The sequence below is a fragment of the Geotrypetes seraphini genome, chromosome 12, assembly GCF_902459505.1.
Source record: "Geotrypetes seraphini chromosome 12, aGeoSer1.1, whole genome shotgun sequence".
NCBI lineage: Eukaryota > Metazoa > Chordata > Amphibia > Gymnophiona > Dermophiidae > Geotrypetes > Geotrypetes seraphini.
The window spans coordinates 109,680,588-109,752,676 of NC_047095.1; the positions used below are offsets into that span (position 1 = coordinate 109,680,588).

The 72,089-nt window shown below is 41.1% G+C and overlaps 1 protein-coding gene across 1 annotated transcript; it reads left to right on the forward strand.

Moving 5' to 3' along the window:
- Nucleotides 1-4,747: 4,747 nt before the first annotated feature.
- On the forward strand, nucleotides 4,748-22,263 carry LOC117346287 (vomeronasal type-2 receptor 26-like). The gene is made up of 4 exons (XM_033915688.1): nucleotides 4,748-5,194; nucleotides 8,022-8,249; nucleotides 18,697-18,823; nucleotides 21,377-22,263. Exons 1-4 carry the CDS (start codon nucleotides 4,748-4,750, stop codon nucleotides 22,261-22,263), a joined length of 1,689 nt encoding a protein of 562 aa, XP_033771579.1.
- Nucleotides 22,264-72,089: the final 49,826 nt, after the last annotated feature.

Consider the following 72,089-nt stretch of genomic DNA (forward strand, 5'->3'; position numbering starts at 1 on the left):
CGAAAATCTGTCCTTCTTATTAGAGAATGACACGGGGAAAAAATCTGTCCCCGTCATTGCCCTGTCCACGGCCCACCTTCCCCTTCACTGCCCCATCACCACCATTCCCTTCACCGCCCTGTCACTGTCACCGCCATCCCCTTCATCGCCCCGTCACCGTCACTGCCATCCCATTCACTGCCCTGTCACCATTCCCGCAGCATCCATATAAACCTCAGTACTGCAATATTTAGCTTATTCTTTCCTTATAAATCAAAGTTCTGGCTGCTGAACTAGAGAAAGATGTTCAGCTGGCAGGGCTTTGTTTATAAATTTTTATCAACACAACTAATATACTACTTTATCCTAAAGCGAAAAAGAAAAAGAAAATAAATATAATTGTTTTTTCTACCTTTGTTGTCTGGTTTCTGCTTTCCTCATCTTCTAATTCAATTCCTTCCATCCACTGTGTGTCTTCTCTCTGCATCTTCCATTTGCTCTGTTACTGTGCCTCTCCCTTCATCCCCCCAATTGGTTTGGCACCCATCTTCTTCCCTCCGCTCCCCCATAGTCTGGCATCTGTCTTCTTCCTTCCAGCGTCTTCTCCTTACTCTGTCTTCCACATTTCCCTTCAGGGTCTGTTCCTCTCCACCCTCCTTCAATGTCTGTTCTATTCCTTTCCACCACCACCCTTCCCTCTCTCCTTCACCATCAGTTCCTTTCTACCACCCTTCAGCTCCTCTCGCGCGGCCTATCTATCTACCTCCCTCCCTCCCTCTTACTTTCGTGGCACGTTACAATGTAATTTGTGCAAGCCGCTGGAGCCTGCGAGCTCGGTCCCCAAACAATCTCGCTTCTGTGTTCCTATTTTCCCCATTTCTAATATCTCCCTTATGTATCTGGCATTGCTCCCCCTGTGTCTATATACCATCCCCATGGCATGTATGTCCCCTTTATGTCTCTGTCCCTATGCCCCCATGCACATAATTTCCCCTCTGTTTCTGTTACTTTCCTGTGTCCAGATTTCCCCTCTCTTCCTCTTCCTCACCAATGTGTCTCTTCTCTTCAACCCCATCTAGCTTATTTCCCTCTTTCTTCCCCCCCCCTGCTGCTTCCTGCATCTAGCTCACCTGCCTGCCCTCCCCTTTCTTTCCTGCTTTGGGTTTCTTTCTCTCCCTCTTCATCCCCTTGGCCAAGAATCTCTTTCCCTTTCACTCCCTCCTTCCTAGTGTGAGCTGGGAACACATGCAATCATGCTGTCCAGCAGCCCCCTCCCACCCGATTGCAGCATTCCGTCAGCTCCCTCCCTCCACCTCACCTTAGATGCAGAGTTTGCTGGTTTTCTTTTTGCCCAGCCGTACGCGTTCAAAAAGCCGCGCACGCGCGGCTGCTCAGTTGTTCAATCTTCTGCTCTGACGCAAACGGAAACAGGAAGTTGCAGCAGAGGAGAAGATTGAACAACTGGAGCAGCCACGCATGCGCAGCTTTTTGAAAGCGTGCGGCTGGGCGAAAAAGAAAGCAGGCAAACTCTGCATTTAAGGTGAGGTAGAGGGAGGGAGATGGCAAAACGCTGCGATCGGGTGGGTGGGAGCTGCTGGACCACTCGATCCTTGATTGCCTCCACGGAGCGGTGAATGGCCTTGTCCCTGTCCCCACAGTGACCACTATTTTTCTTTCCCCGTTTTGGCGGGTTACCCGCTGCTACTCGCAGCTAGCCACGGGTAACAACCACCGTGTCATTCTCTACTTCTTATCTCTCTAGACATGTCCGCTGCCTTCGACACTGTCGATCACCATCTTCTTATTGATCGTCTAAGGAACTGCGGTATCAGAGGTTCAGCCTTCTCATGGTTTATCTCCTATTTCAACGACCGTAACTTTAAAGTTCACTTGCAAGAGAAAACCTCATCGCCTATTGTTCAAACTTACAGCGTCCCTCGAGGCTCTATTCTTTCTCCTTTACTATTTAATATTTTCATTGCCCCTCTTCTCACCCTAGCTCAGTCCATTGGCTTTACTATTTTTGTATATGCAGACGACATTCAACATCTCCACCCTGTTAATTCTTCAAATATTAGCGAAATATAAGAAATTAATACCAAACTGGACAAAATCAGTGATTGGCTCCACATAAATAAACTTTCCCTTAACATCAATAAATCCTGTGGTATACTCTTCCCGATCAGAAACAATGAAATGATAAAAGGACAAATCTCTATTAAATCTTGCCCAGTAAAAATGGAATCAAAAATAAAACTGCTCAGAGTAACTATAGAAAAAGATTTAAACTTTGATGACCAGATAAGCTCCGTCATAAAAACCTGCTTCTACAAGCTTCAGCTTATCTGTTCCTTAACTTCAATTCTTGAAACTAATGCTATCACAACCCTCGTTCACTCATTGGTCATCTCTCATTTAGATTACTGTAATTCTCTATATAATGGAATTATCCAAAAAGAATTACGTCATTTGTAGCTCATCCAAAATACAACAATCAAACTTATTCACAAGGTAGGAAAATATGATCATGTTACTCCTTTTCTGAAAGAAGCCCATTGGCTACCATTACTCACTGTATCACTTATAAAACCTTAATGCTGGTCTTCAAAATCAAACTTTCGCATCTCCCATCTTTTCTTGATAAACTCATCATCCCTTTTTGTCCTTCCCGGACCCTTAGATCAGCTTATCAGAATTTATTGCCCATCCCTTCCATCAAAGAATTCTACTACACTAGAAAAACTAACTTTTCCATTGTCACTCCAACCTTATGGAATGCCATGCTACCTCAACTTCACTTTGAAAATTCTCTTGACAAATTCAAAATTAAACTGAAAACGTTCTTATTTCAAGACGCATACCACAGTATTTAAATATTTCCTCTTCAACAGCTAGCAAAAAAAAAAATAAAAAATTTAACACTAACCGCTTTTAAGAAGCGATACCCGCTCCTGATGTCATATCCTCCCCTCCTTGCTTTTTTCTTTTCCTTAATTTTGTTTTTAATAATGTAATTATCGATTCCCCCCTTCCCTTTTACCCTCAAGCTTATGTTCGTATTAGTAATTTATCTTCTTAATGTTCACTCTTTCCTCCACCAATAATAATTATTTTAACCTTTTATTTTTTTTAGTATTGTAAACTGGCTAGATGCACGTCGATGGTCGGTATATTAAAATTAATAAAACTTGAAACTTTATCTTCTTGCATGGTATCCTCCGGGTATACTGGTTCCCGAACCATCGACTCTCTTTCTTGGTCAAATGTCGGCTTTCCCCTTCTTCCTAGTTTAAAAACTACTCAACTTCTCTCTTGATGTTGCTTTCAAGTAGCCTTGTTCTGTCTCTGCTGAGGTGGAGTCCGTCCTTCCTGTATAGCTTGCTCTTCCCCCAGAACTAAATAGAGTTTGAGCCCACCGGGACAGATAGGGAAATATGATAAATTACCTGAATATAAAATCACGTGAGGATATAAGTGGTATATAAATAAATACAAACAAAAAGTTGACCCTTGACATTCCACAGACCCGGAAGTCTGACAAGAACAAGAACACTGTGGAGGAGATGATGTTCAAAATGCAGGCTTTATTAAAAGTACAGTCCAATAATTCACATGAAGAAATACCTAGGACCCAAAGCATTAGGGACTATGGACTCAACAGGGTCCATGTTTTGACAAAACTGTTTTCCTCAGGGGTTCTTGAAGGTCCTGATACAAAAACTCATGCATCAAAGACTAAAAACGATCCTTAGTAAACATCTGTGCAGTTGAGAATGGCTTTGAGGATTTCTCATGATCGTTTTTAGTCTTTGATCCATGAGTTTTCATATCAGGACCTTCAGGAACCCCTGAGGAAGACAGTTTTGTCGAAACACGGACCGTGTTGGGTCCATAGTCCCCAATGCTTTGGGTCCTAGGTATTTCTTCATGTGAATTATTGGACTGTAGTTTTAATAAAGCCTGCATCTTGAACATCATATCCTTCACAGTGGTTTTGTTCATATATAAATAAAATAATAATAATAATATATAAAACAACAACCCACTCTCAAAGTATGTGGTAATCTTGAGTTGCAAAAGCTGCAGGACAAAATAACAACAGAGGATTGTCCGGTCTTGTAAGGAATCAATAAATGTGAAACTTGAGAGGATGTAGGAAGGTCCCAAGGTGGGATTGTATTTCAGAATTTCATTGGTAGCAGCATCTGAGGTCACATGGGGAAGGGGAAATTTATTTTTAATATCTTTGCTCTCCATGAAATCTCAATAAAGCTCTTTTGCTACCATGTACCATTTGGCTTTAACATCTCATGCTTTTTTCTCTTTTTCTCTTTACAGTAGAATGATGCACTTAATATTTGATATGTGAAAGAAATGTGATCTTTTCCTAACTAAGGTGGTAATGAATTAAGTCTGTTATTTTCAGCAGATCAGTTACACCTCAGGAAATATGATCATGAGTGACAAAGTTCAATTTCCTTATTTCTACCGGACTGTCCCCAGTGAGCTGTACCTCTGTGCTGGGATAGTCAAATTATTGAAGCATTTTGGCTGGACCTGGGTCGGTATCATTGTATGCAATGATGAAAACAGTCTGAGGGCTGTGCAGATCCTGAGAAAAGGGATTGAGCAGAACGGCGGTTGTATTGAATTCATAGAAACCATCAAACATTTTGGTTCTTTAGGGCATCAAAATTTGTATAAAACCTATCATACTGTCCAAACATCTTCAACTAAAGTGATTATTTTGTATTGTAATAGAAGCTACATGGAGTTTATAAAACAAACAATCATTTGGGAAGTATCAGGAAAGGTTTGGATCATCACAGCTGAATCATTCTTTTTCATGCCTTTGTACCAAACTGATAGGAGAAATTACTTTGCTTTCACTGTGGCAAAAAAGAATATTCCAAGTTTTCACAAATTTGTCCGTGAGGTGAATCCTGTTGTGTTTCCAAATGATTCTTTCTTAGAGATGTGGTGGAAGGACCTGTGTAATGACCAGTGCCCCGAGAGCATTCAAAGAACCTGCAGTAATAATGAAACATCCTCTTACCTCATACACTGTGATGTCATAAACTCTGGGGACAGTTATAATGTATACAATGCTGTGTATGCCCTGGCACATGCACTGCACGACATGGTCACTTCTACATTAGATAACACCAAATGGGGTGGAGAAAGTGAGAGATTTATAGATTTTTTCCCATGGAAGGTAATATCCTATGTTAGAAGAATGTTATTTTCAGAAAGGAGTAATGGTATATTAGTGTGCACTGACATTAAAAGCAGATTAAACTCCAATAAAAAATGCCATATAAACAACAAATCTTTTATAATTTCTATATTTTAAGCCTTGTGTTCCAGTTTCCAGTTTGTTTGGTTTGCTTTACATCAAGAACCTCATTTATATTTTTTATTTATACTTTTATTGTTTTTACATATAACTTATTGGCAGTTTTTGAGATATTATTCATTATTTATGAGACATTTTTCAATATGGGAGCTTAGGGGTCCTTTTATAAAGACACGCTAAGCGTTTTAGCATGCGCTAGCCACGCGCTAAACGCTAACATCTCCTCCTTAACTGTTGACTCCTTTTCTCGACACATTCAGTCTTCTATTCCTCTACCACTGGTCCTTTTCCATAGAAGAGGTAGACTGAGCTGTGTCACTTATGGCATGTGACAAAACAACTTCAAATTTGACCACTATTAAGGCAGATTTTTCTGAATATGCTACTGTGTGATCTATCAGCCTTGGAACCTCCACTGAATACTGTGACATGACCCTTACCTCCCTTAAAATGTGGTAGGTGTGGTGGAAGAGAAGTTACAACTACAAGAAAAAGGCACTTGTGATCTAGCAAATGTCCTTATTCATGCTCCTAGTTTCCACCCCCTTTGACACCACCTCTTTGACTTCCTATCATTCCTAGCCATACCTATCATTCCCCCTCCATATCCTTGTTTACTTTCCAATCTCTTATCCTTGTTCTGACCTGCATAGACCTACTTATGAGCTCTAGAAGTCCTCAGTCCTTTCTCTCCCCCATCCCCAATACCCCAAATCCCTTTTCAAATCTAAATTACATTACATTAGTGACTTCTATTCCACTTATACCTTGCAGTTCTAGGCGGATTAAAGAAGAAGATAACTGGACATTTCCAGAAAAGGTTACAGGAAACGATGCTAATTACATGGTTGAGCGATTGCTTGGAAAATTACAGGATTGGGAACAATAAGGAAATGTTTTAGTGTTCCTTGATAAATTTTCTGAATAGCAGGGTTTAAATTTCCCTTCGGAATATTTTGTAGTCGGACGTAGTTGTCAGTATGTTTGAGAGATGGTGGTCTATTTTCATTGCTCGCGTTGCTAGCAGGCTGTCGTAAATGACAAGGCACTACCTGTTTGTGTTTCTGACCTTCCTGTGTGGCAAGATCAGTTCCTAGACTACTATTTCAGTATTTCTTCATTGCAAATCTTTCAATGACATCTTGCAAGATTCTGCCCCTGTCTCTCTTCTAATGTTTTTTTCCAGTCAATGTTGCAAGAATTCTAGCCTTAGGGCTAGATTCACTAACCTGCCCAATCGTGACCGATCTGTGTCCGATCCGGGCAGGTCCAATGGATTCTGCAACAACTAATATTCAAATGGGGGCGATCAGAGGAATGCCCCCATCTGCTGGCATGGATTGCTAGTGTGCAATCCCGACACATGCGCAGATCATCTGTAGATGGTCTGCACATGCATCTAAGACCCGTCAAAGCTGCAACTTTTTTTTTAAACTTTACTTTTTAGCCCACCGAGCCCAAGGTTTTAACCCATTTTAAATCCATAGGTTAAACTCACGGGCTCGCTGTGCGGGGAAGGGCAGGAGAGATTCGGGCAGTGATTCAGGGAAGAGCAGGATGGCAATCAGGTGAGATTTGGGGCAGCAGAGAGCAGGGCATGCAGAGAGCAGGGCAGAGAGCAGGGCTTCAACGGAGCTGGAGAGTCGGAAAGGACATTTGCGACTGGTCCCCAGCACTCACTTCTTGGGTTGATCGGCCAGCCCAGTTGGATCGGGAAATTTGTTTTGTGAATCGCGTCCCTGCATACTTTGCATGCTGTTCCTATTTGCATGCACGGATTAGATTCGGATTGGCAGAGAGATAAGTGAATCAGGCTGGAGTAAAATTGGGTCGCAAAGGGGTCGCAAACCGATTGGTATACAATTGGTTTGCTTAGTGAATCTAGCCCATTGATCCTCTTCTCTTATCATGTTGAACCGGCAAGAACTCCTTATCTTAGCAATTGTCATCATGCTGAGATCATGATGTGAAAGAGATCACCAGTCTTGGAGACAAACACAGTCTCTGGCTTGCTGAGTTGTAGACTGCCATGCTTTGTTCTTAAGCAAGCACCATTGCTCATATGTTCATTCTAGTCTACTTTGGCAGTTTGGTGGGTCTGTTATTGGGATCCTTGATGACTGATGAGTAATGATTTCATCATAGTGGGTGATATGGAATGGAGGTATACATTAACGGGTCCTTTTACTAAGGTGCGGTAGCCAATTTAGCACACGCTAAACGCTAACGCATCCATAGACTATAATGGGCGCATTGAAGTTAAGCACACGCTAATTCAATTAATTAATGAATGCTAAATCGCTTTGTAAAAGAGGGGGTAAGTTTATTGTTCCCCTTTAGTTTATAAAACATTGACCACCTAATTCAGTTCACAACTGCCCTTATTCAAGAATGCCTGAATTGGATTCCATAATTATTACTTTTTGATGCCTTCAGGACTTCAGTGCTGTTGAGCTGCTGGTATATATTCACCAATTTAACTGATGTTACCTGAAATGTTTCTTCATATATGGAAACAGAATTATTGGTTAGAAAGTCATTTTTACAAACTTCAACAATAAACTCCACTCTACTAATGCTGACTGAAAATGAAAGCATATCTGTAAAATCAAAGCAGATCATATGTGCTTGAAGATAGGTGTAACTCTGCAGTTAGCTTCACTAATAAAATTGTTTCTCCTATTAGCTTCATCATAACCTGAAGAACCTCCACTTTAAGAACGTTCTAGATGAGGAAATCTTTTGGGATGAGAATGGTGATCTTGCCATTGGATATAATATTGTGAACACAATCTACCTACCTGATGGTACAAGGAGGAATGAAATTGTTGGAAATTATAACCCTTATGCTCCACCAGGGAAAGAATTTATGATCTATGAGGAAATGATCATGTGGGAGAGCTCACTCACCGAGGTCAGATTTAAATGATATAAAACGAAGATGGAAAACCCTGAACCACGCACACGTTGAAAGAGATTCAGTAAATGACACTCAACATTAGACACCAGAAAGATCCAGCCTAAACCAGCATATTTGCACCCTTTATAGAATAATGCTTTGAGTAAATTCTCATGCCCAACTTTGGGTGTGAGGACTTCTGCCTGCCAAAACCTGTGGTAAATCCTTGCACCTAACTAATGGTACAAAAGTTTAAGTATTATATAAAGTAGTGCCTAAATTTTGGGAATTCCCTGATCCACTCATGCCCCTTCCATGGATTTATCTTCTTTTGAGTTTCAAGTTATAAAAGTTAAGGGCCCATTTTATAGAATAGGGCATAACCAAGCTATAACTCATAACTATTGCCAATTAAATGTTAATTGATTAGATTCCATGTGCATCCTTCAGATATCAAGATAAATTTCTGTTACATGATTACATAAATGGCCAAAATATATTCATTTGGCAAGGCAAGCAGTTTTAACCAAAAAATACCAAGTGTACATGAATGAAATTCTCATTGGGAATAGGTATTAGCTTAATGATGAAAGAAACAAGGTCCTTATATAGTAAGCAACCAAAGGTGAGGGCAAAATAAATTTTACTCCATTAAAATGTCATCATGTCATATCCATTATCAGTTTTGGAAGTAGAAAAGTAGGCTACAGTGACATCACCTAAAAGTCCTATTCTGATACCTCGGCAGTGTTGTTCAAAATACTTTGTCAAAGTATGAAGGTAAATCAAAAGTAAAGGTAAAACACATTTGATGGCTTTAATAGAAGTCACATTGAACGTATCACTTTCCACATAGTCCCCATGCAAGACAACACAATCCCTCTGGTCACCACTACCTGTCACTCACTCTCAGGCTACCTCTATAGGTTATCAGGCTGCTTCCTGTGGGGTCCTCTTACAGCTCCCAGTACTATTTACTGATCTCTCTGCCGGTTGCCACTGGCTCCTCCAGTCACCCCCCAGTCCCCTTCAGTCTTTGTGGGGCCACTGCTGGTCCCTTGTTCCCTAGCCTTTTGGGCATCCACCAGTCTTGGATGCTTTTCATTGGTCCCTACTCCAGTCATCAAGTCTGGGGTACACTGCTGGTCACCCCCAAACTCTACTGGTCCCTCCAGCTACTTCACTCCTCAGCTGATCACCATCAGGCTTCCTCACTGGTCAATTCCACCAGCCAGTCAGCCAGGACTTCACTGGTACACTGGTCATTCATCAGACTCTCTGGTCACTGGCCATTCTCTGAGGACTAGTCCCTCAGGCACTCTTTTGCTGAGAACTCTCCTAGTCTGTCAGATGCTCTCTCTCTCTCTGCTGGTCATCATGCTTGAGTGTCCTCCAATCACTCCAAGCTCTAACAGGTAGGTTAGTAGAGGGCAGGGTCTCTTTTTCTCTTTCTCTGCATTTCTGCTGTACCTTGCCCCCTCTCAGCACTTGTAAGCACTGGACATTTCCTCTACTGCACAGGATCTCCTGTCAGCACTGGTCAGTACTGGTATTGAGAGCTTCCTGGGAATTAGGTCAAAGCCAGCTTTCCTCCTCCCGAGGGTCACCCAGGCTCATGATGGAATTCTTGTTCTTCCCAGCTCACTGCTCTAGAACTGTCCTTTTCAGCACCTTACGTCACTCCAGGTAAATGGATAGCTACCAGCACCCATTACAAGATCTTATGCAAATGAGCTCCACACACCACTGTTCAGGCTCCCTCTGCTGGCTTGTGACAGGAACCTCATCCTGTCACACTCCAAAAGCTTTCTCTCAGTATTTGCCAGAAGTCCCTGGAGACACATCCTTGGTGCGAGAGGATATTGCCTCCCCTGGTGGACAGGACTTAGCTACAGGATTATTTCCTACTTCACCAGGGTGATGCTCTCCTACTAGGAGACCTCTTTCCTCCAAGGCAGCATAGAGGCTACCAGACTAAAGGTGAAACTTCTCTACAATATCACTATAGGTCTCTTCTATGTACTTCTCTGTCTCCCTCAGCTCCTCCAAGTCTGCTACTCTAACATGAAGAGAACATACTCATTCTCTGAGAGCTATGAGTTCTTTGCAGCAAGCATACACATATAACTTATCGCCAACTGGGAGAAAATCATACATGTGACACAGTGCAAAAGAGTGGATAGCACCACTCTTGTTGATGGATTACTGGCTCCATCTTACTATTGAACTGATTAATTAATCAAACCTTATTAAGATACTAGGAATATATTAGACTAGTATAAAGAGAGTTCATCGTGTGATGCATGGGGATGGGCCTAAGGCCCTGATTGGCTCAGGTGCCTTGGGCTCCTCCCTTGGGTGGGTCCTGAGGCACCTGAGCCAATGAGGGAGTAGCCTAAGGAAGTCCCTGATTGGCCATTGTTTTGCCAAAGTGAAAACAATAATTGTTTAATATAATACTTTTTGAGTAAAAAGTAAAAGTACTGCAACTACAATTAATGCATTTACTGTTAATATTTTTATCCATAACTTTATCGCTCTACCATCCATTTTACTTTAGTAAAAGTAAATTTTGTAAAGGACTTTCACTCATACAAGTGTGTTTGTGAATCATTATTAAACCAGCATGGTTAAAAGATGTTCAAGAACTGAATAGGCAGGAAGTGGATTGCTCAGTCTGAGTAAAACATTCCTTCAAATCAGGCCAGGCTGCAATGTTACCAATGTCTTTTGACTGGGTCTACAGATGTTGATTAAGGGAATTTCTGTCACCATCATCATCATCATCATTGTCATGATGATCTACCGTGTTTTCCCAAAAATTAGACACTGGCTTATAATAATTTTGGGCCCAAAAAAGGCATTAGGTCTTATTTTCAGGGTAGGTCTTATTTTTTTAATGTACAATGATCATTTCTCCCTTCCTTTCCTCCACCCCAATTTTTCCTATTTCCTTTCTCTCCCCACAAGTGCAGCATCTTTACTCCCCTTTTCTTTCTCTCTCCCTCACATCCACCTGTGCAGTAGAACCCTTGCAGCTTCTATCTCTCCCTCCAATCCCTTGTGCATCAGAACCCTTGAAGCTTCTATCCCTCCCTTCCTCCCATCCCCCATGCAGCATCTTTCTATCCCTTCCATCCCATCACTGCCTCAGGGCACCCCCCTCCCCTCATCCTCCTCATTGACCCTTTCATAAGAACATAAGAACATAAGCAGTGCCTCCGCCGGGTCAGACCATAGGTCCATCCTGCCCAGCAGTCCGCTCCCGCGGCGGCCCAAACAGGTCACGACCTGTCTGAATAACCAGAAGGGGCCCCCTTGCCACCTTGGTTTCCCATTGAAGTCCTATCTTCCCATCGAAGTCCTAACCCTCCGGTCTTGCACATTCACGACTTGGTTGGGTTTCCATACTTATTACCTGGTTAGCTTTCTATACTTGTATTACATCCCAGCACCTCTCTCAGTATCCCACGATCCCTTTATCCCTCAGGAATCCGTCCAATCCCTGTTTGAATCCCTGTACTGTACTCTGCCTGATCACTTCCTTCGGTAGCGCATTCCAAGTGTCCACGACCCTTTGGGTGAAAAAAAACTTCCTTGCATTTGTTTTGAACCTATCTCCCTTCAGTTTCTCCGAATGCCCCCTCGTACCTGTTGTCCCCTTCAGTCTGAAGAATCTGTCCCTATCCACCCTCTCTATGCCCCTCATGATCTTGAAGGTCTCTATCATATCTCCCCTGAGCCTCCTCTTTTCCAGAGAGAAGGGCCCCAGCCTATCCAACCTCTCGGCGTATGGGCAGTGTTCCAGCCCTTTTACCAGTTTCGTTGCTCTCCTTTGGACTCTCTCAAGTACCGCCATGTCCTTCTTGAGGTGTGGCGACCAATACTGAACGCAGTATTCCAGATGTGGACGCACCATCGCTCGATACAATGGCATGATGACTTCCCGCGTCCTGGTTGTTATGCCCCTCTTTATGATGCCCAGCATCCTGTTGGCTTTTTTCGAGGCTGCTGCGCACTGCGCAGATGGCTTCAGTGATGCATCCACCAGCACACCCAAGTCTCTCTCTAGACTGCTGTCTCCCAGCAATGCCCCCCCCCAATTTGTAGTTGAACAACGGGTTCTTTTTCCCTATATGCATGACCTTGCATTTTTCCACATTAAAGCGCATTTGCCATTTGTTTGCCCAGTCTTCCAGCTTGTCCAGGTCCCTTTGCAGGTCCTCACACTCCTCCCTGGATCTAACTCTGCCGCACAGTTTGGTATCGTCTGCAAATTTTATAACCTCGCACTTTGCCTCCTTTTCCAGGTCATTCATAAATATGTTGAAGAGTGACGGCCCCAGCACTGATCCCTGTGGCACACCGCTCGTGACTCCCCGCCAGTCAGAATATTGTCCCTTTACTCCGACCCTCTGCAGTCTACCCGACAACCAGTGCTTAATCCATCTGTGCACATCCCCTCCCACCCCGTGGTTCCACAGCTTCCTAAGCAGCCTTTCATGTGGCACCTTGTCGAAAGCCTTTTGAAAATCGAGGTAAATGATGTCTATGGGTTCCCCATTGTCCACCCGACTGCTTATTCCCTCAAAGAAGTACAAAAGGTTCGTTAAGCATGACCTTCCCTTACAGAATCCGTGCTGGCTTGTTCTCAGTAGGCCATTTCTCTCGATGTGCTCTCAAATACCATCCTTGATCATAGCTTCCACCATCTTCCCTATAATTGAAGTCAGGCTCACCGGCCTGTAGTTGCCGGGGTCACCCCTCGATCCCTTCTTGAAGATAGGTGTGACATTCGCCAGTTTCCAGTCCTCTGGTACCTCTCCAGTTTTCAAGGATAGGTTGCAAACATGCTGGATTGTGCCCGCTATTTCTTGTTTTAGTTCCTTCAGAACCCTTGGGTGGATCCCGTCTGGGCCCGGCGATTTGCCGCATTTTAACCTGTCTATCTGTTTGAGGACATCCTCCTTACTTACCTCTATGTGTTCCAATTTTTCAGCCTGTTCCCCACTTATGAGCTCCTCTGAATCCGGTATGTTAGATGTGTCTTCTCTCGTGAAAACCGACGAGAAGAACGTGTTCAACCTCTCAGCTACCTCTTTATCCTCCTTAATCACTCCCTTCTTATCCCCATCGTCCAACGGCCCCACCTCCTCTCTCGCTCCATCTCTCCCTCCCATCTGAACCCCGACCACGAGACCGAAATACCTGATAACAAATGGCAGCATCAGCAGCACAAGCTGCAGTGTGGCCTCCTTACGCCCGGGCTTTCCTCTGCTGCATTGCTGATGACATCATCAGTGAGGCGGCAGAGGAATACTGGGTGTGAGAAGGCCACGATGAAGCCTGTGCTGCTGACACTGCCGTTTGTTACCAGGTATTTCTGTCTCGCGTTCAGGGTTCAGATGGGAGGCAGAGATGGACGGGTCAGTGGGGGGTGGGAGAGTGCACAACGGGGGGGGGGCGGGGGGAAGTGCTGCTGCCAGCGACAAGATCTTATTTTTTGGGAAACACGGTACATTTGAAGCAGTGATGGGCTAATCCATCTCTTACATCTTCATCTTCATCATTGTACAATCCAATTTCAGAGAAGGGTTTCACATAGTTGCAATCATCTGACTGCAAAATCTGTTTGAATATCTTTGAGAACTGATATAAGAACACCAAGGGGTCCTTTTACATAGGTGCGTTAGCTATTTTAGTGCACGCTAAATCTACGCACATGCTAAATACTAACACGTCCATAGACTAATATGCACACGTTAGCATTCAGCATGCACGTAGATTTAGCGTATGCTAAAACGCTTAGTGCGCCTTTGTAAAAGGACTCCCTTTTGGGAACCCTTCAGTTTTAAGACCAGACAAGCTGACTTCTCTAAGTGGACAGTCACCCCAATGTAAAATTTTCCATTGGGTGACTAAATATCTGATCTTATAGAGACATACGTGTTACCTGCAGAGCAAACAAAAGAACTATAAGGCAGAGATGTCCACAGCCAAAGTCCAGATCAACTAAAACAGTCTTTATTGATGACAGCAAATCTAGGTGCCAAAGTAAAAAAAAACAACAAATCACTGAAGATACAAGTACACACTTTTGATCACTAGGGGGCTCATAATCGAAAGAGAAAAACATCCAAAAACCGGCATAAGTTGGCACTTGGACGAACATTTCTCAAAAACGTCCAAGTGCCGATAATAAAAACGGGTTTTGGATGTAATTCTAAATGACCTAGGCCTTCCTAGTGCCGCTGAATGACCAAAGCGTTTCGGGAGGTGTGTCGAGGGCGGGACGTGGGCCAGCTTAGACTTAGTTGTACAGCATGTATAACCGAAAGTTTTATAACAGCCTAGATGGACAAAAACCCACCTAAAGACACCAGAAAAGCACTGCAAACACATAAAACAGACCCCCACACATTACCCCAATGATCACCAACCCCCCCACACCCATAAAAATTTTAATCATAACTTTAAAATTCTGCCTAAAGACCATCACCTGGCATAGGAAAGCCTAGTCATGCTGCACAGAGGCATCTTAAACTGTCTTGGGTGTGGGTTAGGGACCCATGCCCATAAGCCCCTGTAATCACTGCATTGATATTGAAACATGTGCACTCCCCTATACACCCCCAAAACCCTTTTATACTGGCATATACGTGGCTCCTGCAGCCATAAGGGCTATTGGGGTGGTAGATAAGTGGATCTAGGGGATTTTGGAGGTGGTTTGAGGGCTCACCGTAACTTATAAGGGAGCTTTAGGAAGGAGAAGCCATGGCACCCTTTTTGTGAAGTTCACAGCAATACCCTGTAAGGTACCCCACTGTTTAGGTGGCATGTCTGGGTGTGCAGTCCATCACTTTGCAGACCCCTCCCACGTCCAACAGGGTTTGTTCTAGGCGTTTTGGACTTGGACGGAAAGTTGGACGAAAATGTGGTATAAAGATGGACGATTTAGTAGCTTGGACGATCAGATCGGCAGGACATATAATTAGATGATTTTCGAAACAAAAAAATTTGGACGTATCTTTCGAAAATGTGTCTTAAGCTCTTTTTAACTTTGGATGACTTGCGAGATGGATGTAAATGGACTTAGATGTCCCTTTCGATTATGCCCCTCCACCTGTTTATCTTTGTTCAACATTTTCAGCGTTTTCACCATTTGTTGATGTTTTATAATAAGACTGTTACAAAATAGACTCTTGACAAAGGCTATTTTATCTGAAACACTGCCAGTGTTGAGTCTACGTTTGCTGTCATCAATTGCTGTGGCAAATACATTTGCTGCTATCAATAAAGCCTATTTTGGTTGATCCATAGTCTGTTATTAAGACATGGGGGAAGGCTCTGCTTACCTTGGATCGGTAGCATGAAATGTTGCTACTCTTTGAGTTATGGCAATGTACTAGTGACCTGGATTAGCCACCATGAGAACGGGCTACTGTGCTTGATGGACCATTGGTCTGACTCAGTAAGGCTATTCTTATGTTCTTATGACTTTGGCTGTAGACATCTCTGCCTTATGACTCTTTTGTTTGCTCTGGTGTTTCCATTGTAAAGGTTCCCTTTTGGCTTTTTCTTCAGTGAAACCAAGAACTGCAACCAGTTCCAACTTTGTCTCCAAAGTAACCCAGCTTATCACTCTTCATCTGGAGACCAACAACCAGTTCAAACTATTAAGGGTGACCTGCACAGGAACATTGCTCAAGATATTCCCCAAACAACCTGAATGACTGATTTCAAGTCAAACTTATTTCATTTTATCTTTATTTCATATCAAAACGTAGCTCATATTCATCCCTATATTCTGCTGAGTAGCTTGTTAAGAATAAAACTTATTGTGTAAAACCTACTCAGGCTTAGGCAAAAAAGTAACACTCCAGGATTTTCTCAAGTTTATTAAAATTTGATATTCTACCTTATCAGTATTCAAAGCGATTCTCCAAAAATTATAACAATTACATGAAAGCATCAAATGGGGAAAAGAACACAACCAAGGACAAAAAACGTAAAATTGAGACATACAAAAAGGACCTTGACTAATTGGCAAAGGAGGAAGAGGGAAGGACTACAAAAAATGTAAAGGAAAGAACAAAAAAAGGAAAAAAAAATGGAAGGAAGGGAGGGAAGGGAAAACGCAGAGGTCAGCCAGAATGGCTGGACTAGTGTAGGCTTAAAACATCCTGAAAAGGACGATCATGCTTCAAAAGCGCCTTTAAAAAGAAATGTTTTTAAACTGGATTTGAAGTTATGTATGGATGTGATCTCTCTTATGCGGTTCGGAGACAAGTTCCAAAGTGAAGGGGCAGTGACAGAAAAAAATGTTGGTTCTCATGATATTGATGTGCCTTAGTGAAGGGATTGAGATTTTGATTAGAAGATCGAAGAGAACACTGAGAGGAATGAAGAATCAAAAGTCTGTTAATAAATTCAGGCTGGCCTGCTACTCTAGTTTTGAATATCAACAACATGATCTTGCAAATGATACGATGTTTAATAGGAAGCCAATCTGCTTTAAACAGAAGAGGCATGACGTGATCGAATTTCCTTGCATTGAAAATGATTTTTATAGCAGTATTTTGGACTCTTTGTAATTGCCTAATTTCTTTCTTGGTAATTCCTTTATATAGGGCATTACTATAGTTCAGACAAGAGATAACTAAAGAATGGATAAGGGTATTTAATGAAGAATTGTCAAGCAACTTGGCAAGAGAGCATATCATATGAAGACGGTAGAAACATTTCTGAACAACAGAGCTAATATGATCATGAAAAGATAAATTTCCCATCGAAAGTGACCCCAAGTAGCTTAATGGTCCGGACAGACTGAATTGGGATGGACTTAAATCCAATAGGCGAGGGTAAAGCTAAGCCGTCCCTAATAGGGAAAACTATAGATTTTATTTTGTTAATGTTCAGCGATAACATGTTGGAATAGAGTAATTCCAAAAGCAGTCCAATAGAATAGACAACTTAGAAAAATTGATGGTAGAAGTGAAGATTTCCACTAATTTACAAATGAAGGAAAAGTGTCTGTTTTTTAGGAAAATGGAAAATCTGGAGAATGCAAATAGAAATTTAAACCTTCGAATTTTAAACTTTCCTGTCTCCAAATTTCAAACACCAAGAGATTTATTTCATTCTTTCTTAAAATCAATATTGAAATTTACTGAAAATAATATGCCACCATTACAAAAGTTGTATTACTTGAATATTCCTAAAGAGGATAAAGACAAAAGAACAGCACCAGGAGATTTGGATCTCACTGGTATGTTGGAAACATCTGAACAAGAAGAAATATTATCTAGAGCTACCTTATTGGTAACCTTCATTTTTCTTCAGGATAAGGAGGGAATTCTTTGTCTATTCTACAGGACTGATAATGTGGAATTTCATGGATTCAAAATTTCAATGTTTCCTGATGTTTCAAAATGGATGCAAGCCAGACGGAAGAAATTCCTGTTTTTTTGTCAGTTAACTTTGAGTTTGGGAGCAACTTTTCAGTTACGTTTTCCTTGTAAATGCTGCATTACCTCTCAGGGTATTAGATATATATTTTATGAACCTGATCAGTTGAACTTTTTTCTTGAGGGTAAAGCAGCTGGAAGACCTTCAGAGGCTTCCATGGAGTCTCTCAACCAGGCAATTAGTTAAGAATCCAATTGTACTCGGTAATGTGATTTAATTTTGAATTATTCCTAAAAACCAACTTCCCTTGGAGGTGATGGATTCTCTCTCCCCCATATTGTGGACTTTGATTTGGTTATTAATGTGGAATTATTTCATAATTTGTTTTATTTGTTTCTTATTTCAATTGTTTATTTCTAGTTAAATTGTTGTTTAACAATGTAATAGTATAAATAAATAAAGGGAAAAAAACATGTTGGAATAGAGCCAATTACTTATTTTCTCTAATTTTTGATTGAAAATTGAAATGTCATCTGGTTTGTCAAGATTAATTGGGTGGGCGAAATGAATATCATCAGCATATGCAAAAACAGAAAAACCAATGGACTGCTCTAGGGTAATTAATGGGACCAGGAAAATGTTGAATAGAAGTGGGGAGAGTATTGAGCCTTGTGGAATGCCAAATTCATTTAGAAACATATCTGAGGAAGAGCCATTGAAAGAAACTGGATGAACGTTCTTTGAAATATGAGATGAACCAATCTAAAACTTGATCAGAAATGCCTATTTCTTGAAGATGCTGAATTAATAAACGATGGTCTACAGTATTGTGTCAAATGCTGATGATAAGTCCAAAGACATAAGCATGACTGATTTATGGTGGTCCAGATGGTAGATAATATTGGTAGTCAAGCCTATAAGTGAAAATTCTGTAGAGTGATGTTTACAGAAACCTGCTTGGTTTGGATGAAGAACATTAGTATTTTCCATGAAGTCAGAGATTTGGGTGAATACCACCTTCTCTGTAATTCAGATTTTATTTTTTAATCCTTAGAAACCTCCACAGTCCACATGTTGCCCGAGTTGCCTTACTGGGTTCAGAAAATTAGCCAGAGAAGGAAAGCCCATCTGCTGCTATGAATGCATCCCCTGTCCAGAGGGAGAGGTCTCCATCCACACTGGTGAGCAATTTTATGTTATAATGTGTCATGATCTTGGGCACTTTTTATTTACTATCAGGCTTATATTCAGTCATCATTGAAGATCCAACATAGACCAGTAAATAGATTTTCATTCCTGCCTGGTTTTAAGAAAGGTTTGGACAAATTCCTGGAGGAAAAGTCCATAGTCTGTTATTAAGACATGGGCCACCATGAGAATGGGCTACTCTTAATTTCTTAAAAATTTAACCAAAATTGAGAAGGTCCTGATCTGGACACCTCACTTGCAATCTCAGTGGTCTATGTAAAATGGGTTTTCAAATGCCCTAGTGGAATACCCTATGTCTATTCTACCACTTGCAAAACTAATCACACTGCTATTGTGTAAGATGTAAGAAATTTTTGTAAAACATACATACATAGTAAATGACTGCAGATAAAGACCTGAACAGTCTGCCAAATAATTAAATGCATTATAAATTTATGATTAAAATAAATTGCATATTTTTCTTTGATATTTCTGGACCATTGACTGTAGAAGTCCACCCAGTACTGTCTTTATGTTATTATTTAATTTTCTATACTGTTCTTCCAAGGGATCTCAGAATGGTTTACATGAATTTATTGAGGAACTCAAGCATTTTCCCTGTCTGTCCTTGTGGGCTCACAATCTATCTAATGTACCTTAGGCAATGGGGGATCAGGTGACACATCCAGTGTTACAATGAGCAGCATGGGTTTGAACCCACAACCTCAGGGTACAAAGGCTGTAGCTGCAACTACTTTGCCACAATCTCAAACATAGCATGGTAAACATTGTCTGACAAAATGGCAAAATATAGTTAACAAGGCATGGTAGAAACATAATATGACAAAATATGGTATGGTGAGACACCATGGTGAGCATAGTTTGGCAAAACAAAGTACAGTAAACACAGTATTACAAAGTATGGCTAATATAATATGATACAACTTGGAAAAAATGGTAGAACAAACTTGCATGATGAAAGGAAGCATGGAAGATCTAATGTAATCTAAACTGCCATTTGTGCGTCCAATCTTTCATGAGCTGGGTTGAGCCCATGTGCCTAAGGCCTCACCCACAGGAGGGGCCTAAGGCATCTGGGCCAATTCCGGTTGGCCCAAATGCCTAAGGCCCCTCCTGTGGGCAGGCCTTGAGGCGCCTGGGTCAATCAGGCCCTAATGCCTGCCATTCTGAGGATGGTGGACCTGCCGGACATACGGGCTTGGGACCTGTCCATCCGTCCAACTTGTTTTAAGGTAAGGGGGTGTCAGGAAGGGGGGTGGTGTTGCATGGGGTTCTCTTGGGTCGGTGGGCCGATCGGGGGTTCGGGGGGCCGATCATGGGGGGGTGCATCGAAGGCAGGAGGGCCTGGGATCACTCCTGCCCATATCTTAGTGGGAGTGGGGGTAGGGGGTTTCGGTGGGACAGGAGGGCGCGGGCCACCTTCTGCCCTGATTGGGTCGGGCGGGTGGGGTTTCAGAAGGGAAGGAGGGCTTGAGCTCCCTCCTGCCCTGATATGTCAGAGAGGTCTCCCGGGCAGGAGGGCTTGGGCTCCCTTCTGCCCCAGCCAATCGCGGGGCTGCATCAGGGCAGGAGGGATTGAACTCCCTCCTGCCCGATCTTGTTGGGGGGAATCGCGGCAGGGGAGATGAGCCATCTTTCCTGCCACTATGGTTGCGGTGGGGGGTGGGTAGGTTGCTGGGCTGCTGAGCAGATCGCAGCACCCGCCATCAGCTCAGCAGCCCCTTTTTCGGCACTTATACCTGTTTTGACTTGGTCTAAGTCAAAACATATAAGTGCCGAATAGGCAACCTGCCTAAACTTTTGGTTATACCTGCTGTATGCCTTTGTCTAGGTCGGCCCACCTCCCGCCCATTCCCCTCCTCTAAAAATGCTTCTTTCTGCTCTATGCGTTTAGAGGCAGGGGAAAGGCCTAAGAAGGTTTTAGATATTTCTAAAACCAGCTTTGGTTATGGGTGCTTGGACAGTCAGGCTTTTTGATCATCCAAGTACCCATTTAGGCCACTTTTTAGACATTTTTCTTTTTTGATTATGATCCCCTTAGGCTATAGAGCTAGAACCTAAACCTGAGAGTTGAAATTAGCTAAATGCACCTTGTCTTGTCTCTAACATGATTGTATCCTTATATATTTCATCCCACCTATACTTGTTACCGCTGAAAATTATGTTCTTTCTTATCTTAAATGATATATGTAGAACTGTAATGCACTTAGAAACTTACTGTTTGCGTGGAATATAAATCCTTCAAATAAATACATTTTTGGGCTCCTTTACCTTTGTTCCAACGTTATTGCAATCATTTTCTGGTTTGAGCATTTTTATTTATGCATTGAGGGGCTTTGTCTTCAATGCATTTCAAATGTAAGTAGTTCTCAGATGATTATATTTGCAGTTAGCTCATTGTTACTTGTTTAATGTTTCTATGGTCTATCATTTTGAAACATGTTTTTATAATAAAAAGTGTTCATTTGCTGTCATATAACTGATGCTATTTATGACATAATAGGAGAATATTTTTTCATTGTCAGATATGGACACCTGTACAAAATGCCCAGAGGAACAATGGCCCAATAAGAAGAGAGATTCCTGCATCCCAAAAGTGATAACATTCCTATCTTATGAAGAACCTGTGGGGTTAACGTTGACTTTCATCTGTCTTTTCTTATTTCTCATTAATACTATTATTTTGGGGATCTTCATTCATTACAAAGATACCCCGATAGTCAAAGCCAACAACCGGGAACTCAGTTACATTCTCCTCATCTCCCTCATGCTCTGTTTCCTCTGCTCTTTGCTATTCATTTGCCATCCTGATAAATTGACTTGTATTCTCCGACAGACTGCCTTTGGGATCATATTCTCCATCGCTCTCTCCTCCATATTGGCAAAGACAATCACTGTAGTCCTGGCCTTTCATGCCACCAAGCCTGGAAGCAAGCTCCGGAAGTGGATGGGTACCAGGATCTCAGTTTCTATAGTCCTTTCCTGTTCCTTTATTCAAACTGCTGTGTGTTTTGCCTGGTTGTTCATTGCTCCCCCATTCCCATATCTTAATATGAGATCAGAAATTGGAACAATAGTAAGTGAATGTAATGAAGGTTCAATAGTTGCATTTTACTGTGTTCTGGGTTACCTGGGCTTCTTGGCTGGCATCAGCTTCATCGTAGCTTTCCTAGCAAGGAATCTACCTGACAGGTTCAATGAGGCCAAGTACATCACTTTCAGCATGCTGGTGTTTTGCAATGTCTGGATCTCTTTCATCCCAACATATTTGAGCACCAAGGGCAAATATATGGTAGCGGTTGAAGTATTTGCTGTCCTGGCCTCTAGTGCTGGACTCTTGGGCTGCATCTTTTTCCCTAAGTGCTATATTATTCTGCTGAGACCTGAAAGGAACAGTAGAAAATGCCTATGAAAAAATTAAGGGGTCCTTTTATCAAGCCGCGCTAGCGGGGTTAGTGCATCGGACATTTCGTCATGTGCTAACCCCCGCGAGCGGATAAAAAACTAATGCCTGCTCAATGCAGGCGTTAGCGGCTAGCTCGGCAGGTGGTTTAACATGCGGTATTACGCGCGTTAAACCCCTACCACAGCTTGATAAAAGGACCCCTAAATTATTAATATTTGTGCAAAAGATGGATTAATTTAATTTTGTTATAGGCATCAGTTATTGGACATGTCAAAGGTAAATGTCCTTTTTATACCTAGAAACTTTATCATTGGTTGAGGTCATACCAAATTTCATTATTTTATTATAAACAAACTTTACACAGGTTCCAAATGCAATTGTCTAGATACTTTTGAACAATTCTTAAATTTTTAAATTTTTGAGAATTTTTTAAAATTTTTTCTCTTGAATAGGAGGGGAAGACCTCAGAAGCCTGCACCATCAAGAATATCGATTCTCTAATGATCATTCAGCAGGACAGGTTTTTAATCATAGGTCTCACGCGCCCCTCCACACCGGTTAACAGCTTAATACTCTGATTGTATATTTAAATACTTTGCTCATTTAGACCGGTGAAAAAATGAAATGCACTTATCTGTGGTTAGGGATAAGAGCCCGACGGGACCCGTTTCGCCACACTCTAGGCTTCGTCGGGGGACTTTTTTTGAAAGCTGTGAAACAACACAGAACAAAAAGACAAGCGCTGTAACATTCCATATAAACAATTGTCTTCATTTTTATACGAAATAGTACTCACTGTGTTCAGTTTAGACAAACACTTCAAAAAATGGCGCCGGTGGCGCTAAGACGCCACACCGGCGTATTTCTAAGCAAAGCGTGATGACGTCACTCTGCACGTCCACAAAGTTAAAGCACATCAGAAAGTTCAAGCACATCTAGAGGACTTCAAAAGAAAGAGTGCCAGCCAATATTGCTATTCAAACCCACTGGTTTCATCGAATTGAGTTGAAACGTCCATCTAGCTTCTCTCTGAAGGAGTTTAACATGCCGATCACCTCCCCGATCATTCTTCCTTTCTTTATCAATGCACATACATCTGAGTTGTTGAAAATCATGAGCAAATTCAAGGCAATGTTCCACGATCGGGGCACTAATTTTCTTCAATTTAAGATTAGATCTATGCTCACACATCCGTATGCGAAACGGACGGATGGTCTTGCCTATGTACACTTTAGCACAGGGACACACAATGGCATACACCACAAAATCAGAATTGCAAGTGAAGTTGTGCTGTAGATAATATTTTTTGTTGTCAACAGGATTAATGAAAATCCGACCTTGCATTGTCAAGGCACAGATACTACACGAGCCACACTGCACAAAACCTTGAGGAGACGAGATGTGCTCAATGGTGCTCCTACGATACATGGAAGGGCAGAGGAAGTCTTTAAGATTTTTGTCGCGGGTATACGCGATCCTCAAAGGTACATCCTGAAAAACAGGTAAAGTTTGAATTATCTTCCAATTCTTCTTCAAGATGTTTACCGGTATGCCCCCATGTGATGTGAACCGCATGACACAGGTCTGCACACTCTCCTCATTCGCATTCAATGCCTTATTCTGTAGCAGGAAATCCCGATTGTAGTACTTTGCTCGTCTTTGAGCCATTCGTAAAACACTCAATGGATAGCCACGACAACTTAGTTTCTCACTGAACACCTTTGCTTGCTCTTTATATTTCTTCCTGGTCGAGCAGTTCCTCTTGATCCGGAGGAATTGAGAAAAAGGTAGATTATTTCTCAGTGTCAAAGGATGACAGCTGGTATATTCCAAAAATGTGTTTCTATCTGTCGGTTTCACATGTAAATCCGTGGCAAAAGAATCTTCAAGTTGAATGACGGTCACGTCCAAATAGACCACTGAAGACCAAGAAGAATGCAATGTGAATTTAATATTTTCATCACGAGAGTCCAACCACTCGTGAAAGTGATGTAGTTCTTGCTCTGTGCCGCACCACAGCATAAAAACATCATTGATGTATCGAAACCAATGAAAAATGTGTTTACAAGGGCCCCTTTTACAAAGCAGTGGTAGCGATGCTGCTGTGGAATTGAATGGACGTCGGTGGATTAATATCAATATCAAATTTAAGGGCCTGTTTTACAAAGCCACGCAGTAACGGCCTCGAAGCCCATAGAGATTTAAAGTACTTTGGAGCGGTTGCCACGCAGCAGCTGCTAATGTGGCTTTGTAAAACAGGCTGTAAGTAAATATTATGATCATTAATAAAGTTTTTGATGATACATTTTATTGGAATGCATTTATATATGTGCAAATTATTAAAATTTACACACACGAAAGGTGTAGAAATTTATAAACATAATAATAAATGCGCTGCCATATTTGGACAGAATGAACATCCATTAAATATTTTTTTACTTTTTTCTTTTTTCACTTTTTTTTGCAAAAAATTTTTTTGCCATTTTTTTAATTTGCCAAATTTATTTTTACAAAAATTTTTTTTTTTTTGCAAAAATAGTTTTTTGCAAAATTATTTTAAAAAAATGTACAAGCAGAAGGATTGAATGACGATCTAGCAAATCATCAAAAAAAGCCATTGAAGAATACTGCACCTTTCTGAAGATCCTAAAAGCTGCTGAAATTTTATGTTGAAAGATTAATGAAATTGCATATAGTGAGAAAACTATCTTAAACTTAAGCGGCATTTTTGAGTGGGATTAGCACTTGGACTTTTTATAGTAAATAATCAAACATTTTACTAAATTGTGTGAATCAAAGAGAAGAAAATCCAAAAGTCACTAGGATATCACATGATGCATGGTACGAAAACTGCCACCTCTTGCATGCTGCATACGGCGAAAAAAAGGTGGCAGTTTTTGTACTATTGACTTTTGGATTTTCTTCTCTTGGATTCACACACAGATTTGTGAGAATCCTGAAGCAGGCTATTTGGGCCGAAACATACACATGTCGAGTCCATATTTATTGAATTAATGAATAAAGAATTTTGTGAAATATCCAGAGTTCACCAGTCTTTGGACTTATCCATTCCATCGTGTCTGAGTATTGGTTTTGTGGATTTGACTCTACTGTGTTTTTTTGTCAGTATCATTGCATGCATTGATGAAAACAGTCTGAGGGCTGTGCAGATCCTGAGAGAAGGGATTGAGCAGAACCGAGGTTGCATTGAATTCATAGAAACATTCAAACATTCTTTTGTGCCTCAAAATATGAGTAAAATTTACCATACTATCCATACATCTTCAATTAAAGTGATTATTTTGTATTGTGACAGATACTACACAAACATTATAACAAATTCAATCCTTTGGAAAGCACCTAGAAAGGTCTGGATCATCACAGCTGAACCATTCTTTTCCTTTCCCTTGTACCAATCTGATAGGAGAAATTACTTGTTTTCAATGTGGCAAAAAAGAATATTCCAAGTTTTCACAAATTTGTCCGTGAGGTGAATCCTGTTGTGTTTCCAAATGATTCTTTCTTAGAGATGAGGTGGAAGGAGCTGTGCAATAACTGGAGTCCCGAGAGTATCCAAAGACCCTGCAGCAATGATGAAATAATTGACTACCTCATACACTGTGACATCATAAACTCTGGGGACAGTTATAATGTATACAATGCAGTGTATGCCCTGGCACACACGCTGCACGACATGGTCACTTCTATATCATATGACAGAAAGTGGAGTGGGGAAAATGAGAGATTTTTAAATGTTTTCCATAGAAGGTAATATCCTATGTTAGAGGAATGTTATTTTTTTTTAAGTTCCAATCTGTTTTTTTATTATAAATCACACATATACAGGAAATATACATCAACTTGTACAGTTTACAAAGGCCATGATGAGTCTGAATATCTGTTTAGCAACCAAGTCAGAAAACTGCTAGTAAATTAAATTATGCATATTGAAAGTATCATAAAGATTGAATATAAACGTCAATGGGAGCCCAAAGAGATTGTGTCAATGATTTTTGTCTATGTGGCATTTTTTCAGCTGCAAACAGTTCAAATCTTTTATATAGGCACAAGGAGTTCCACCAGAAGGGAAAATTCAGGCAAGACGCTGACTTCCAATTTTGAAGGACATGTTGAATGCCTACTGAAATCATAATGTCAATCAGCTTATCTTCACATAGACTGGATTTAAAGCATGGGTGAAGGGAACGTTTAATAATAATATCAAAGGACAAATCAGCAGTACATTTAGTGATATGACATATAAAGGACCAAATCTGCAACCAGAAAGGTTTAATTAGTGGACAAGAGAATAACATGTGACTAAGCGTTCCTTGTGATTGTAAACAATGCCAGCAATTATCATCACTAGAGAGATTAGCTTTTTTCTTTTTATAAGGAGTCCATATCGTTCTCCACATTACAAAAAGAAGAGATTGAGACATACTAGCTGATAATAAAGGTCTGTTAATTTTTGACCATAATCTACACCATTCTGTATCAGTCATCGCATCAGATAAATCTATTGACCATTTATTTATAATGGCCGGGGATGATGTAAAATAAAAATCTCTTAAGATGTTATAATAAAATGACATAGCTCTTCCAATCTCTATAGTCGTAGTACTCCACATATACATGGATGATGTATCAGATAAGTGTAAATCAGATAGTAGTGTAGAGAGTATTGACCATTGATGTTTCTTAGTTGAAAGAGATGGAAAGGACTCACAGAATTCAGAGAAGGGCAGTAGAACAGACCCCTTAAAAAGGTCCTTGGCTTGCCACACCCCTGCATCTTTCCATTTTTTCAAGTTTAGACGACATTTTGTTTAATTTCACTGACTTATTGTTCCAGATGGTCATATCCATATGCGAGAAAATGGAGTGTACTGCCACTTTATCAATAGCACGCAGTGCATTATGGGTCGCTGAAAGAGAGGATAGTTCTTAAGACATTTAGGCATAGTCATAGTAGGTAGAGCATATATAGGAATTGGTTTACTAATGGAAACTTCCAAGTTTAGCCAGGAAGGGAGTAATAAAGGATCATCTGACGCTCTATATGTTATCCAGTAGGACCCATATTTGGCTAAGGAGGCTAAATGATATTTATAAAAATCAGGAAAATTTATCTCCCCTTGGAATTTTGTTGCTCTCAATTTGCTATTTTAGGTCTTTTATGTTGCCAGATAAAAGAAGTTAATTGGCTATCAATCCATTTGTACAATTGTGGTTTACCTAAGTTTGGAAGCATGATAAGTTTAAATAAAATTTGTGGAGCTAAAGTCATTTTAATTGCGGAAATACGACCCCACCAGGAAATATATAATGGAGACCATTGTGTTAAGGTATTATTTATCATTTCTTTCAATTTCGTGATATTGAAATCCATAACCACCTCCGTGTCTTTATGGACATATAAACCTAGATATTTTATTGGCGATGTGGACCATGTGAATGAAAACTTTTTTATGTCCGAGTAGGAAGCGCACTCATTGAGCGGGAAAATAACAGATTTGCTCCAGTTTACTTTATATCCTGAGAAAGACGAGTAAATTTCCATTAGAGGGATGAGTGCTGACAGGGAGTCTTGAGGATTTTTAAGAAATAGCATAATATCATCTGCTGAAATTTTAACTTCATGGGGTGTTGAATGAATTCCTTGTATGAAAGGAGATTGTCTGATTGCAGATATTAAGGGTTCCAACGAAAGATTAAAAAGGAGGGGCGAAAGAGGACAGCCCTGCCTTGTTCCCCTATGTAAAGGAATTGGATTAGAGAGTGAGTTATTGACTAGAAGTCTAGAGTGTGGCTTCCAATATAATGCGCGTATCCAAGCCACAAAATTCTCACCAAAATGAAACCACTGAAGAACCTGTAGTAGGAATTGCCATTCGACTCTATCGAATGCCTTTTCAGCGTCTATTGCAAGTCCCACCACAGGTTCCGTTAACATTTTAGCACAGCCAGAAACATTGTGGAAAATGCGCAGATTGTCTCCTATATATCGTTGTTTAATAAATCCAACTTGGTCAGGAGCTATGAGTAGATGAATTACTTTATTTATTCGATTAGCTAAAATTTTTGCAAGTATTTTATAATCCGAATTGAGTAAAGATATTGGTCTATAATTACCCACTTTAGTGGGATCTCTGTCTGGTTTAGGGAATATAATTATGTTAGCTTCCGTGAAATTACGTTGTAAATCAGGATTGGAATGTATGTAGTTAAAATAATGTAGTAGATGGGGGCTGAGTTGAGTGGAAAAAACTTTGTAAAATTCACTAGTAATGCCATCCGGGCCTGGAGATTTATTAGATGCGAGCGTTTGGATAGTGGATTGGATTTCCTGCACTGTTATCTGACTCTCTAGTTCCTCTTTAAGATGGGATGGCAAAGTTGGATGAGTAATTGTATTTAAGTATTTTGTTATTTCATCAGGTGATGAATCTGATTCCGATTGGAATAATTTGGAGTAAAATTTTTCAAACTCCGTACTAATACCTAGTGAATCAGTAATGGAATGATTGTGGGAATCAGTGATAGAGGAGATATGATGTGTCTCGTTTTTCTTTTTCAAATACCGAGCAAGGGCCTTACCCATCTTGTTACCTCCAATATAATGCCCAGATTTTAACATGAAAATATCATTGTTAGCTAAGGCAGACGCAATATTATTATATTCATATTTCTTTTTCATAAGTTGGGCATGTGAAATCATGTCGGTAGGATCAGAAAAATATTGGGATTCAAGGTTGGATATATCAGATTCGAGGGCAGTCAATCGGATATTGGATTGTTTACGTTTCCAAGTCATTAGACTAATGAGTTCACCTCGTAACGTAGCTTTGTAAGATTCCCAGATAGTGGCTTGTGACATGGAAGGGTCCGAATTGGTGATGAAAAAATTAGTGGTAAATTATTTTAATTTAGTAACGATGGAATCATCAGATAAAACACTATTGTTAAGTCTCCAGTTACGCTTGTTACATGGCAACGAGGACATTGTTAGAATTAGAGAAATTGGAGCATGATCTGATATAATTATGGAATGGTTAATAGCTTCGAAGATGTTTGATGAGAAGAAAGAGGAAATTAAAAAATAGTCTAATATGGCGTAGGTATTGTGGGGGGCTGAAAAGTGTGTATATTCACGTTCTTTTGGATGCAGGGTTCTCCAGGGATCTATTAGATAAAAATTTTTAATAAGGGTTTTAATTTCTACGAGAGTCTTAGACTTGGACGGTCTGCATTTGGATGTTCTGTCTAAAAGGAGGTCTAGAGGTTGATTGTGATCTCCCCCTATAATAATAGATGCATTCGGATATTTCAGCAAAATATTTTGTATGGAGCGGTAGAAATCAGGGATGTCAGACACAGGGGCATAAATATTTAGGAATAATATAGATCTATTATGTAGAGTCATATATACTAAACACCATCTACCTTCTGAGTCTGATTCGGTAGCAATGATGGAGTACTGAAGAGACGATTTGAAGTAAATCGAGACTCCATTTTTTTTCCTCAATGCAGGAGAAAAAAAGGGAGTAGAAAATCCTGGAATCATAGTTTTTGCACTATCAGCATATGAGAGGTGCGTTTCCTGGAACATAATAACATCTGGCTTGAGTGAACGCAGATAATTGGTCACCTTCTTACGTTTAATGCAATGATTCAGACCATTGACGTTAAAGGATAAAATATGTAAATTAGTCATAGGACAGCAGATAAGCAACACACATTAGTTCAAGTAGAAAAAGCAAATTGTCATGAAATAAGCACATACACCCAAAAAATTCTGTGACACACACAAGACTTACTTAAACTTATGGCTGAAGTACAAGTTCATATATCCATAGAGAACTACAACCGATCTCAAGTGCTCACAGGCTAAAAGTCCGATGTATATTTCAGACTAATAACCCAATTGTGAGCTATCATTAATCTTATCTGTTCTCTTTTTCTGAGTTCTTTTCCTCAAGTTTTTTTATGTTTAGATTTTTAAATATATTAAATTATTATCAATCAGTTTAACTTATTTCTTATAAACCAGTTTCAAGCGCTGGACTTCGGTCTTCCTTTAGGTAATAACCAATGTATCCCTTTCAAGACTAAACTTTATGAAGAACATTAACTTCATGAAAATAGGGTACTTGGCTTTATAGCATAGTTTCACAGACTACGACGGAAGATCTCCGTTTCGTTCTTATATAGTTCTCTAAGAGCTTCTTCAGGAAACCACCAGCATTCATACTAAAAGGAAACAAAAATTCTATTTAAAACCTAAAAATTTTTCTTTTAGCTTGCACTCTAATACGAACGCACTAAGGCGAAGCTACAGGCCCTAAAATTTAAGACCAAAAATTCACATTAAATCTACCATATCTTGGCACAAAAAATTAGTACAAGACAAAGGCTGCTCTTTAAATCCTATATTGCAGCACACCGCAAGAAACACAGTATCTTAAATCTAAGACCATTAATAAGGCATAGAAACGCTTAGTAAGTTACCTTTAGGAGCTGATGGAATCATAAGGACACACACCAGGAACAACCTGGACCTCTGAATGCAAATTGCAAAAGGACCTCTAGGGATATTGCCTCTCGATTTTATCGCCGGCTTAAATGTCCGCCCAAGCCCAGTTCAAAATATATGAGAGCGTCTGACGTCATATCCGGTATCGTCAGAGCTCAGCGGGCGATTACTTCAATAAACAACGGAGCCCATTTAAATGGAAAGTAACTTAAAACAGATCTACCATATTTGACACATTCATAAGAGCAAGGCCATATATACTTATAAGGCTCAATCAGTCATATCCCGCAACAAACATACTAGCCGACCCAACATTCTATACAAAAGGAAAACCACATTCTACTCATCAAAAAAATACTTGCCAGTTTATGGCAATATTCAGATCTGAGCAGAAATGGATTGATTGTTTGCACTGTATACAACCATACGGTCTGATTATTATTATTACTACTCTTATTATTATTACTATTATGATTATTACTCTCATTAGTAACTTAGCCCACCTACTCGAAGTCACAATACTCCCCACAGAAAATGAATCTTGTGCTACAGACAGATCCTGGTCCTAATTCCCTAAGATTCATTGGACCGAATTCAACAAACTCTACAATAAGTACAGCCACGCATCCTGTGAACTCAACCACTGCCCGTCATATCTCCTGTCATCAGTAAGAACTAAGTTCCATACCTTACTCCTACACTGGATACAATCCATGCTCAGAGATTGCATTTTCCCAAATGACCTCAGCGAAATCATTATCACCCCAATCTTAAAAGACCCAAAAGTACCAACAGACCTCTCATCCAACTACAGACCAATCGCCTCAATACATCTATATATCAAACTAACAGAAGGTTTAGTAGCCAAATTCCTCACCAACTATCTCAAGGACCATAACTTACTCCATCCCACGCAATCTGGCTTCAGAACTAACTTCAGCACAGAGACACTACTAGGCTCCCTTATCGACACAGCAAGACAACACCTCAGCGTTGGAAAAAAAATGCTGCTCATACAGTTGGACCTGACGGCGGCATTTGACCTGGCAGACCACAACATCCTACTGCAAATCTTGGACTCAATAGGCATCTCAGATAAAGTATAATCATAGTTTGAAGGTTTCTTAAAATCCAGAACATACAAAGTAAAATCAGACAAAGAAAAATCCAAACCTTGGTCCAATCCCTGCGGCGTACCACAAGGGTCCCCTCTGTACCCAACTCTCTTCAACCTATATATGGCCTCTCTCGGCGTTTATCTGAACAAACAAGGCCTAACCTCTTATAGCTATGCTGATGACATCACCATCCTCATTTCTTTCGACCAACCAATGCTCTTAATGAGATACACTACACATAACTCTAGCTACAGTTACGACTTGGATGGAAGACCACAAACTGAAACTCAACCCAGACAAAACTAAATTCATCCTCCTAGAAAATAACAAAATCCCAACCATAACCAACTTAGAAATCAACTCTATCAACTACCCTTTGCAAACCACCCTAAAACTTCTAGGTATGACTATTGACAGAGGCTGCACCATGAAAACACAAATTAACAAAACAATACAGAAATCTTTCGCAGTTATGAGAAACCTTAGTCAAGTCCGAAAATTCTTCGAAAAAACACAATTTCAGCTCCTAGTACAATCTCTAATCCTAAGTATCCTAGATTATTGCAACATCCTCTATCTCCCCTGCCCTAATGATTAAACAACTACAGACAATTAAGAATACAGCTTTGAGACTCGTCTACTCATTGAAAAAACATGGCCACATTACTAAGGCATTCATCAATTCTCATTGGCTTCCAATCCAGGAAAGAATACAATTTAAATTCTACTGTATACTATTTAAAACTATAAATGGAGACAGCCCAATCTACCTAAACGACCGCCTCATCCAAACCACCTCTACCAGGCATAGAAAAACACACACCCCATTCACTTACCCCCCAATCAAAGAAGTAAAACGGAATAAACTATACGATGGCCTACTAGCCATTCAAGCAGCTAAATAGACAACCAAATCTCCAACCTATTGACAACAACCCCAGACTACAAGATGATCAGAAAGGAAATAAAAACTATACTCTTCAAGAAATCCTTTAAAAAAAGCTTAATACCATGCATCCCCCTTCTTACCATCCCTTCCATAACCCCAGATCCTACTTATCCCTCTCTTGGAAACCATCTCTGATTTAACCCTTCTTCCATAACTCTTTTTGTAATCCGCTTTGAACCGAAAGGTAATGGCGGAATAGAAATATGTAATGTAATGTAATGTAATATATGAACAAAACCACTGTAGAGGAGATGATGTTCAAGATGCAGGCTTTATTAAAACTACAGTCCAATAATTCACATGAAGAAATACCTAGGACCCAAAGCATTGGGGACTATGGACCCAATACGGTTCGTGTTTTGACAAAACTGTCTTCCTCAGGGGTTCCTGAAAGTCCTGATATGAAAACTCATGGATCAAAGACTAAAAACGATCATGAGAAATCCTCAAAGCTATTCTCAACTGCACAGAGGTTTACTAAGGATCGTTTTTAGTCTTTGATCCACAAATTTTTGTATCAGGACCTTCAGGAACCCCTGAGGAAGACAGTTTTGTCAAAACATGGACCATGTTGGGTCCATTGTCCCCAATGCTTTGAGTCCTATGTATTTCTTCATGTGAATTATTGGACTGTACTTTTAATAAAGCCTGCATTTTGAACATCATCTCCTCCACAGTGTTCTTGTTCTTGTCAGACTCCCGGGTCTGTGGAGTATCAAGGGTCAACCTTTTGTTTGTATTTATTTATGTACCACTTATATCCTCACGTGATTTTACATTCAGGTACTTTATCATATTTCCCTATCTGTCCCGATGGGCTCAAACTCTATCTATTCTGGGGGAAGAGCAAGCTATACAGGAAGGACGGACTCCACCTCAGCAGAGACAGAACAAGGCTACTTGCAAGCAACATCAAGAGAGAAGTTGAGTAGTTTTTAAACTTGGAAGAAGGGGAAAGCCGACATTTGACCAAGAAAGAGAGTCAATGGTTCGGGAACCAGTATACCCGGAGGATACCATGCAAGAAGATAAAGTTTCAAGTTTTATTAATTTTAATATACCGACCATCGACGTGCATCTAGCCAGTTTATAATATAAAAAAAAAATAATAGGTTAAAATAATTATTATTGGTGGAGGAAAGAGTGAACATTAAGAAGATAAATTACTAATACGAACAAAAGCTTGAGGGTAAAAGGGGAGGGGGGAATCGATAATTACATTATTAAAAACAAAATTAAGGAAAAGAAAAAAGGGAGGAGGGAAGGATATGACATCAGGAGAGGGGATCGCTTCTTAAAAATGGTTAGTGTTAAATTTTTTTATTTTTTTTTTGCTAGCTGTTGAAGAGGAAATATTTAAAGGTATGCGTCTTGAAATAAGAACGTTTTCAGTTTAATCTTGAATTTGCCAAGAAAATTTTCAAGGCGAAGTTGAGGTGACATGGCTTTCCAAAAGGTTGGAGTGACAATGGAAAAGTTAGTTTTTCTAGTGTAGTAGAATTCCTTGATGGAAGGGATGGTCAATAAATTCTGATAAGCTGATCTAAGGGAAGGACAAAAAGGGATGATGAGTTTATCAAGAAAAGATGGGAGATGCAAAGGTTTGATTTTGAAGACCAGCATTAAGGTTTTATAAGTGATGCAGTGAGTAAAGGGTAGCCAGTGGGCTTCTTTCAGAAAAGGAGTAACATGATCATATTTCCCTACCTTGTGAATAAGTTGTGTATTTTGGATGAGCTACAGATGACGTAATTCTTTTTGGGTAATTCCATTTTATAGAGAATTACAGTAATCTAAATGAGAGATGACCAATGAGTGAATGAGAGTTGTGATAGCATTAGTTTCAAGAATTGAAGTTAAGGAACAGATAAGCCAAAGTTTGTAGAAGCAGGTTTTTATGACGGAGCTTATCTGGTCATGAAAGGTTAAATCTTTTTCTATAGTTACTCCGAGCAGTTTTATTTTTGATTCCATTTTTACTGGGCAAGATTTAATAGAAATTTGTCCTTTTATCATTTCATTGTTCCTGATCGGGAAGAGTATACCACAGGATTTATTGATGTAAAGGGAAATTTTATTTATGTGGAGCCAAACACTGATTTTGTCCAGTTTGGTATTAATTACTTGCATTTTGCTAATATTTGAAGAATTAACAGGGTAGAGATATTGAATGTCTCTGCATATACAAAAATAGTAAAACCAATGGACTAAGCTAGGGTCAGAAGAGGGGCAATGAAAATATTAAATAGTAAAGGAGAAAGAATAGAGCCTCGAGGGACGCCGTAAGTTTGAACAATAGGTGATGAGATTTTCTCTTTCGAGTGAACTTTAAAGTTACGGTCATTGAAATAGGAGATAAACCATGAGAGGGCTGAACCTGTGATACTGCAGTTCCTTAGACGATCAATAAGAAGATGATGATCGATAGTGTCGAAGGCAGCGGACAAGTCTAGAGAGATAAAGAAGGACAGATTTTCGGTGGTCATGAAAGTAGTGTATAGTAGTGATGAGACCAAGTAAAGATAATTTAGTGGAATAATTAGAGCAGAAGCCAGTTTGGTAGGGGTGAAGCGCGTAGGATTTGTCGATACATTCTATGAGCTGGTTCTGTACTATTTTTTCCGTAAGTTTGGAAATGATGTTAAGATTAGCAATGGGATAGAAATTTGCTGGCTGTGTATTGTCTAGATTTTGGTTTTTCAGTTTTGGGAAGACTAAATCAGGTTTCCAAGCTTCTGGAACAAGATTAGAAATAAGACTTATTGTTATCATTTCCAGTATAAATGGGTCAAAAATAGGAAAAAAAAATTTTAAGAATTGAGGGAGGGATGCTTTCTGTTGGGCTATTAGGGGCATTTATCGATTGAAAGACTTTAAAGAGGTCTGCTAAAGATGGAGGTTTAAGATTAGAAAAAGTGCTGAAAGGTAGAAGATTCATCTGTTCAGAGGGATCCGAGAATTGTATGGGTGTGGATTGTCCTAGGTTCAATCTGATATCCTTAATTTTCTGCTCAAAAAATTAGCGATAGAGGGAAAGTTTCAACGGATCACAGGCAAGACAGATCGAGAAGGACACAAGAGGGAAGGAAATGCAAGAAAGGAACAGGCCGCAAACTCAAGTGTATGTACAGGAACACAAGGAGCCTTAGAAATAAGATAGATGAATTAGAAGCGATGGCAAAAAGATAACGTTGACATCTTAGGCTTCACGGAAACATGGTGAACTGAAGAAAATGTCTGGGACACTGTGCTACCAGGATACAAACCATACCACAAAGACAGAGTGGCTCAAAAAGGTGGAAGTAATAACTGAGAGGACTACCCTTATTATTTAATTTGCCTTAGAGTTTGATAGGGATTTGATTTTTCAAACTTATTTCTGACATATGAATAGAACTTTTTTGGGTTCAATAATTCGCATATTTCCAGATATTTCTTTGAGATGCAGAAGAGAAGAATTTCTGGTTTATAAACCTAGAGTTATTGCTCTGGGTGCTTCCTTTATATTAAAATTTTATGCTAAGTGCTGTATCTCATTAGAAGGAAAATCTTTCCTATTTTTTGAACCCAAACAGTTGTTACAATTTATTGTGGCCAAGGAATGGGGGGGGGGGGTGTAACCATAGGACCAATGGTGATTCCAAAAGTTTAGCGAACTGACAGACGGAAGCGGTCTCTCTTATTTCTATTATGTCCTGATAAATAATTTGTGTGATTTCCATCTTTTGTTATTTGCTTTGTTCTTGGATCATTGTGGATGAAATAATGAATGTTAAATTTTTCTTTCAATAGTACCCTGGATGGGGATACCATCCATGTTTCCTGTATTTTAATTTTAATCTATATTCAAGTTAAAATGCTTATCTAAAATGTAAAATTTGAATAAAAATAATTTTTTTTATTTTAAAAAAGCATTTAGCATGTGCTAATTCTATTAGCGTGCACTAAATCAGTTTGTGTATGCTAAATCAGTTAGCACACCTTAGTATAAGGACCTATATGTATTTATTTCATTATGCTGTAAAATCAATTATATGCAACTTGACTATTTATCTCTCTCCAGGTTTTTTGGTTTCATAAGAAAGAGTAATCACTGTCAGCATAGCTATTGCTAGCATTCAGCACTTTCAGTTGGCATAACTAATGTCAGCCAAGGCCTATGGGAAATTATATCAATCTCACTCTGGAATGTAGATGCAAATAGATCCTGAATGCTTATTCACAGAAAGCATCCAGGAAGACAGGTTTTAAATCATGATTAGCTAAAAGGTGTTAATGTCTGATTAAGAGGGTGCTTAGAACAATAGGTCCAGGTGCACAGATAACTAAAGTTAATCAGAAACTATTGTCAGAGACATACTGGAAATCACATATGACTTCAGCCTATCTTCTTCTGTCTAGCACAAGTTTACTAAGGAGGGGGAGATTTAACTTCTATTGAAGCTCAATAGTTTTCTATATTCAGAATAAGATTTCCAAGCCTCCTCTCTGCAACACACAGGGAGCTCTCTCTTTCTCTGTCTATCTCTTGAGCTATCTATCTCTCTGTCTATCCTTCCCTCTATCTCTTTCTCTCTCTCTCTGGCTGATCTCTGGAACCCGAAACTTAGACCATCACCCCATCCCCCTTTCTCTCTCTGGCTCTCCCTAGAACTTCACGCTTCTCTGTCTCTTTGCCTCTGAACTCTGTAAGGTAGGGAAACTTCTTTGCTCTCTAATTAATTGTAATGCTTAATTGTAATGCTTATAAATATTGCTTTTCTATAAGACTATTTCTATAATATATTCTTGATGCAATCACCTCTGGCTGTGCTCATTTGATTCTACTCCTGGTGAATCGTCGGTGAGGGAACTGAACCTGGCACCTGGAGTGTGTAAGGGCGCCGCTCAAGTGACCCCACCAACCATATATTGTGGGGGGTCACTAACAATCCTTACAGTCACGTATGCAAATTCATGTACATATTTTTACATACTATGAAGGCTTAATGCTAAGATTGTTCAGTAAATAATGACTACTACTTTACTGTTATATTTCTTGTCTTGTTCTTTACTGCAAATTTTTAAATAAAATTTTTGTGAACTTAAAATAAAAGAAAGAAAATGAGCCCCATAATGGAAAGAGATTAAGGGAGTAATTAAAGACCCTGAGCTTCTTAAATGATAGGGCTCAGAAGTTAGGGGGTAGATTTACCTCTTAAGATTTACTACCTCTTTTACAAAGGTGCACTAAGCGTTTTAGTGCACGCTAAAACGCTTAGTGCACCTTTGTAAAAGAGGTAGTAAATTTAACGCATGATTTAACACATGCTAAATGGTAATGCGCCCATTATAGCCCACTTTTACTAAGCTGCGCTAACTGATTAGCACACTAATCGATTTAGCGCGTGCTAAACACTAACGCGTGCATGTTAGTCTATGGACGCATTAGCGTTTAGCGCACACTAATTCGATTAGCGCACATTACAGCTAGTTCACCTTAATAAAAGAGGGGATAGTCTATGGATGCATTAGCGTTTAACGCACGATAAATCAATTAGCGTGCACTAAATCAGCTACCACACCTTTGTAAAAGGGGGCCTTACTGTATATGTTTTTTCTTAAATTAATAATGACTGTTCTCACTTTTCTGCATACTGTGGACTTGAGACTTTACTTTGGCAATATGTTTTTCTTTTCTTGTTCTTAGTTAGATTACCCTTGGGGATAGTTTTTTTCTATATTGCACTATTACATGTAATTTTGTTTCTAAATCAAAATTAGAATTCTGCAGTTTCTCATTGCTATGTGTGAGTGGTTAATAATTTATTTTGGTGTTGCTGAATATTGATTTATCTAAGGTGGAGTAAAATGAAGATGTCTTCTGACCTGTGGGTATTGGTATATCCTGGAAAGACTGGAAAACTCACTCGATTGCTCAGCTGGAAGACCTTCAATGACAGCAGCCAATGGATCAGATTTTTTGCAGCTGTAGTTTGGGATCCCAGGTTCCATTCCTGAAAATATATTTACAGCAGCTCTATACATTAATAATAAACTGTTGTAAGGTTCATAAATGTAGAATCCCAGTGTGAGGTTGGGTAAGAGCTCTGAGCTGTTGTTAATCTCTTCCACCGCAGACAGAAAAGCCAGGAAGTTGTAATAGTTCAAGGATATAGGACTACAAGGACAATGAATGACACATAATATGAAATTAGCATCAAACCATAAGATAAATAAACATTAGTAGTAGAGAAACATGAAATAGGACTAGGATAAGGGTGAGAAATGATGCTGGTTACAAGCTTTATATTTGTATTATAATGAGACAGAAAAGTGTATGCTTCATGTTTCTAGAATCTCTTTCCCCTTTCTCCACGTTTTTTCTGTTCTTCAGGTTATATCTGCCATTTTCTCAGACCATAGGAGGTAAATGCATATACTATGCATATTCATATAGCCTTAATCACTGGACCCTAGCACCTCTATTTCTCTGCCCCTCCATATACTATTTGACCCCAAACAGAAACTGAGGAGCAGATTCTATATACAGTAGGACGCTAGTCCAAGCGGACACATAAGAAGCAGCTGAGATTCGTACACCAGTGTCTTATACAGAATTGCATCTGCCCTAATGGATAGATGCCTAACCCCCACCTAACTCCCCAATTCTCTAACCGGCACCCATGACACCAGTGCCAGTTACAGAATTGTGCCTACCTGATCAGGGGATCCCTTGCCATCAGCTGATCATGGCAAGGGAATCCCTGATCAGCTGAGCCCTCAGGACTCACCAAAGCCATGGCTTTGGGGAGTTCTGCTGGCTCAGCTGATTGGGGAACATACCCCTGCCATAATCAACTGAGCAGCTGTGGCAGGGGACCCCCTTGACAAATTCCCCCCAAATCAGCAGGATGGATGCCAGAGTCTTAGCCATGCCCATTCCATCCCAGGATGCACCAGGAAGGAGATCTAAAGCCCTATCTGGTGCATCCGAGGGGAAAGCCTACCATTTTACAGCCAAAGGGGGTAAGTTTCCTTCCTGCCAGCCTTTCTTCATTGAAGTTAGGGGGTGGAGGGGTAGAGGGCTGATCTTAGGGGTACTGGGTAGGGGTCTAGAGGTATCAGGCAATCTGGAGGTTCAGGGGGTATTGGCTGTATGGGATTCTGGGGGATGGTGGCAGGAGGGAGTGGGTATCCCTCCTGCTGATTTTGAGGGAACTTTGGGAGCCCCCTGCCACAGCTGCTCAGCTGATCGTGGCAGGGGGTATTTTCCACTCCATTAGCGGAGCTGTCAGGATTCCTCGAAGCTGCGGTTTCAGGGAGGCCTGTCAGCTCAGCTGATCAAGGATTCCCTTGCTGCTGTCAGCTCTGCCAGTCGCACCTAATTTTAGCTTTTGAAATGTAGGCCAGTATTTTGCTGGCCTACATCTCAGGTATCTCACCCAAGGCCACTTCTGGGTGAAACCACAACAACATACATCCTTGGGCAAGCTTAAGTGTCCTTAGGCATCTCCTTGCACCGCACCAGCAAGAAAAACCTACAATGCAGACGGCCTGCCTCAGGGTTTTGTTTTTTTAAAACATGCATCTAGATTGGCTGCCAGATGGTAGTAGGGTACCCACCATGGCCTACAATCAGGACACCCATTTATAAAATTAGCCCCTAACTGTATAACACTATGCAGGATGCAGTGAAGTATGAAAGTACCAGTAGAGGTGTCAGTGGCGTACCAAGGTAGGAGCGGTACACCCCGGGTGCAAGCTCCAAGGAGGTGCACAGCCGGCTACCCACCCTATTCTGCCGCTGCTGCTTTCTTTAACCAGCAGCAGTAGCAGTAAACTTCAAATCAGGGGTGTCCGCGGCTTAGCTTGTGCTCTCTCTAGTGGGTGTTTAGTTTCTGGCCTGCTCAGTTTTTCTGCTCAAAGACGTAGCCGTCAGCTCCTCACACGATCTGCGGCTGCATCAGAAGCGTTCCCTCTGACATCACAAAATCAGAGAGAAGGCTTATGATGCAGCTGCGTATCATGCAAGGTGTCGATGCCCATGGCTTTGAATGGAAAACCGTCTGCAGCAAGGAACCAGCCAGAAATGCTTTTGCTGCACAGAACAGGGAAGAGAAATGTTGCTGCTGCACAGGGAAGGGAAGGGGGAGAGTATTGCTGCTGCTGCACAGAGAAGGGGGAGAGAAATGCTGATGCTACACAGAGAAGGGGGGAGAGAAATGCTGATGCTACACAGGGAAGGGAGGAAAGAAATACTGCTGCTATACAGGGAAGGGGGAGAGAAATGCTTCTGCTACATAGGGAAGGGGGAGAGAAATGCTGCTGCTGCACAGGGAAGGGGAGAGAAATGCTTCTGCTACATAGGGAAGGGGGAGAGAAATGCTGCTGCTGCACAGGGAAGGGGGAGAGAAATGCTGATGCTACACAGGGAAGGGAGGAAATAAATACTGCTGCTATACAGGGAAGGGGGAGAGAAATGCTGCTGCTACATAGGGAAGGGGGAGAGAAATGCTGCTGCTGCACAGGGAAGGGGAGAGAAATGCTGCTGCACAGGGAAGGAGGGAGAGAAATACTGCTGCTGTTAACCAATGAATCACATACAAAATAGCTCTACTTTCTCATAAAATTTTAACAAACAAAGCCCCTGCGTTTTTAGAAAAATGTTTAATTCCCCATACTCCTATAAGATCTTTAAGATCAGAAGAGAAGTCTCTCCTCCTAATCCCATCACTAAGAGTCATTTACTCCAGGAGAGATACGATCTTTTCTGTCACAGCACCTCAAATTTGGAATTCTCTCCCAGCTAATATAAGGGATGAAAAATCACTTGGCAAATTTAAAAACCTATTAAAAAGTTGGCTTTTTAAGGAAGTTTTTAATTAAGCTATATGCATTTTAAATTCCCCCTAGACTTTCTTTTCTTTAGAAAGAGTTATAAGTAAAATCGAGCAGGTAATCTTTTACCCTTCCTTTTGTTTCAAATTCCTACCCTGTTATATTTACTTTATAATTGTATTTAATCCATTTTCTTTTTTCCTCGGGTTTGGTTGGTATATAGTTGTGTAAATCATTGTCTTAGTAAAATGTTATTCGTTTTTATGTCACCCTAATTTGCAACATTTTTTGTAAATCACACTGAAATAAGATTTTGCGATCAAATCAAAATTTTATTAAACTTGAAACTTGAAGTGGTGGGGAGAAATGTTGCTGCTGTACAGGGAAGGGAGGGGGAGAGGAATGCTGCTGCTACACAGGGAATGGGGAGAGAAATGCTGCTTCTTTAGCACCCAATTGGGGAGACAGAGGGAAGGAGGGAGAAGGAAGACAAGGGAGAGGAACCAGAGATACCAAGTCCATGGGAAGGAGGGAAAGGAAAGGAGATACCAGACCATGGAGGGAGAGGGAGAGATGCCAATGCTTGGGGGGGGGGAGGGAAAGAGATGGATGCCAGAACAATGACGGTGAAGGGCGATATAGGCAGAAAGTTTCTGGAAGGGAAATAGGAGAGAAGATGACCTATAGAAGGGGCAGAGAGAGGGTAGACGGGTGTTTGAAAGGAAGAGAGTGACAAGAAGATGAGGAAAGCAGAAACCAGAGAAGACAAGGTAGAAAAAAATTATATTTATTTATTTTTTTGTTTTAAGGGACATGCATCTCTGTTTCTGTGGTGTTGCATTGTATGCAGAGTCCAGCTTCTTGGTGCTTCAGTTTAACCTTTGTCTACGTATTTCTATTTTATCTCCCCTTTTACAAAACTATAGAGCATTTTTTAGCGTTGGCTGTGGTGGTAACAGCTCTGATGCTCACAATTCTATGAGCGTCTGACCTGTTACCACCGTGGCTAAAAACTGCACTATGGTTTTGTAAAAGGGGGAGGGGTAAGTTTGTGATTACATATTCCATATTAGGCGAAGGTGTTTTCTGTGTTCTGTGTGTTCTGTGTGTTTGATAGATATGATTTTTTCTTAGGATTTTCTGTGCAGGATTGATCTGTACTAGTCTGGCTTGTTTAGTTTTTTTTTTTTTTTTTTTTTTTATTTTTTTTATTTATTCTTTATTTATCATTTTAAAAATTTTAACAAAATCAAAACATTTTGTACAGAAAGATTGTCAGATTGAACACAAAATAATAAGTAAATCATTAACATAATATGGACAAAACTCTAATCGGACAATCTCAAGTCCTCGATAATTATGTGATCCAAGATATATATAAGAGTGAACTTTTAAGGAAATCAATTTTAAATTCTATATAATAAAGAATAGTATCATGTGTCTGACTTGAGGGATTATTCTAATACCAAGTCCAATTAGTTGTTATTACAGTTACATAGTTGTTATTGTGGTAGTTGTTGTTATACCCTCTTTTTCCAGACGTTTCAGTGTCAGAAAAGCTGTAAGTTGAGATGGCTCGAAAAACACATACTTATTATCTCGATATCTTACTATACATTTACATGGGAAACGTAAAAAGAAAATGCCACCCAGCTGTGTAACTCCTGCTTTCAACAAAAGAAATTGACGTCTACGATTCTGAGTTTCTCTACTAACATCTGGAAACATTTGAATTTTCAAACCCAGGAACTCCTTACTCTTGTTCCTGAAAAACATTTTCAAAATCCAATCTTTATCCAGCAACAAAGCCACAGATAGTACAAGAGTTGCTGGTTTAACCAAATCTTTATCTGATGTTTCCAAAATTGCTGTCAAATTTTGTTGAAGGTCTTGTATTTCCTGTCTCTTATTCTCCGAATGCTGACCCCTTACGTTCATAGGCAAATAATATACTCGAGTGAGAGGAGGCAATGATTCCTCAGGAATATTAAATATCTCCATGAAGTACCTTTTTATCATCTCTCTCGGGTTTACAGATAGAATTTTAGGAAAATTCAACAGTCGTAGGTTATTAGTCCGATAGTTATTTTCCATAATTTCCAATTTTTTCCTAATACTTTGATTATCATTTATTATTGTAGATTGAACTTGTTTAATCATTTTCACTTCATTTTCGATACCTCCCAATTTTTCTTTGACATTGGAAATTTCCTGTTTATTTTCCTCTATTGTCTGTTTTTGAATTTTTATATTCTTTTCACCTTCTTTAATTTGTTTAGTTAGTGAGTCTCCCAGTTTGGAAACTAAGTCCCAAATTGAATCAAGAGTCACTTCAGCTGGTTTTTCATATTTAAAGAAAGTCTCATGTAAAATTGGGGAAGACTCACCTTGACTGCCTTCTGTCTGTTGGTCTGGTTTTTCTCCTCCTTCTGCTCTATCCGCTGGAACCATCTCTGGGCTTAACAAAGCCATAGAGACTTCACCTTGCTGGCTCCCTGATGTTACAGCCTCATGATCAGAGAGTGCTGCTACTTCTGGCCCACTCCTTTCACATGGGGAACTCGCACTCAGCGGTGGGGGAGGTGGACTCCTCTGGTCGGGGCTCAGCGTGGTATCCAGCCCAAGAACTTCCGATCCGGCGTCACTCCACGTCGCAGAGTCCAGCGGGCGATTCCCCGAACCTACTGACTCCCTCTGAAGACGCTGAAGAAAATGTTCAATTGAAGCGAGAGGGGGGTGTTCAAGACGTCGCGAGGCTGCAGCGGCGCTCTTACCCCGTCTCTTCGGCATCGCGACTGACAGATAGTCTAATCGCTGTTGTAATATAACAATCGTACCCTCAGCGTCTCACCAGGCACTGATACAAATCAAATCATATATCCTGGATCTGGAGATCTCCTGTATTCGTTCCTTATTCCAATAGGTAAATCAATAATCTCCAACTCCCTGGCTCCCCGTGGCTCCAAGGGGCGTGCCCTAAGGGGCCGCAACCGCGGCGGCGTTCTGTTTTTAAATTGTTGGAGACGGACCCGGTGACGTCAGGGGTCCGTCTCTGAAGATGCCTGCGATGCACAAAGTAATAGGAAGCAGAACCGCTGCTGCAGGAAGCCAGGGAGAGAGGCACAATCCCCTCTGATGAATTCCTCCGATGCAGGAGATCTCCCGAGTCTCCCGCGGCGGCGTTCTGTTTTTAAATTGTTGGAGACGGACCCGGTGACGTCAGGGGTCCGTCTCTGAAGATGCCTGCGATGCACAAAGTAATAGGAAGCAGAACCGCTGCTGCAGGAAGCCAGGGAGAGAGGCACAATCCCCTCTGATGAATTCCTCCGATGCAGGAGATCTCCCGAGTCTCCCGCGGCGGCGTTCTGTTTTTAAATTGTTGGAGACGGACCCGGTGACGTCAGGGGTCCGTCTCTGAAGATGCCTGCGATGCACAAAGTAATAGGAAGCAGAACCGCTGCTGCAGGAAGCCAGGGAGAGAGGCACAATCCCCTCTGATGAATTCCTCCGATGCAGGAGATCTCCCCGCTTGTTTAGTTTTACAATGGGTGTATTGATGTACTGCTCACTGCAATATGTAAGATGCTGCCTTTTCCTAGGATACTCATGTGTGATGTGTGGATTGTTACTAAAAATCATGTTTTTCATACAGATGGGTGGTGTCAAAAAATGATGTGCCCCCAGGTGTCATATATGCTAGTATGCCACTGGAAGGTTTGCAGCTACCATCAACAAACATATGGAAACATAGTAGAACAACTGGAAATGCCACAGGAAGTTAATAGTCAGAACAGAGTAAGTTGTATGTCAGTTAATAAGAAGACAGAAAAGACAGAAAGGGAGGAGGTAAAGAAGAAGGAAGAGTGGAGAGAAAAGAGGGGGTAAAAAAATAGGAGTGAGTACAAGGGAAACAAAGAGGAGGTGAGGTAGAAGAGGTAAATGAGTTGAGAGAGTAGAAAGGAGAAGACAAAGATGAAAGGATGAAATAGATGAGGTTGTGGGGGTGAGTACAGGAAGGGGGAGAAGGGAGAATAGAAGAAAGCAGAAAGGGATAGACTGGCAGCCCTAAACTCCCTTGCAATAGCCCTCCTGAATATCACCCTTCTACTACTTACACTACCCCCTTATTTGGTCTTCTCACAGAAGGATTGGCATCCCCCCAAAAACTTACAACTACAGGACAATCTGCATGTTTGAGCTTTGTAAACTTTTGTAAATACATTTATAAAACGTAACAAGTCTCTGCAGCAAACTTGACTGCGTTCTCCACCTCAAGTGAAAGGTGATTTGCATTCAGAATGAATGAGTTATGGGTTCCTTTTACGAAGGTGCACTAGCGTTTTTAGCGCACGCTATAGCACGCGCTAACCGGAAAACTACCGCCTGCTCAAGAGGAGGCGATAGAGGCTAGCGTGCGCTATTCTGCACGTTAAGGCCCTAACGCACCTTCGTAAAAGGAGCCCTGTGTGATGTAGGGAAGATGGAAAATAAACTTTTCTATGTCTGCCATCTTCTAGAAAAAAAACCCGCTGAGATAAAGGGAGACAAACACTCCTGGTGCTGAACAATTTCAATACACTTCTCATTTGCATACCATTAATTTATTTCATGGGGGCGAAAAGTTCTTTTCTATACATGCATTAGAATACAATTCAGTGAGCCGCACAAAACCAACTATACACTTCATAAAGGTCTTTTTACTAAGGTGCGTTAGCCGTTTTAGCGCAAGCTAAACGCTAACGCATCCATAGATTTATAATGGGTGCATTAGCATTTGGCACGCACTAAAATGTCTAACGCACCTTTGTAAAAGAGGGGGATAGTTTCTCAAATTATACCGTAGTTGGAGATAAAGTAATATTTTAACTCAAATTCAATATAATAGGATTCCTCTAACATATATTAGTCGTATCTGCAGTTCCTGAAGTAACCATCCAAAATAAAACCGAAAAGCATGTCTGAGAAAAGGAGTTAAGCCATGACGCTACTTACAAGCTATGTCCTTCAAATGAGGGAGGAGTTGTGAAGGACGGACCACCATCTGGATAAAAGTTTGTTACAGTTACAAGTCCTCCAATCATGAGGTCCCCATCTCTATGGTATCCTGGTAGAGGTTGTACTGGTGGGTAGTCTCCAAGCAAGCACTGACCCTCAGTCATATTCCACAGGATGTCACAGAGCATCAACAAAGTCAGAACCAGACGAGCTTCCATCGTTAGGGCTGTGACACAGTTTCTCCTGCGATAATGCTCTCTCTTTCCAACTACAGTTGTTACACTTGAGCGTTGAGGCGGGATGGAATAGCGTTCTTGGTGGTGCTATTTAATTGATTGATTTGAATAATGGGCAGAAATAATTAAGCATTAAACTGGACTTGAAGAAGGACTTTGCATTTATACAGATGGTGAATGAAGAAAAACTGTGAAATTGAGCCGATCACTCTATTTCTAGCTGACCAACTGAGGATACCATGTGTTTTCCATTGGACCCTGCTGCTCAGCCTTAAGGGACAGTTGCTCCTGACATCTGCATTTATTTTTTAAAATGTAATGTGTTTCTTTTAAATATAACCTTTAAGATCTTGTGTCATCATTAAAATATAATGTAGACAAATATTAAGAGCAAGTTAAAGTGCTTTCTTTTTATAGATGCCTTTGACTTACTAGCTTCTTGGATTTGGTCTACTCTTCTGATGTTTAACGCCCTATTCATTTTTTTCTATTAATTATTATTCTTTTCTATTAATTATTCTATTTCTTATTCTTTCTCCCCTTTTGTAGTGTATGTCATGTTCGTTGAGTTTTGCTTGTATGTTTGTTCTCCCTGAAAGTTTATAAAGGTTTTTTTAATAATGTACATCGCTTTGAAGTATGGTTAAGCGATTAATCAAATTCTAAATAAAACTTGGAAACTTGGAATATTGATTTTGATGGTTGTGTGGGACATAATTTAATTTACAATACTCAGAAATGAGGAATGGAAGGAATGAAACAAAAAGCAAAAAAACAAAACAAAAGAATCACTCCGTTGAAAGTGAGCCGCTTTGGGCCCAATAAGATATTTTAACAGGCGAAAGAAAAAGCCTCAGTTCATAGGAGAGATGAACCCATGCTCTTCCACCCAGACATCATATGCAAAAAAAAAAAAAAACCTTCCGCATGAGGTACTAAATAATAGCAGGCAAGAACGTAACAAAAGAAAATATCCAAAAGGAAAGCTGTTATCAAAAAATCACTGTATGCCAAAAAGCACTCTGAACAACAATCGGGCCAAACAATCAGGACATAATTTACCCCCTCTACTAAGGCGCTAATCGATTTAGGGCTCCTTTTACTAAGCTGCGGTAGCGTTTTTAGCGCTCGCTGCAGATTAGCGCACGCTGCCCACCGCTCTACGCGGAAAAACTAACGCCAGCTCAATGGACGTGCTAGTTGTTAGATGACGGCAGATAAAGACCCGAATGGTCCAGCCAGTCTGCCCAACCTGATTCAATTTAAATTTTTAAAATTTTTCCTTCTTAGCTATTTCTGGGCAAGAATCCAAAGCTTTACCCTGTACTGTGCTTGGGTTCAAACTGCCGAACTCTCCGTCAAAACCGACTCCAGCCCATCTACACCCTCCCAACCATTGAAGCCCTCCCCAGCCCATCCTCTCCCAAACGGCCATATAAAGACAGGCACAGACCGTGCAAGTCTGCCCAGTACTGGCCTTAGTTCAATATTTAATATTATGTTTTGATTCTAGATCCTCTGTGTTCATCCCATGCTTATTTGAACTCCGTCACCGTAGTTTGTGCAAACGATTAATGTACGCTAAATGCTAAAGTGCCCATTATATTCTATGAATGTGTTAGCATTTAGCGTGCTCTAATCATTTGTGTGCGCTAAATCGATTAGCACACGCTAAATCAGTTAACACACCTTAGTAAAAGGACCCTTTAATTACATAACAGTTTATAATATCAGAAAAAAATAAAAATGTCCAAATGGTCTGCACAGTTATCGTATCCATGCCTCATTGGAAACATTTGAGATTCCATCCAGAGTGTGATTGAGACGGTCTCTCTCCAGAACAGTCTATTGTGTCCCCTTTCTTGGTAGTCTATTACCTAGGTATAGCAGAGCGCATCTAATATAGCCTTTGTACTAACCTGAACTAGCCTTTATCATCTCCAACCACAAGGGTTTGATGATGGAATCCCTTAACAGCAATAATTTTATGGACTGAGCTTTCTTAGTTTTCTTTCGGGGGCAATTTTATTCATGAGTTACCATCACTTTCTGGTTCCACCTCAATTCTTTCTTGAACATTGTAATCTCTAATGCAGCAAAAGGATTCAGTAGGTGCAATTGTGAGAGTGAGTGTTTCTGTGTCACATGTCACAGTCTATCTGACCCTAGTGTGATCCATTAATTCTGGATTGTTTTATTCTCTGATGATGGAATCCTCTGATAATTGAATTCCCTAACAGCAATGATTTTCTGAATTGAGCTTTCTTATTTTCCCTTTAGGGGTGCTTTTCTTCATGAGTTACCTTCACTGTTTCTATCAAATATATTTATTGGCCAAACCAAATACAGTAATAACCAGCAGACTACAATACACTCGTACACTCTTGAGAACACATGGTTGACCAGAAAATTGCAAACAGTAACCACACACTCTCACCCCTGTCCCCCCCAACTCCCCCCCCCACCCCAACAACATAATGAGAATAGGCAAACATCCCCAGGAACCCAAATCTGTGGAGGGTCATTTTGAAAACACATATAAGTCCAATTTGGACATATGGTGCTAGACGTCAAAAGTCAACAATAAGATAATGCCAAAGGCAAACTACCATACGTCTAGAAATATATACATTTTTTGAAAATCCTTTATCTGGATATCCAGTCCCTTGTGACGTCTTCAACATTTTCAACATTTCAACATACAACATTTTCAAATAAAATTTCATCCAAGTCTCAAACACCCAGAATAAAACCATTTGGACATGGGAGGGGCTAGTCCTATAATGGACTTGCCATCCAGACATGGCAACAGAGCATTGAGGGCACCTTACTGGGCACTGCTGTGAACTCCACAATAAGGGTGCCACATAAACATCTCACCAGAAATCCTTTGTTGTCTATGGTGAGCCCCCAAATCACCTCAAAACCTACCATACCCGCCTGTCTACAACCCCAATAGACCTTATGGCTGCAAGTGGCACCTATATTGCAATAGAGTAGGGTTTGTTTGTTTTTTTGGGGGGTGCTTACTATTTCCACCATAAAAGTAGTGGTTAGAGTGTCTTATGGGCCTGGGTCCTCTTTTCTATAGTTCACTAGCCCACCCACCAGTCTACTTAAGACACCTGTGTGCAGCTCTTCTAAGCTTCTTCATACCAAATGCTACTGTTTTAGAAACAGGTTTGTACCTTTTTGTTCTCAATGTTGTGTGTTGGAAGGGGGTCAGTGAGCACTTGGGGAGTGTGGAGTATCTTACCTTGAAGCATACAGTGGTCTTCTGGTCACTTTGGGCACCTTTATGAAACTTAGACCCTTCTAAAACAGTTCTAGTTCCAAACAAATAAGTTCTATCTAGGATGTCTTGCAAAATGTTTGATTATTGTTGCAAGACATCCATGTCTAATCAGCCCTTGATACTGCCCAAAGCCCACCCATAACACAGCTCCACCACATCCATCTCGTGCTCTGAATGTACAGAGGCTGGAACTAGAGAATGACACGGTGAAAAAATTCATCACCGTTCCCGTCCCCGCGGATAACCGCGGGAAAACATCTTCATGTCATTCTTTAAAGAGAGAGGGAAGAATCACAACCACTGACCACAACCACAACCACTGACCCGCAAGCTTTGCTTTGAAGAATGCTGGTGTAGAAGGCTTGAGATTGAAATAGACACTAGGAAGGAGTGAGGTCGCGGCAAGCTTCCCTGGGCTAGAGTTGACTCTGAGCCCCTACGCTAGAACCCCGCCCCCTCAACTGCAGCGTGCTAGCTCTCCACGGGAGAGTAGTCAGTCTGAGGAGGCAGACTTCGTTTCCCGGGAGACTGGAATGGACGAAGCACTGGAGGAAGACGAGACTGCGGTGCGAACAACAAGGGGACTTGAAATGGAGCAAGGTTTCCAGAGAGAGAAGACTGCCACTGCTGTGGAAGCTGGGACAATGCAAGCAAGTATATTCTCTGTTCCTAAACCCATGAATGTTACCCTAGACTCAATTTGGGACTTGGTAATTACTCTGGGTCAAACATTGTCACCACAAATTAAAGTACTAGAAGAGAAATATTTAGAACAAAGAAATGAAATAAATGGACTTAAACAGGAAAATATATCGATGAAAAATAATGTGGAAAAAATAGATAAAAAGATAACTGAAGTAACTCAAATCCAAACGACACTGATTAAGGACAATCTTAACCTTAGGAGAAAGGTGGAAATGATGGAAAATAATATGCAATTAAATAACCTTAGATTTTTGAACTTCCCAAAGATCCCTTCTTTATCAGCAAAAGAAGTTTTGAAAAAGTACTTTTGTGAAGTTCTTAATGTTCCTAATGATGCCTTTCCTCCCTTTTCCAAAATATATTATCTGCCAACATCAAAAAATTTGGAAGAACAGCGTCCACTAGAACAACAAGGTCAGGGTGAACAAATGGATATAACATTATTATTGGAATCTTCAATGAGGGAGGTAGCTATTCCAGCTACCCTATTGGCTACGGTGGTTTTATCACCAGATAAAAATTGGATATTACAGCTTTATTTTAAGAATAGACATAAAGAATTTCTTGGACACAAAGTTCAAATATTTCCGGATGTGACAAGGGAGTCTCAGAAACGAAGGAAGGAATTTTTGCTTCTTAAGCCTGGGGTCACTGCAATGGGGGCATCATTTCTTTTACGATACCCTTGCAAATGCATTGTAAAGTACAAATCTTGTAATTATATTTTCTTCGAACCCTCTCAGTTGACAGGATTTCTCTCCAGGAGGGGCCTTGAAGGGGATAAAGAAAATCTCAATGTATAAATTTACTCTTGGCCCATTCTCATCTGACCGCCTAATTGCAATTTGAATTCATTCTTTTTCTTTTAATAGTTTCTCACTCAGGAACATCTTGGATCTCAATTTTGGGACTTTAATTTTGATGAGTAAATAGTAATTTTGTCATATAGTTGTTACTTCATTTGTTTTATATTATGCTGACTCAATCATATTCTGTACAAGAAGTTTATTCTTGACAATATGTTCAAAATATAAATAAAGAAGAAGAAAAAAAAAAAGAAATAGACACTAGAAAATGACATGAGATTATTTCCCGCGATTATCCGCGGGGACGGGAACGGTGATGAATTTTGTTAAGGGTGTGCTGTGAAGTTGATTTGAGGGCTCTTGGGAGGTCGTACGGAATTTACCTTTGACATGTCCAATCACTGATGCCTGATAACAATATTAAATTAATTCATCCTTTGCACAAATATTAATATTTTTTCATTTTTTCATAGCCATTTTCTGCTGTTCCTTTCAGGTCTCAGCAGAATAATATAGCACTTAGGGAAAAAGATACAGCCCAAAAGTCCAGCACTTGAGGCCAGGATAGCAAATACTTCCACCGCTACCATATATTTGCCCTTGGTGCTCAGATATGTTGGGATGAAAGAGATCCAGACATTGCAAAACACCAGCATGCTGAAAGTGATGTACTTGGCCTCATTGAACCTGTCAGGTAGATTCCTTGCTAGGAAAGCTACGATGAAGCTGATGCCAGCCAAGAAGCCCAGGTAACCCAGAACACAATAAAATGCAACTATTGAACCTTCATTACATTCACTTACTATTGTTCCAATTTCTGATCTCATATTAAGATATGGGAATGGGGGAGCAATGAACAACCAGGCAAGACACACAGCAGTTTGAATAAGGGAACAGGAAAGGACGATAGAAACTGAAGTCCTGGAACCCATCCATTTCCTGAGCTTGCTTCCAGGCTTGGTGGCATGAAAGGCAAGGACTACAGTGATGGTCTTTGCCAATATGGTGGAAAGAGCAATGGAGAACGTGATCCCAAAGGCAGTCTGTCGGAGAATACAAGTCAATTTGTCAGGATGACCAATGAATACCAAGGAGCAGAGGAAGCAGAGCATGAGGGAGATGAGGAGAATGTAACTGAGTTCCCGATTGTTGGCTTTGACTATCGGGGTATCTTTGTAATGAATGAATATACCCAAAATAACAGTATTAATGAAAAATAAGAAAAGACAGATGAAAGTCAACATTATCCCCAAAGGTTCATCATAAGATAAGAAAACTATCACTTTTGGGATACAGGCATCTCTCTTCTGATTGGGCCATTGGTCCTCTGGGCATTTTGTACAGGTGTCCATATCTGAGAATGAAAAATATTCTCTTATTATCTCATAGATAGTATCAGTTATATCAAGTGTTAAGTTATTTTTATTTTGATATACCTCCTATTGACCTGTCTAGGTGATATACATACAAAATTAAAAAGTTTAACATGATTGTTGAGGAGCTTAGTAAATACTGTGACAGGGAGAGCCCTGTCATGTTGTAAGAAACCCTGCAGTGCTCTAAAACTGCCCCTAAACCTGCTCCTAGAAGCGGGCAGATTAGGGAAACAGCCCTGCAGAAGCTACCCCCAAGTGAAAAGTAGCTCTAATTCAACTTAATTATACTTGCCTAGCTCTAGTTTGGAAATGCTAAGTGCAAAGAACTACAAGTCCCATCAGGCAAAACCCAAAAACAGATTCGATCCTACAGTCAGCCCTGCTGGGGGCAGGGCTAATTAGCAGGGAAGCTATCCAGGCTCAGGAGCAAAGAGCCAGAGAAAAACAGGTGATCCTAGAGACAGCCCAGAGTTAGAGAAAAGGGTTTGGTCTCTAGGCAATGGAGGCAGCCACAAACTTTCAATCTACCTGAACCCTTGGAAAGAGGCAGACCTGTGCAAACCAGGGGTCAGAAGACAAACCAGCATTCCCCACAGGGAACAAGGAAAAAATCTCAGGACTGAAACCTTTAAGCATTCTTCTGAAGGTAATGAGGAATTTGATATAGAAATGCCAGAAGAAATGTATGGAGCTGATGTGGAAATGGGGCCTGAGGATTCATGTTTGAAGACTCGATTATAGGGTAAAGCTTGGGGAAAATAATATGCTGTTTTCTGATAAGGTGGTGTTGCCTCACAAACCATAAACATCAGAAGAGTTAAGAATCACTGCTTCTGTTTGAATTAAAGGTAATAGAAGAGTTAGAATAACTGCTTCTGAATTTGCATGAACATAGGAGGACTGTGAGAGAACCTGGATGAGCAGTTCAAGCAGATTCCAGGACTTCAAATTTGAAAGTTTTTTTTGGGGGGGGGGTTGTTTGTGGGTTTAAAGATTGGCAGAGCATAGCTTGATGAAAACATCTGTTTTTGTGGAGTTTTTGATTTGCCATCAATTGTTGGGTAGGGGATCCAAACAACCCAGATCTTTAAAGTTAGGAAGAATCCCATGTTCAGAGTGGTAAAGCTGAATATACCCTGAGATTCGCTCCTGAGACAAGCTGTGGAAAAATTTGCCTACAGTGAGAGATTAGAGAAACTGGGCTTCTTCTCCCTTGAAAAGAGGAGACTGAGAGGGGACATGATTGAAACAGTCAAGATAATGAAGAGAATAGACTTAGTAGATAAAGACAGGTTGTTCAACATCTCCAAGGTAGAGAGAACGAGAGGGCACTCTCTAAAGTTAAAAGGGGATAGATTCAGTACAAACGTAAGAAAGTTCTTCTTCACCCAGAGAGTGGTAGAAAACTGGAATGCTCTTCCGGAGACTTATAGGGGAAAACACTCTCCAGGGATTCAAGACATAGTTAGACAAGTTCCTGCTGAACCAGAACGTACGCAGGTAAGACTCAGGGCACTGGTTTTTGACCTAAGGGCCGCCGCATGAGCAGACTGCTGGGTACGATGGACCACTGGTCTGACCCAGTAGCGGCAATTCTTATATTCTTAATTGTAAAGTTGATGAAGCATGGTGGGCTAACAGGCTGTTTATCCACCAGTGAAAGTTTTGTGTTTGTTTTGCATTGAACTAGAATATAAGGAAAAAAATAAATAAATAATTCACACTGAACACTCTTTTCTTTGATATTTTTATTTGATGCAGACACCCCTCTACCGAGATTTGGATGACCAAGGTCAGGGCTCTGGCTAATCCAGTCCAGGCCTTACCCGATCATAATCCATACAATGGACAGAGACTGGTACATGAGGTAGGGAAGAGATATTAGTTACATTAGAGACTTAAAAAAATAAAACAAAAAAACAAAAAAAGGGAGTGAGACAGAAGGGAGGCAGACGGTCTGAGCATAAAGGGGAAAAATTGTGAGAAGAGAATTATGTAGTAAAGCATCTTTAAACAGAAAAGCTTTAAGATTGGATTTAAAGTTGTTTAAGGTGTTTTCCTTCCTAAGATAATAGGGAAGGACATTCCATAAGCTGGGGGCTGTAACAGAGACGATTGTTTTCTAGGAGGTGTCGTAGAATATGTGATGAATCGAGGGGAGTGAGAGTAGATTTTGTTTGGTAGAATGAAGTGATCTGGAGGGGGAGTATGGTATTAGCATAGGATCAATGAATGCCGGTGTGTATTCAGATCTAGTTTTAAATGTAAGAAAAATAATTTTGTATGTTATCCTATGAGTGATTGGGAGCCAATGGTCATTTTGAAGAAGCAGTGTGACATGGTCATATTTTTTTTTCTTGTGAATGATTTTAATAGCTGTATTTTTGATAATTTGATGTCTTCTTGTCTTCTTTTGAGTGATTTTGAGTGATCCTTGGTATAGGAAATTATAATAATCTAGATGAGATATCACTAGGGAATGGATTAGAATGTTCAAAGATTGAGGTTCAAGAAGGGAAGCCGTAGAGTAAATCATCTTTAGTTTTGAAAAAAAAACATTTCTTAACGACTGTGCTGTTCTGTTCTGTGCTGTGCTGTGTTGATGGAAAGAAAGTTTATCTATAGTAACACATAGAAGTTTAATCGTGTTATGTAATTCAATTGGTGTTGATTTTATACAGATAGGGATCATAAGGGTTTCATGGTCCTGGATAGGAAAGAGAAGTGCCTTGGTTAAAGTAATATTGAGAGAGAGCATGTTTTCTGTAAGCCAGTGGTTTATTTTGTCTAGTTTGTGAGAGTTGTCCTGTATATCGCAAGCTACATTTGTTGAATTGGTTGGATGAGTTGAATGTTGTCTGCATACAAGTATACTGTGAAGCCTATGGACTGGGCTAGGGTTAGGAGTGGTGTTAGAAATAGATTGAACAGACTGAGTGAAAGAATTGACCCTTGCGGGACACCGAAGTTTTGCAAATAGGAAGCTGAAGTAGAATTTGCATAATTCACCTGATAGATGTGATCAGAGAAGTAGAAAGTGAACCACTCAAGGGCTTTACCTGATATTCCTATGGATTATAGTCTATCCAGAAGTATTGAGTGGTCAATAGTATCAAAGGCCTCGATAAGATCTATTGAGATAAGTATAACTAATTTCCAATGGCCCATGAAGTATTTTATAGATGTTGTAAGACTTATTAGTGAGTGTTCTGTGGAATGGTGAGGTCTGAATCCTGTTTGATTTGGATGAAAAGCGTGTTTTATTTTTCAAAGAAGAAAGTTGAATGAATATTATTTTCTCGGTAAGTTACGCTAAGAAAGGAAGATTTGCTATAGGCCTAAATTTAGAGCATTCTTCAGATGAGATGTAGAATTGTTGGGTTTGGATGATATTACTGTTGTTTTCCATAACCTGGGCAATAATGACAGCAAATGAATACTTTTTCTTTATAATAAGGCATGTTTGGAAGCAGGAACATCTGTAGGATGGAGTCAAGATGGAAGTTGGATGCTGATGGTGATCGGGACCCTTGCTGTTTTTTCCAGTCGCAATGTCGCATATGAAGTGGAAAGAGATGATCAATACTGTACCACCGCTGACCCAGTTCTCCTTTCTGCTACAGCCATCAACATTACAGGGCTTCTAATCCCAGACAGTGAAGTCTCAGCAGGGTGAGGGCCCTGCATTGGAAGCAAATGGAGGAGAGTCTACTTCTTTGGGGCATTTGTTTCTGTTTCCTCCCTAATGGCTTGTCCTCCATCGGGCCCAGCCCATGTGAAGGAGGTGGTAGTAAGCCCAGTGGGACCTGAAGTGGCTCCATTTGGACCTGACAATGGTGGTTCTTTCTCCCCACAGGATAGCCGTATTCATCTTATAAGAGCTATATATAACAGAATAGCATGCCTTTGATTCCACATCACCTGACTAGCAATTTAAGACACCAACTCTTACTTTTGGGTTCCTTGATAAAGACTTTCGAAACATGGCCCTTGTGGGGACCTGTTAACACCCCAAAAGCTAAATGAAAGGGGTTTTTTTTTTCTTTTTGCCATTTCTGACCTTTTTGAGAAACTATATATGAATAAGCAAATTGTACCATTTAACACTACATACTATTCCATACACAGTGATTGGGTGGGGTGGGGAGGAGGTTTGGCTATAGGAACTCAGGCTCTTGGTCAAATTACACTATTCTGAGTGTATGTGAATTTCACTAGAAAATTAAGTGCCTGTAATATTAGATTTAAATTTATCTGGAGATCTTTCTCTCATCTACTATGTTATATGCTATATTTACCATACTATCTGCCATGCTATGTTTGCCTTTCCAAGCTTCCTTTCATCATACACGCTTGCCCTACCATTTTTCCCAAGTTCTAACATACTATATTTAGTCATGCTTTGTAATACTGTGTTTACCGTGCTATGGGCTTCTTTTACTAAGCTGCGATAGTGGTTTTAGCACACACCTAGCGCACGCAGCATTGCCGCGCACACTAGCATTGAGCTGGCGTTAGTTCTAGCCACGTAGCGCGGGTTTAGCATACGCTATAATTCTGCACGTGCTAAAAACACTATCGCAGCTTAGTAAAAGGAGCCTTATGTTTTGCAAAACTATGGTCACCATGAAATGTCTCGCCGTGCCATGTTTTGTCATATTATGTTTCTACTGTGCTAGGTTAACTATGTTTTGCCATTTTGCAATGCAATGTTTGCCATACAATGTTTACCATGCTATCTTTTAACTGTAGTTGCAGCTGAAGCCTTGGCACCCTGAGGTTCTGGGTTTGAACCCATGCTGCTCCTTGTGACAATGGATGTGTCACCTGATCCCCCATTGCCTCAGGTAGATTGTGAGCCCACCAGCACAGACAGGGAAAAATGCTTGAGTTCTTGAATAAATTCATGTAAATCATTCTGAACTACCCTGGGAGAATGGTATAGAAAATTGAATAAATTAAATAAAGACAGTATTAGGTAGACTTATACAGTCATTTGCCCAGAAATATTAAAAAAAAATTGCAATTTCTTTTAATTATGAATTTATAATGCATTTAACTATTGGGCAAGCTGGATGGACTGCTCATGTCTTTATCTGCTGTCATTTACAATATATGAATTCCTTCCATCTTTTTAGATTAGACATAGGGCGTTCCACTAGGGCACTTTACATAGACCACTGAGATTGCAAGTGAGATGTCCAAATCAGGACCCGCTCAATTCTAGTGAAATTTTTGAAAAGGCAGGAGTGAAAATCTATTTGCTGGCCTAAATTGAATCTTCAATAAAGACTGAATATAAGCCTGAAAGTAAATAAAAAGTGCCCAAGATCATGACACATTATAACATGAAATCTCTCACCAGTATGGATGGAGATCTCTCCCTCTGGACAGGGGATACATCCATAGCAGCAGATGGGATCTCCTTTCCTGGTTAATTTCCTGAACCCAGGAAGGCAACTCAGGCTACATCTGGACTGTGGCGGTATCTAATGATTGAGGGGAAAAAATCTGAATTACTTGAGACAACCCTGGGTTATGACTTTTCAAATAGAATGTTACTTTTCTGTCTAAAACTGAGTCAGTTTTGCCCAATAAATTTTATTCTCATTAACAAGCTACTCAGTAGAATATGGCAATGAATATTAATTATGTTTTGATTTGAAATAAAGATAATATGAATAAGTTTGACTTGAAATTAGCCATTCAGGCTGATTGGATAATGTCTTGAGTAATGTTCCTATGCAGGTCATCCTTAAAAGTTTGAACTGGTTACTGTTCTCCAGACAAAAGGACAGTGATAAGTTGGGTTATGTTGAAGGGGAGACAAAGTTGAAACTGGTTGCAGTTCTTGGTTAATATGTCTATAGAAGATCAGATTGAGACTTTGTCACCCTATGGAAAATTTTACATTGGTGTGACTGTTCACTGGATTGATAACATCTTTAGAGAAGAGGCCAGCTTGTCTGGCCTTCCAACTGAAGGGTTCCCACACATTTGACATTCTTGCATCACATCTCAAAGTATGGAGACTTTATTGATGACCACTTTGGATGAACTCTGTTTTGGATTTGATCACGGTTGCAAATATTTTATAATCTTTTGAGATATGGCTACTGCATTTGATTTTATTAAATCACAATATTTTGGTAAGTTAGTTTTTTGAATATGGGCATTGAGGTATAATGCTGCAGTGGTTGGACTCATTTTTGAGGGATAGGATGTAGGAAGTAAATGTGGGGGGAAGCTTCTTTGAATGTAGAGAAATTAATACAGGTGTTTCATAAGGTTCTGCACTTTGGTACTATTTAATTTCTATCGTCTTCCCCTGTGTAAACAGTAAGGCATGTCTTATTGGTTTTATGCTGATGATTTACACTTTTTCTTTCTAATTAAAATTTCTTTTTCATTGGCTATAGCTCATTTGAATGATGTTCTGGAGGTTATACAGACTTGGTTAACAGCAAATAAGTTGATGTTGAATATTGCTATAACCAGACACATGATTGTAACAGAAGATGCAGAATTGGATCATCATTGCATTTTCCATCTAAATATTCTGTCGCTAAAAACTGTTTGTGTGGTTTTGTAAAAGGGGGGGGGGGTAGGGTTAGTGTATCTGGGTTTAAAGGTTTGGACAGCTTCCTGGAGGAGAAGTCCATGATGCTTATTAAAATAATTGCAGACTATTCAGAAAGCTGTTATACAACTTATTTATTTGTTAAACACATTGGATAGATTTTGCACTGCTATTTCCATCTTCATTGGTCTCCCATGCTAGCAAGAATTCTGTTTATTACATGAAGTATTATATGGATATGGCACCACAATATCTGTATGACCGTGTGCAGCACAGGAGAGCAGGAGAGGCTCAGAGGACCATAGGGGAGGTGAAGTAAGCCGCCGAGGGAGTCGGACAGAGGCAGGCAGGCAGGCGAATCAGCTGGGGTAGCGGTGAGAGGGAGCTCCGCCCATACCCCCCGCGTCAGAGGCAGAGTCCGCGCCCGGGCTCCCCCTTAAAGGAGTCGAGCCGAGCGCAACCTGCACCTCTGACTGCGTGCAGCACAGGAGAGCAGGAGAGGCTCAGAGGACCAGAGGGGAGGTGAACTAAGCCACCGAGGGAGTCGGACAGAGGCAGGCAGGCAGGCGAATCAGCTGGGGTAGCGGCGAGAGGGAGCTCCACTTACCCCCCCGTGTCAGAGGCAGAGTCAATGCCTGGGCTCCCCCTTAAAAGGGGCAAGCCAACGGCGCACGGCCGTTCTGCGCACGGTGAAGGCGAGCGGGAAAGGTGCTCGCCTTAGCAAGAGCGGCAAAGGCGCTCGCCTTAGCGAGAGCGCCTTTGCGAGGGAGCCTTGAGAGGGAGCTAGGATCCCAGGCTGCACAGCAGCTACACTTAGAACGTAAACCCTAGCCACACACCGGGCACCACTCCCACACATCACACACACCGAGAGACTAAAGAAAGGAGAAAAAAAATGGAGGTAGCAGCAATGTTCCCTCTAAGGTTTGATGAGGTGTGTGCAAAAAAAAATATGCATGAGCGACAAGTTACATACTCCACAAATTTATGAGCAGGTGCGGAGGATGCATTTTTAAACAAATGTAGTTTATCCTTGTACTACTTATGTAATTTTAATCATCTATGGATATGTTTGTATGTTTATTGTTCAAATGGTTTTATTTATTTCCCCAAATTTATTTTTGTTATACGCATTGAAAATATTTGATATTGCGTTTAAATCAAAATCTCAATAAACTTGAAACGAGTGCCCGTGAGATTGTGGGAGGGTTAAATACTCAAAACTTAGAAGTTTTTGCTACGCCAGCTTTCTGGTATCTTTACATACAGTGGCGTACCTAGCATATGTAACATCCGGGGCCCATCATTTTTTGGCACCCCCCCCCATCTGTAAGAAAAACATGATTTTTAGTAACAAACCACACGTCACACATGAGTACCTAGGAAAAGGCAGCATCTTACATATTGCAGTGAGCAGTACATCAATACACCCATTGTAAAACTAAACAAGCCAGACCAGCACAGATCAATCCTACATTGTCAATCCTAACAGAAAACCATGTCTTTTTTTTTTTTAGTTCAATAATTTTATTGAATATTATGAGAAATATACAGAAAGCAGTTCAAACACATAGAATCAGAGTAAAAACATTTGGTGTAGAAAAAATCCATATCTACAATCATTTGTATACAACCAAAATAGTGAAAGGATCCAGAGTATTGGAACTGCTAATGAAAACCATGTCTTTCAAACACACAGAACACAGAAAACACCTTCGCCTAGTATGGAATATGTCATCACAAACTAACCCCTCCCCCTTTTACAAAACTGTACTGTGGATTTTAGCCACGGTGGTAACAGCCCTGACGCTCATAGAATTCTGAGCATCAGAGCTGCTACCACCACGGCTGGCGCTAAAAAACGCTCCACAGTTTTGTAAAAGGGGGGATAAAATAGAAATACACAGTTTCAACGCTCTAGCTCAGAGATGCCCAAACTTTTTGGGCTTGCGAGCTACTTTAAAATGACCAAGTCAAAATGATCTACCAAAAATAAAATTAAAAAACACAAAGCACACTATATGCTGAGAAAATGTTAATTATCATTCCTATTCTGGGTTTTTTTCAAAGAAGTCAAGGCAGATGACTCTATGCATTGTCACCTCAGTAACAACCATACAAAAATAGACAAATATACCCCCCATCCTTTTTATTAAACCACAATAGCAGTTTTTAGCGCAGGGAACTGTGCTAAATGCCCAGCGCTGCTCTCGACGCTCATAGGCTCCCTGCGCTAAAAAACACTATTGCAATTTAGTAAAAGGGGGCCATAGTGCAAAATATAGACAGCATATATAAATTCAGACACATTTTGATCACTAAATTAAAAATAAAATCATTTTCCTACCTTTGTTTGGTAATTTCATCTGGTTGCACTTTATTCTTCTGACTGTGCATCCAATATTTCTTCCCTTCTTTCAGCCTCCTGTATGCTTCCTCTCCTCCAGACCTCATTCCCTCCCCTAACTTTTTCTTTCTTTCTCTGTCTGTCTTTCTCTGATTCTATGCCCCATTTTTTTGCTTTGTTTCTGGTTCCCTGTCCCCCCCCCTTCTTTCTTTCTTCCTTCCTTCCTCCGTGCCCCATTTTTTGCTTTTTTTTCTGGCTCCCTGTCCCCCCCACCCCACCTTCTTTCTTTCTTTCTTCCTTCCTACCTCCCCCATGCCACCACCGCCGCGGAATAGGCTGCTGCTGCCGCAATCGGGAACAGGCCGAAATCTCCCTGCTTCTCTTCTGCACAGGGCCTATCAACTCTCGCCGCCCGACGTCAATTCTAACGTCGGAAAGGACGTTCCGGGCAGCCAGGCAGCGATTGGCTAGCCAGAACGTCCTCTTGACGTCAGAATTGACGTCGGGCCGCCACGAGAGTTGGTCAGCCCAGCAGGGAAGAGAAGCAGGGAGATCAAAGACACGGTGTCGGCCTGATCCCCGATGGCAGCAGTGAGAAGGGAAGGGAAGCAGGTTGGGCACCACTGCTCTAGACGAGCCGCACTCTAGGGAGAACAGAGGACCGTGAACCCTCGCACCCCCACCCCGACGTCCGATTCCTCCCCCAGCCTCCCCTTACCTTTGCGACGCGTGTGTGCGCTGTGACGAGAAACTTGTGCGCTGCGATGTAATATTTTGTGCGCCAGCGCACGCCAGCGCAGCTTAGCGGGAACACTGGGTAGCAGGCACCCAGCGGAGCTTCCCAGTATACTGCATGGAGTGTCATATGTACGACTACCTCCCCTCCTGGAGGCAGGCGTACATATGCAGTCGGTGCCAGGAACTGGAAAGCCTGAAGAAGGAGGTTGGGAGACTGCAGGTCAAGGTCCAGGAGCTGGAGGGGCTGCGTGCGTCAGAAGAACCGTGCTGGGCAACTGAGGACTCCACCAGAGAGAGCCACATTGAGGAACAAGTTAGGGAGCTCAAGATATTCATAGAGGAGGCCTGCAGGATGGTAGAGGCACAAAATCACCAGCAGTATGGACAGGAACCACCTGATGAAAGACAGAATCCACCAGACGCTGGGGGACAGCAACCAACAGATGGAGGACGGACTCCACTGGACGCCCAGGGGCCATGACCTTGTGGAAGAACCGAGCAGATAGAGGAGCCTGAGGGAGAAGTAGTGGACCACACCAAAGATACGGACCTGAGGCCGAAAAAGAAGCTGAAGAAGGGGAAATCTGCAGTCGTAGTGGGAGACTCCATCCTGAGAGAAGTGGACAGTCACATAGCAGGAGGGAGAGAGGACCGTCTAGTGACATGTCTCCCATGGGCAAGAACAAAGGACATCACCGACAGAATCGAGAGGATCCTGGATGGAGCTGAGACAGAGGAGACAGCGTTGATGATCCACGTTGGAACAAACGATGTTAGCGGAAGAAACTACAACAGGACTACACTAACCAAGCAGTTCCAGATCCTGGAGAGGAAATTGAAGCTGAGGACACGGAGGATAGCGTTCTCAGAGATCCTGCCAGTACGAGGGCGGATGTGAGGAGGCAGACCGAGCTGCAAGAAATAAACGCATGGCTGAGGAGATGGTGCGAAGAGGAACTGGTCAACTTTTTGGGGAAAGAACAAGCTCTACAGGAAGGACGGCCTGCACCTGAGCACGACAGGAACAAGAATGCTGGCAAATAATGTCAAGAGCGCAATAGACAAGGCTTTAAACTGACGAGAGGGGGAAAGCCGACAGCCGATCTGGAGACGACGCTTCGGACAGGAGTATCGAATGAAGATACTGCACTGGAAAAATGCAAATTAGGCCTCAAAGAAAAGCGGGAAAAAGGCAAAGGAGGACTTAAGGACGATCTACAGGGGTCCAAGGAACAAGTAATAACAGAGAGCGAAGAGAAGGAAAAACAGCAGAAACTAGTGGGACATGCAGGAATGAGGAAGCCAACTGAGGATGAAGAAAATTCACCACAGGAAGGCGATGAATTAAAAAAGACTCAGGAGCTGGCAGCCCAGGGGAACGATGACAAGAGAATCAAACCACGAAGACACACGGCAGGGAAAGCAGAAAACCGAGACTTAAATTGTCTGTATACCAATGTAAGGAGTCTTAAGACCAAAATGGGAGAGCTAGAGGTCATGGCCAACAAAGAAGACCTAGACATAATTGGAATCACAGAAACATGGTGGTCTGAGGACAACAAATGGGACATTGTACTGCCAGGGTATAAACTCTATAGGAGAGACAGGACATACAAAAAGGGTGGAGGAATAGCGTAATACATAAAAGACTCCATTTAGTCGACCAAGATGGATACGGCAATGAGGGCGGAAGGGTTGGAATCCCTATGGGTTAAGTTACCAGGGAGAAAGGGAGCTGACACCAAATTGGGACTATACTATCGCCCACCTGGACAACCAGAAGCAAGCGACAATGATCTAGAAGCAGAACTGAGGCAGGAATGCATAAGCGGAAGTGTGATGGTGATGGGGGATTTCAACCACCCTGGGATAGATTGGAGTACTGGACACTCCAACAGTGTGAGGGAAACCAAGTTCCTAGAGGCTGTAAAGGATTGCTTCATGGAACAGCTGGTCAAGGAACCAACTCGAGGAGATGCCACTCTCGATCTCATCCTCAACGGACTAGGGGGAGCCGCCAAGGAGGTGGTAGTAGTAGGGCCACTAGGGAACAGCGATCACAATATGATCCAGTATAAATTAGAGGTAGGAACATCAAAAGTAAAGAGAACCACAGCGACAGCACTCAACTTTAGAAAAGGAAACTATGATGCTATGAGAAAAATGGTGCAAATGAAACTCAGAAACAGCTCACGGAAAATGGAGACTGTAGAGGAAGCCTGGTCCCTACTCAAGGACACGGTGCAAAAAGCTCAAAACCTGTACGTCCCCAGGTTTAGGAAAGGATGCAACAAAATCGAACAAAAAAAATCGGTGTGGATAACAAAGGAAGTGAAGAAGGCAGTAGGAGACAAGAAAGCATCATTTAGATAGTGGAAAAAGGACCAAACTGAGGAAAACCGGAAAGAACACAAACACCACCAGAAAGAATGTCACCGGGTGGTTAGGAAAGCAAAAAGAGAGTACGAAGAGAAGTTGGCTGGGGAAGCGAGACACTTCAAACCGTTCTTCAGGTACGTAAAGGGGATACAACTGGCGAGGGAGGAAGTGGGACCGTTGGATGATGGAGACAGAAAGGGAGTGATAAAGGAGGAAAAAGAGGTAGCGGACCGGTTAAACAAGTTCTTCTCGTCGGTCTTCACGAGCGAAGACACATCCAATATACCAGAACCCGAGGAAGACCATAAGTGGGGATCAAGATGAAAAGCTGGAGTGAATAGAGGTAAGCCATGCACGTCCTCCGACAGATAGATAGATAGATTGAGAAGCGACAAATCACCGGGCCCAGACGAAATCCACCCACGGGTGCTAAAAGAACTGAGAAGGGAAATAGCGGAAACACTCCGGCAAATATGTAACCTATCCTTGAAAACTGGGGAGATCCCGGAGGACTGGAAAATAGCAAATGTCACGCCTATCTTTAAGAAGGGATCGAGAGGTGACCCAGGAAACAACAGGCCAATGAGCTTGACTTCGGTTCCGGGAAAGATGATGGAAGCACTGATCAAGGACAGCATCTGCGAGCACATAGAAAAGAATGGGCAGCTGAGGGCGAGCCAGAATGGCTTCTGCAAGGGAAGGTCATGCCTCACGAACTTCTTTGAGGGAATAAACAGCCAGATGGACAAAGGGGAACCCATAGACATCATTTACCTTGACTTCCAAAAAGCCTTCGACAAGATACCCCATGAACGGCTGCTTAAGAAGCTGTGGAACCAATGAAAGCATCAGCACAATGTGCGACAGCTTCAAAGAAAGCCAACAGAATGCTGGGTATTATCAAGAAGGGTATCACGACCAGGACAAAGGAAGTCATCATGCCGTTGTATCATGCCGCATCTGGAGTACCGTGTCCAGTATTGGTTACCGTACCTCAAAAAGGACATGGCAATACTTGAAGGGGGGTCAAGAAAAGAGCGACGAAAATGATAACAGGTATGGAAAACTTGTCATATGCTGACAGGCTGGAAAAGCTGGGGCTGTTCTCCCTGGAAAAGCAGAGACTTAGAGGAGACATGATAGAAACTTTTAAGATCCTGAAAGGCATAGATAAGGTAGATAGGGATAGATTCTTCAGACTGTGGGGAACAACAAGTACAAGGGGGCACTCGGAGAAACTGAAAGGGGACAGGTTTAGAACCAATGCCAGGAAGTTCTTCTTCACCCAGAGAGTGGTGGACACATGGAACGCACTCCCGGAAGCTGTGATTGAACAGAACACAATACAGGGATTCAAAGTGGGTTTAGATAAATTCCTGAAGGAAAAGGGGATTGAGGGGTACAGATAGAAGTAGTAATAGGTTATAGGATGAGTTCTGGGACCACTGACAGGTCATGGACCTGATGGGCTGCCGCGGGTGCGGACTGCTGGGCATGATGGACCTCTGGTCTGACCCAGAGCAGGCAACTTCTTATGTTCTTATGTTCTTATTGTCTTTTTTTAGCAATCCCTGTTAGAGATTTTCAAAATTGTGCATCCTTTTGCCTTCCCCTCATTGAGGGGTTAAAAGAAATTGAAGCAAGTGAAAAAGAAACAACAAAAAACCCTGCTCTCCTATCAGGCTGCTAAATTGTTAACTGTTCCTGATTATAAGGCATTTAAAAAAAAAACTTTTTCTTCAGAAAATTTGTTCTAGATAAGACTTGGAAGTTGGAAGATGATTATGATTTCATGGACTGTAATTCCTGTCCTTTTTCTATGCTTTAATCCATGTTGAACTGAAAAGTATACTATGGAATATAAAATAAATGATTATAAGTTACATTAATCTGTTATTAAGATAAGGCTGCCAACTAGATCCAGATTTGCAGAACAGAGTTGATCCAGTTCTGGGTTTACCCCATTGCTTGCAGGGACTTGTAGTTTTGATTTCCCTATCGCATTCCCCTAGAAGAGCAAATCAATGAATCCCAGCATGCACTGTGAATCTTGATCCAGCAGTTGGCAGCCTTTTATTAAGCTAGATTTGGGGAAAATCATTACATAGCTCTAAGATCAATAGCATAGAATGTTGAGTTTGGAATTCTGTCAGATACTTGTGACCTGGATCAGTCATTTTTGGAAGCAGAATACTAGGCTAGATGGACCATCGGTCTTACCCAGTATGGTGGTTATGTTTTTATGTAAATCATCATGTATTTTCACTTTTGAAGTATGAATTTCTGGATAGGGTAATAGAACACTGTTTTTTTTTTACTGCCACCTCCAACCAAAATTCCAAATCTCTCTCTCATGCTATTTGCTATTAATCTGTTAGGCTAAATATTTCTTGGGCAATTGCCCAGTGGCACTCATACAATTGCTTATGTCTGATAGTATGTTTACGCTATGGAAAAATTAGCCAGCAAACTCACATTTTCAGTTATAACATTAAAATAAGTCCTAATTTTCTTTGAGTGCACAAAATCCAGACCCAACTTTATTATAGATTTATTTTCAAATGTGAACTAGCTATTCCACTTCTGTCTGCAAATTTACTTATAATATTCAAAGAAGAGTGGCCAATATGATAAAGGGGATGGAACTCCTCTCTTATGAGGAAAGACTAGAAAGGTTAGGGTTCTTCAGCTTAGAAAAGAGATGGAGATATGATTGAAATCTACAAAATTCTGAGTGGAGTAGAACAGGTACAAGTGGATCGATTTTTCATTCCATCAACAACTACCAAGGAACACTCAATGATATTACAGGGAAAAACTTTTAAAACTAATAGGAGGACATATTTTTTCACTCAGAGAATAGTTAAGCTCTGGAATGCATTGCCTGAGGTTGTTGTAAGAGCAGATAGTGTAGCTGGTTTTAAAAAAGGTTTGGACAATTTCCTGGAGGAAATGTTTGTTAATGAGAGATATTTCTTGCCCTAAATCTGTAGCATGGAATGTTTCAATTTTTTGAATTTTTGCCAGGTACTAATGACCTGGATTGGCCACTATGAGGAAGGGCTACTGAACTTGAAGGACCATTGGTCTGACCCAGTAAGGCTTTTCTTATGTTCTTATGTTATCTCTCATAATAGAGTAGCTTACTGAGAATTCAGCTCTTTCCCAGCATATGAGATGGTGAAATTTGACTCCTGTTCGTAAATTAAAGATGGAAGTGGCTTGGGATCAAGCATTTGAGATAAAAGTCAAACTGGAAATATATTGAGCAATGTGTTTGATAATTCTATGAGATTCCTATTAAATGAAGGCTTTATTAAAAATATATTTCTGTTCCAAAAAATCTCCCTGGTTTGAAAAAAAGCAGAAGAAAAGGTCGAACTGGCCTTTCCCATCTGCCTAGTTACTACTTTCAATCCCCAATGCAAACAGTTACTCTCAAGGAAAAAAAAACCTGTAGCAGCCAATCACTGACAGCCATTCTCACCATGGTATAGCAAGATTCATGATACTTGATTCATTATCTTAGAACATGTTCTTATATCACTTAAATCTTACCTGGGTGAATGATCTATCCCACATGATCGCCTTTTCATTAATGGTGAAATGCTGTTCCAGGGGAGCATAGGGGTTATAACTGCCAACAGCTTCATATTTCCATGTCCCATCAGGCAGAAAGAGCAAATTCACAATATCGTATCCAGTAGCGAGGTCTCCATTTTCATCCATGTACATCTCTTCCCCCAGACCATTCTTAAAGTGGAAGTTCCTCAGATAATGATGGAGCTAAGGAGTGAGGGATACATTTTTTTTTAGCAGTACCAGGTTACACGGATAATGTCAAGCATACACGTAAACAAAAACAAACTCTTTTTGATGGGGAGAACAATTTTCAAAGTCATTGCCTCTGGCAAAACAGTGCTTTGAAGGGATGGACAGTTTTTAACAACTGTCTCTTCCATGACAGGATGGGCAGCCCAAACATTCATTTTGGTCATTCTCCATGTTTAGGGAAATGCATGACTCCCTCCTGTGTGCATCAGTCTCTATAAAGCCCTATATATTGAGATACATATATATGGGGTTATTATAAAGATTCTGGATCTATGGGGTAGAAGCCCAAAGGTTTCCTTCTTCATCGAAGATGCAGAAAAATAGCAATTCTTTTCCACTGTTACAGAGGGAGTAGGATTTGATGTACAACTTGGACAAGGTGTATTAAGCAGTTTACAATCAGGTACTGAAGCATTTTCCCTATCTATCCTGACAGGCTCTTAGTCTTTCTATTATACCTGGGACAGTGGAGGATTAAGTGACTTGCCCACGGTCACAAGGAACAACATGGGGGTTTGAACTCACAACCTATAACATGGCGAAGCTTGAAGAATGGTCTGAAATTTGGCAGCTAAAATTTAGTGCTAAGAAATGCAAAGTAATGCATTTGGGCTGCAAAAAACCTAGGGATCGGTACAATTTAGGGGGTGAAGAACTTATGTGCACGATGGAAGAGCGGGACTTAGGGAGGCCAAATTCCGCATGGAGGAGTCTTTAGCAAGGAACATAAAGAGAGGAGATAAATCCTTTTTCAGGTATATCAGTGACAGGAACAAGAACTCAGGTGGGATAGTACGCCTCAGGAAACCAGGGGGAGACTATGCAGAAACGGACTCGGAGAAAGCCCAACTGTTAAATGAATACTTCTGCTCAGTCTTCACCCGCGAGGCGCCGGGACTTGGTCCTCAGCTGCAGACAAGGGTTGACTCAGCTGATCCATTTAGTAATTTCGAGTTTACGCCCAGCAGTGTCTACTGCGAGCTGTCAAATCTCAAGGTTAACAAGGCAATGGGGCCTGACAACCTACACCCCAGGGTGCTCAGGGAGTTGTGTGATGTCTTGGCGGAACCGCTATCCGCACTCTTCAATCTCTCCCTTAGTACAGGTGACGTCTCGTTGGACTGGAAAATGGCTAACGTCATTCCACTTCATAAGAAAGGCTCCAAGATGGAAACAGCAAACTACAGACCGGTGAGTCTCACATCAATAGTGAGCAAACTAATGGAAACTCTAATCAAATGCCAATTGGATACGATCATGAACGAGGAGAATCTACGTGATCCCCGTCAACATGGATTTACTAAGGGGAGATCCTGCCAATCCAACCTAATCGGCTTCTTTGACTGGGTGACGAGAAAGCTGGATGTTGGGGAGTCCCTGGACATCGTATACCTGGACTTCAGCAAAGCATTCGATAGCATACCACACCGCAGGTTGCTGAGCAAGATGAGTTCTATAGGATTGGGCGACACGCTGACGAAATGGATTGGGAACTGGCTTGAGGGTAGGCTTCAGAGGGTAATGGTGAATGGCACCCCCTCCGAAACGATGGAGGTGATCAGTGGAGTGCCACAGGGCTCCGTCCTGGGCCCGATCCTGTTCAACATCTACATAAGAGACTTGGCAGAAGGTCTCCGAGGTAAAATAACATTATTCGCTGATGACGCCAAACTAAGCAATGTAGTGGCCAAGAGTACAACAGACAAAAACTCAATGCCCGACAACATGATGCACGACCTACTACTACTGGAGCGCTGGTCTAGGTCCTGGCAACTCAGCTTCAATGCCAAAAAATGCAAAGTCATGCACCTGGGCAGCCATAATCCATGCAAGACTTACACCCTAAATGGCGAGATCCTAACAAGAACTGAAGTAGAACGTGACCTAGGGGTGTTCGTCAGTGAGGACATGAAGGCTGCCAATCAAGTGGAACAAGCTTCCTCCAAAGCAAGGCAAATCATAGGTTGCATACGCAGGAGTTTCGTCAGCCGTAAGCCTGAAGTCATTATGCCATTGTATAGATCCATGGTGAGACCACACCTGGAGTACTGTGTGCAATTTTGGAGGCCGCATTACCGAAAAGATGTGCTGAGACTAGAGTCGGTGCAGAGAATGGCAACCCGGATGATCGCTGGTCTCAAGGATCTCCCTTACGAGGAAAGGCTGGATAAGTTACAACTCTACTCACTCGAGGAACGCAGAGAGAGGGGAGACATGATCGAGACGTTCAAGTATCTCACGGGTCGCATCGAAGTGGAAGAAGATATCTTTCTTCTCATGGGTCCCACGGCAACCAGGGGGCACCCGTGGAAAATCAGGGGAGGGAAACTGCACAGTGACACCAGGAAATTCTTTTTCACTGAGAGAGTGGTTGACCGCTGGAATAATCTTCCACTTCAGGTCACTGAGGCCAGCAGCGTGCCTGATTTTAAGGCCAAATGGGATAGATACGTGGGATCTATTCACTGAGTTAGGTGGGGAAGGGTCATTGCGGTGGGCAGACTGGATGGGCCGTGGCCCTTATCTGCCATCTATTTCTATGTTTCTATGACTTGGGTGTGATTCTATGTGATGATCTTAAGGTGGCCAAACAGGTTGAAAAGGTGACAGTGAAAGCTAGAAGGATGCTAGGGTGCATAGGAAGAGGTTTGGCCAGTAGGAAAAATTAGGTATTGATGCCCTTGTATAAGACTCTGGTGAGACCTCATTTAGAATATTGTGTACAATTCTGGATGGAGTCGGTCCAGAGGAAGGCTACTAAAATGGTGTGTGGCCTTCGTGATAAAGCGTATGGGGACAGACTTAAAGATCGCAATCTGTATACTTTGGAGGAAAGGCGGGAGAGGGAAGATATGATAGAGACGTTTAAATCAATCTAAAAAATATATATATATCAATGTTATTAGCCTAATGGTGAAGATACCCACTGAAGCACATTTACTAATAGTGGAGAAAAAGCCTCAACTGCATTAAAAAATGCTTTCAATATCAGATGACAAAAAACTCCACCAAGTACAAAATGCTGTTTTCAAAAATGGGTTAACCCACACTAAAGTGCACAAGAAAACAACAGAAGAACAGGAAAAATGCTTAACTTGTCTTCACAAGCTGGTATCCT

Excerpts from the sequence above, each read along its gene's own strand:
- LOC117346287 (XM_033915688.1), top strand. The coding sequence starts at position 4,748 with ATGGAGTTTATAAAACAAACAATCATTTGGGAAGTATCAGGAAAGGTT. Across the intron at positions 5,195-8,021 it reads TAGATTTTTTCCCATGGAAG|CTTCATCATAACCTGAAGAA; the intron begins GTAATATCCTAT and ends TTCTCCTATTAG. Across the intron at positions 18,824-21,376 it reads AGAGGTCTCCATCCACACTG|ATATGGACACCTGTACAAAA; the intron begins GTGAGCAATTTT and ends TTTCATTGTCAG.